The 70,632-nt window shown below is 47.0% G+C and overlaps 2 protein-coding genes and 1 pseudogene across 2 annotated transcripts in view; 2 read left to right on the top strand and 1 right to left on the bottom strand.

The window, feature by feature from the left end:
- Positions 1-10,911, top strand: part of SLC22A13 (solute carrier family 22 (organic anion/urate transporter), member 13) — an 11,302-nt gene extending 391 nt beyond the window's left edge. Inside the window, exons 1-10 of the mRNA XM_011953316.1 lie at positions 1-41; positions 7,428-7,531; positions 7,786-7,940; positions 8,171-8,339; positions 8,552-8,672; positions 8,754-8,848; positions 9,058-9,272; positions 9,445-9,553; positions 10,072-10,287; positions 10,533-10,911. The exon at positions 1-41 is cut by the window's left edge and continues 391 nt beyond it. Of these exons, the coding sequence (XP_011808706.1) occupies positions 1-41; positions 7,428-7,531; positions 7,786-7,940; positions 8,171-8,339; positions 8,552-8,672; positions 8,754-8,848; positions 9,058-9,272; positions 9,445-9,553; positions 10,072-10,287; positions 10,533-10,626 (1,319 nt within the window). The 3' untranslated portion in view covers positions 10,627-10,911. The remainder of the gene's footprint in view (positions 42-7,427; positions 7,532-7,785; positions 7,941-8,170; positions 8,340-8,551; positions 8,673-8,753; positions 8,849-9,057; positions 9,273-9,444; positions 9,554-10,071; positions 10,288-10,532) is intronic.
- Positions 3,391-3,996, bottom strand: LOC105519850 (annotated as a pseudogene).
- A 7,914-nt stretch (positions 10,912-18,825) lies between the features above and the next one.
- On the top strand, positions 18,826-56,057 carry SLC22A14 (solute carrier family 22, member 14). The gene is made up of 11 exons (XM_011953315.1): positions 18,826-18,865; positions 43,437-43,952; positions 44,666-44,769; positions 44,978-45,132; positions 46,457-46,625; positions 50,489-50,609; positions 50,878-50,975; positions 51,215-51,429; positions 53,045-53,198; positions 53,834-54,034; positions 55,683-56,057. The coding sequence occupies exons 2-11, from the start codon at positions 43,437-43,439 to the stop codon at positions 55,819-55,821; spliced, it is 1,872 nt and encodes a 623-aa protein (XP_011808705.1). The 5' UTR covers positions 18,826-18,865; the 3' UTR covers positions 55,822-56,057.
- The last annotated feature ends 14,575 nt before the right edge of the window (positions 56,058-70,632 follow it).

The following is a 70,632-nucleotide window of genomic DNA, read 5'->3' as shown; positions in this document are numbered from 1 at the left end:
GGGAATATCCTGAGAACAGGCTCCCATCCCTAAAGAATGAGGTAGGCTTTTCCTTTTGCTGGTTTCTCCACCAGTTGTGGGTCTGTCGGGTCTTGTGCCTGACTCTTCACCCTCAGTCACTGGCTCTGTATCTGCCCCATGCCCATATGGTCAACCATGGGCACATATGTTTTTCATTTTGTCAATCTCATTTTCCTCTTTGTCCTCTGCCTATTGACCCATCTGCCTGTCGTCTTCTCTGTCCAGTCTGTCTGCCCATCTGCCCATTTTTGCCCATCCTTTTGTTGTCCCTCTCTTTCCTTGTCTCTCTGGCTATCTCCCCAGTTGGTGTCCTCTCCTGTTTTCCCATCTTTGTGCCTTTCTCTCTACCCAGTGTTCTCATCTGTCTGTCCAGTTCTCTTTGTCTTTCAGTCTGTCCCTGCATGTCTGCCTACGTTCCTGTTTTCCTAACTCTGTAATGCCATCACTTTCCCTGTCCATTTCACTACCTTCCTGCTTGCTGGGCTTCAAACCTTTCCGTTTTTCTCTCTAGATCTCTGCCAGCCTGCCTTTGGGACGCTGGAGAACATCCAGGACTCTAGGACTTGTCCAGTGGGTAACTGAGCATTCATTCTTGCTAACTTCCTTCTTTTAGGAGAGATGCAGGCAGAAAACTTCCCACCCTAGCCACCTCTGAGCAAGAGGGGCCCTGTGAAAGCATCCAGTCCCACTCTGTTGCTTCCCAGATGGTGGGGCTGAGGCACAGAATGAGGAGATGGCTTAGCCAGGGCAATGCAGTGAGTTGACCATGGAGCTGGGGCTCTCATGCCAGACACCTGCTGTCTAGATTCCCACAGGAGTGGGAGGCAGCACAGATAGTCCAGAAACCTGAGGGGCATGGGTGCTTGAGGGGATCTATATAATTCTCGTCTTCTTTATGGTGGAAAATCTGGGATTAAACATGCACTTCTCCCCCAACCCATGGCTGAAAAAGTATTTATTTTTAGAGGTTTTCAGAGACCAATGTGTTAACCAAAGTTTAACTTTCACTTTTTAATATGTAACCATAAAACTGCTCCCAGAAGCCTGATAGCCTGCCGATATGTCCTGCCTGTCCTTCTCCCAACTCTCCCCCACTCCACCCCACTCCACCCCACAGGGAGCTCTAGGGAGCCTATGCATGCTCCCAGGCTCTGGGACTGGTCAGCCTAGCCCCTTCTGACGCTTACTGTCCTCTCCATCATCTCCCCAGCATCACATCCATGGCCAGTCCCAGCTTCACCAGCCCTAACGTGTTGTGGTATGCTTATATGTGTTAAACTCTCTGCCCGCCTGGCCAAATATCATCATTCTCAAAGCCCGGAAAACCTTCCAGATTGCTCACAGACTACTCTAGGCCTTGTTCACACCCCATGCTGGACTCTTCATGCAACCGTATTTAGCCAAAGCCCCCTGAGAATTAACTGTGCAGGGAAGTCAGAGGGGAAAGGTACCTTATTCCTCTAGTGGTCAGGAAAGGTCTGGGCCCCTTGCAGAGGAATAAAGGGCTGGGTGGGTCCTAAGGCCCAGAATTTGCTTCCTTCTGGTTGGGAGGAATGGGCAGGCAACTTTCTGAAGGAGGTGATATGTGTGAACTAGGCACCAGGATACTAGAAAAATGTTGCTAGAGAAGAGGGGAAGGCCTTTGCAGGCAGAGAATAAGAATAGCACAGAAAAGGCCAGGCAGCAGGAAGCAGGCAGGATGTCTGGGGAGCAGTGGGTGTGCCTGCAATGGGGTCAGGGTGGAGGGGCAGGAGTATAGAATTAGATGGATGTTTTCAAGGATTTGGGACCTCTTTTCTTTGGTTATTGTTTGACACACCTGAAAAGAATGAGTACACAAAGAATTATCATGTGAGAAAGCATTAGTTGACACTAAGGTAATAATTAGGATTTGCAGAAGGTGGAAAAAAGTTACCTAAACATTTTTAGCAATTGGGAACTGCAACCAAAATAAGCTGATAACATCCCTGTTAACACTTAGGAAGAGCCTTCATTCATGACATCTGGTAAACTAGAGAGCCTCCATTGGCTGTTGGAAGGCTCCTCAAATGCAAAACAGAAACAAGGGGAGTCCCTTGACTGGTTCCCGTGTTCTTAAGTGTTCTCCCCACTCCTTCTCCAACCTCAGCTCCTTGATGAAGCAGACCTGCGTAACTTGAAAGAGTGTGTTACCATTCCATAGACATCTGTCTTATAGATACCATCACCCTCACATTTCTTCTACATGCTGGGTCTTCAGCTGCATTCTGGGAACACCATGTCACACACTCTTAAGCTGCACATTTATGCTAAGCTTATGAGAGAATGACAGGAAAGAATTTTTTTTCAGATTATGAACTCACTCCATTTAGTGTATTTCAAAAGGTGCAATACTTCTCTTCATTTATCAGTGAAAGAAGTTGTAAATTAACTTCGAAAAATAAAACAGCAAGTAGCACATTTTCTCAAAAGTCACAGTCACATGTATAGTGCAAGAAATGAGGAAGGGCAAGACAGACTCTACCCACATTCTTGAGTTTCATCAAACACCCAAAGGTGGAGAGAAAAGGCAGCTTTCAGAAAGGACTGTGTTATGGAATGAGGCAGGGGGGGATGTGTTTTCTAAACTAGATCTAGGAAGTGGAATGTGGAATCAATCTGTCCTCCCCTTAAGGACTGTCCACTGGTGAATAAATTTTTTAAAAGACTCAAAAATAAACTCCTCACACACAAACACCTGCAAAAAACAAACAAACAAACAAAAACAAGAAAAAAAAAAGAACAGCACTAAGATGTCCCACATTACTCTTGAGGGGAACCAAGGAGCAGCTTAACAATTGGCATTAGTGTGCTAGAGAGTCATCACAAACATGCCTTGCTTTTGTGCAAACAAAAAATTTTTTTGAAGCAACAAAACAAACAAGTACTGATCACTTTTCTGACAATAAACAATGACTTAAGTAACTAGTATTGGGATGGGGAAGGGGAACCATACCTATGAGCCTTGTCTTGCAAGAGTATATGTTGGTGGGATTAGGCATTTGGCATTATTGCAGAGAATAAACTTCAATTTTTTTTTTTTTTTGAGATAGGATCTTGCTCTGTCACCCAGGCTGGAGTGCAGTGGTGAGATCTGAGCTCACTGCAACCTTTGCCTCCTGGGTTCAAGTGATTCTCCTACCTCAGCCTCCCAAGTAACTGGGATTACAGGCATGCACCACCACACCCAGCTAAGTTTTGTATTTTTAGTAGGGATGGGGTTTTGCCATGTTGGCCAGGGTGGTCTTGAACTCCTGACCTCAGGTGATCCACCCACCTCAGCCTCGCAAAGTGCTGGGATTACAGGCGTGAGCCACCATGCCCGCCCTAATTTTTAATCCTTAGTTTGACTTAAACTTTGCTTTTACTGTGATGGCAACACAAGCTGAGCTGAAAGGGCTCTGGAGAGCTGTTCATAGCAGCACACGCCTGAGGCTCTTCTTTGGCTCTGGAGGCTTGAGTAACTGCATTCTTTAGGCCCTTCTCTGTGAGTGCAGAATGCTCTGCGTACTCAACAGCCTTCCAGTCCGAGGCCAGTCTGGGTGATAGGCTTCCATTTTTTGTTCTTGGCAACTTTCACAAGAGTAGAGGGATCATCTCTGAGATGAATTTGGGTCTTGACAAGCAAGAAAGGAATCTTTGGACAGTGGTGAGTTAGAACAGGCATCCACTTTTCTTTCACATTTTTGAATGAGGACAGAGATACCACTGAAAAACTGACTAGAAAAACATCTGTTTGTGGATACTTAGCGATTGTAATCTTTTATAACCCTCTTGCCCAGAAGCGTCAAAAAGTCCAAGAGCATCTGACTCTCCACCAACCATAACCATGACTGCATAGTTGTTAGAAATAGTTGGTATATTTTCAGATGTAAATTTGTTTGTTATGTAGGATATCGGTAGATCTGTTTTACCAATGGCATCATTGCTCACAACAGCACACTTAATGATCTGCATTGCTGAAATAGTTTTGTATTTACTTTAAATATTTCAAACTCGATGTTGACCTCAGCCTCTCCCTGGGGCATGGCGACACTCAGGACCTCTCTCCTAGACAGTGCTGGCATTGTGGTGGACCTTGGGCCTCTTGCCCTACCCTATCATGCTATCCTCACCCCTACTCTTCCAAAGACTGTGACTCCCAAGGAAATGTACACTTTGTGCCCTGAGCCACGTGATAATCCCAAGCTTGGTTCCAGAGTGCAGTCGGCTTGGTGTGAGATCTTCTATCTCTGGTTTTCATCCATGAGGAAGGTTCTGCCCATTGACCCAGAAGACTCTCTCTGAGCTGACACCTAAGCTTCCTTATTATAAATGGTGACTTCATATTTAAACTTAAATGCAAACAATACTAATTTGAAAAGAAAAAAGTATATTTCCATATAGGCTGTGTGCTCCTGAAGGTCTACATTTCCTGCGTGTCCATCCTTGGTAAAAGAAAAAAAAATGGGCTGGGTGCAGTGGCTCGTGCCTGTAATCCCAACACTTTGGGAGGCTGAGGCAAGAGGATCACTTGAGCCCAGGAGTTCGAGACCAGCCTGGGCAATATAGTGAGACCTCATCTCTACAAAAAATAAAATAATCAGCCAGACATGATGGCACATGCCTATAGTCTCAGCTACTCCAGAGGCTGAAGTGGGATGATCGTTTGAGCTGGTAGTGAGCCATATTCATGCCACTGCACTCCAGCCTAGGGAGATGCTTTCTCAAAAAAAAAGAGAAGAAAAAAATGGCTCCCCTGTCTACATGGACCTTGGAATGGGAAGGTGGGAAGACCATCAGTGAATAGCAACAATCATGTGATCTGTCCTGGGACGAAAGAAGTAGGAATGGGAGGGAAGGGGAAGCAGAGAGAACAACCATTTCTGGGTTCTGGAGGCTTGAAAATGCCTGGCATATTTAGAAATGCTGACATAGCAAAAGAGGCTGGGAAATAGGCAACAGCTAGCTCTTCAAGGGCATTAGATATAGTGCTAAGGAATTTGGGCTTTCTCCTAGAGACCAAAGGGAGCTGTTGAAGGTTTTAGAATAGGGGCGGGATCCAGGCTGGGGAGTGCTCCAAGAAATGAGGGTGGGATTCTGCAGACCACCATGGCAGACTGCAGAACCATCCACTGTGGGAGTTAGGGCTGAGGAGGATGACTGACATCCCAAGTTGGAACCCTCTTCATCTCTACCACCTGCAACATGATAACACCATGAGAGCTTGGGCACATCTCGGCGCCTCTCCAAGCCTCAGCCTCTGCTGCTGCACAAAGGGAGTGATAAGCCATTAGTGGGTTAGAATGAGGATTTAATGCAATAGCATGTATATAAACTGAAGAGAGGTAGTGAATGGTGGCTGTTGACCAGGGGTGCCAGCCTTAGAAGACTCCGTGGCTTGGCGCTCATGCCCAGAGAGCACTTCACCCCCTTGTGTGTGAGCTGTCTGCCACCAGCTGAGAGCTCTGTGAGCACAGAAGCCAAAGCACAGCCTCACCCTAGATAACAGGTGCTGAGAGCTTCCTGTGACACAGCCACTGAGCTAACCATGTTACAAGTGTTAGTTCCTTTCATTGTATCAGGTCATACTATGTAGCATATTTTATTCACATTTTGTAAGTGGGAAATCAAGACACAGACAGATGGGCTAACAGGGTTAAGGTCACACAAAGCCACTCAATTCTGACTCCTGAGCCTGGCAACAGGAGGCCTTTATTACTAGTTATTTTAAATGCCATCTTACTAAAAGGCAATCTGTGGCTGCTAGACAAAAACTAAACAGGATAGAACTGGCTGGAGCAACAATTTCAAGTCCCCTTTCCTTCTCCACTTCATTCCCAGGAGTAGTTCATCCCTTGATACATGTTGAAAGTTCTTGAAAATTAATAGCTGTCCTTGAGAACAGAAGTAAGAGCACAACAGTAACTCCTGGACTGGTTAATTTCTTGCTAAAAGTTATTTAACTGATGGTGATTGGTTAATTAGTTAGCTGTAGGCATTAGTTTATTTCTTCATGTATTCATTCATTCAGCAGACATCCTCTTAGCCTTCACTCAGATTCATTCCCTGTCTAGGGCAAGAGAGAGGTCTCAACTCCACCAGCTGCCATCCAGCTGTGGGACCGAGGGTTAGCTGCTTAACATTTCCTTTCCGGGGAGGTGGTAAGTGAAGGATTATTATTAGAATTCTGTAAGATCATGCATGTAAAGCATTTAGCAAGCACCAGCACAGGGTGAGCGCTCAGTGGTTGCTGCTGGGAAGCTGGAGGAGAGCTCGCATGATGGTTCCCCAACAAACATTTGTGGAACTGAGCTGTGTGCAAGAGGCGTGGCGGGACTCCCTGAGGGACCCACAACCTGGCAGGATGGGAGTCAGTCAAGTGAGTCAAGTGCACATACAGAGTGGTATGGACCTAAATATCTTCTCCTCTTGGTTTCTCAGGCTGTGGGATTCTCTCTATAGATCTTGGATGGATTAGCATTCTCTGTGTCTCTCTCTGTCTCACACCTGCACATTCTCTCACTCCCTCCCTCCCTCTGTGTGTGCGTGTGTATGTGCGTGTGTTCCTCTGATCTAATCGCCTTCCTTAAGGCATGTGTGAGGGCTTCTTAGGATTCTGATTGCCTGTTAATGGTGGGCATTTCAGGGGGATTTTGCAGCCAGGTAGAAAAACATGGAGAGGCCCAAATGTGTCCCAGGGGTGCCCTGGCTATGGGGAAGCGGCCCCATTTGTTAGGAAGCAGCAATTAATGGTCTGTCACGGTGTCCCAAAATTTGCATCTTTAGTGTGTCAATAATTTTACATGGCATCTCCAGGCCAAAAGAAATACCTAACAGCTCTATGTATTAAGTCATTAAGTTCAAACAAGTGTTTATGTCCTAACAACTTAGCAGTTATTTTTTGGAATAAACACATACGTTGATGGAAAAAATATTTTAATTTTATCCTTAAACACAATACCTTACTGATAGGCTGTATACACTTACTGGGCATTGTACAACTTCTCAGTCCTTAAACACTGCCACCCTCACTTTCTCTTCCACATTGATTTTCTGTGGCATTTGCTTTCACAAAAACTGCCAAAAGCACTTTCCTATAGCTATGATGTCAGATTTCACATACATATGATGTCATTGGAAGGAAAGTAGCGTGACCTCACGTTGAAAGTGTGAACTATCCTGAGCTAGTAGTTTGTGTGATGTCAGAGAGATGTCAACTTGTATTTCCCTTTAAAACCTGAAATGCCCTGCCATGCTCAGTGAGTTCACCATGGTGCCCTGGAATGCCTCAGTACGCAGTTTGGGAACCATGAGCTCCTTCCCTGAAGGGTTTGTAGTGGGCCAGGTGGTGTAGGGCTTGCCCTCCGTGCAGCCCCTGGACTCACATCTGCCTGTGTCTCCTTCAGTTCAACCTGGTTTGTGATCGGAAGCATCTGAAAGACACCACACAGTCAGTGTTCATGGCTGGGCTCCTTGTTGGCACCCTCATGTTTGGGCCCCTCTGGGACCGGTAAGAACCTTGCCCTGCCCACTCCCTGCCTAGCAAACTTGTCAGCTCTGGCACAGGCCCAAGTCCCCCTTATGCCCCTCACACTGGCCTTTAGGGCGAGGCCCTCTTCCCCCTACCCTCAAATGGGGCTCAGGGAAGGGCCGTGTCTCCTCCCTCAGAAAGAGACCCCAGGACAGGGTTGGACCCCCTTGCGGCCTTCTCCTCAGATGCCTTCCGGGAGGGGCACTTCCCACGGACCTGCCCTGTTTCCTCAGGATTGGCCGCAAGGCCACGATCCTGGCGCAGCTGCTCCTCTTCACCCTCATCGGCCTGGTCACAGCCTTTGTGCCCAGCTTTGAGCTCTACATGGCCCTGCGCTTTGCTGTGGCTACTGCCATCGCTGGATTTGCCTTCAGCAATGTCACCCTATGTGAGTGTCTGGTCCTTGGAGCCTTCAGTCACAGGGTGAGGCCCAGAGGTCTGGGAGGGCCACGGCCCCAAATGGCCTGTGGAGGTCTTGTCAGGTACCCCACATCTGAAGTGGTCGCACTGGTGCTTCCTGTGTTGGCCCTGAGGCCCAGCCCCCACAGGGTGGCACCTGGGAGTAATGGGGAGTGAATGGCAGGGATTAGCCCTGTCTCAACCTCTCCATTCCCACAGTGACAGAGTGGGTGGGGCCCACATGGAGGACGCAGGCCGTAGTCCTGGCCCAGTGCACCTACTCCCTCGGGCAGATATTGCTTGCGGGACTCGCCTATGGTTTCCGCAACTGGAGGCTCCTTCAGATCACTGGCACTGCACCTGGCTTACTGCTCTTCTTCTACTTCTGGTGAGGAAAATACATGCCAGGAGCAAGCCCCCCCAAGTTAGTTGTGTTGTGGTGGGATTGGAGTGCAGCGCCCACGTTCACGGGACAGTCAGAGGCGAGTCTGGGAGAGGAAGCCTGTCACAGCTGGGTGTGGGGTTCAGTGTGCACTGGAACAAGCCAGAAAGCTCCCTAGGACTCCAGACCCCAAGGTCATAGCTGTTGCTGACCCACAGGGCTCTGCCAGAATCTGCACGGTGGCTCCTGACCCATGGGAGGATGGACGAGGCGAAACAACTGATTCAGAGGGCAGCCTTGGTCAACAGGCGGAAACTCTCTCCGGAGCTCATGAACCAGGTGCTTCCAGCAGGCCCAGGCCCAGAATCAGACCCACATGGACCTTCCTGCCTGGCCTCTCACTCTGCTTCTTCCTCCCAGCTGGTCCCAGAGAAGACAGGCCCCTCAGGGAATGCCCTGGATCTGTTCAGACACCCTCAGCTCCGGAAGGTGACCCTGATTATCTCCTGTGTCTGGTGAGTGCCCAGAGCCCAAGGACAGAACCACAGGGCTGCAGCCTCCTTGGTGTGTGTTGTCAGAGAAGTGGGCTGGTGGCTGTCTGGATGGGATGGTCTCTCCCTGGCTGTGCCAGTGTCCCCTGCTGTGACTGCTGACCAAGGCAGGCTCTCCCTCTGGGTGGTGTCTCATCACCCAGCAGCGACAGGAGCCCTTCATTACCTTGTAGGTTTGTGGACAGTCTGGGGTACTACAGCCTGAGCCTCCAAGTGGGGGACTTTGGCCTGGACATCTATCTGACGCAGCTCATCTTTGGAGCCGTTGAGGTGCCTGCCCGCTGTTCCAGCATCTTCATGATGCAGAGGTTTGGCCGCAAGTGGAGCCAGTTGGGGACCTTGGTCTTGGGCAGCTTTATGTGTATCATCATCATCTTCATCCCAGCAGGTACCACCCCATTCCCCCTCACCCACCGCCTGTCAGGGGCTAGACTAGTGGCCATTGTTCCGCTTCCAGGAGTAAAGGCTTCCCTGGGGTTTGGGTACAGAAGGGGTGGGGAGCTTCAATGGATGGGGCCGGCAGCAGGGCCCAGGTGATGGGACTGTCCACCCTCTGCCAGATCTGCCCGTGGTGGTCACCATGCTGGCTGTGGTGGCGAAGATGGCCACAGCTGCCGCCTTTACCATCTCCTATGTGTACTCTGCCGAGCTTTTCCCCACCATCCTCCGGTAAGAGCTGCAGTGTGACTCCTGCTCCGCTGCTGCTGAGACTCTGATTTGGCTGTCCCTCCTCAGCCCTCACCCCATTCCACAAATAGCTGACAGGGCTGGTTCTGGGGCAGCAGTGCTGGGCGGGGTCCAGGACAACTAGAAATCTAGACCAAGCCCCCGAGCTGTCCCCAGGATAATGGAGGACAGACAGGCAAGTAGGCCACACCCTGGCGGTCGGGACAGGAATATGGGACACATCTAAGAATGAATGGCCCCAGAGAAGGATGTCTTGGGGTGGGAGGGTGGTAAGGATGTACAGCCTCCTGACCTGAGAGTTGACAGATGAGCAGGGGTGTAGCAGGCAGAGAGCAGGAGCTGGAGGCAGGAGCAGAGAGCAGGAGCTCTGAATGGGGTGGGTGAGGCTGGAGACCCTGCAGACCTTTGGGGTCTGGGCTCTCCCGAGAAAATATACTGGGGTGAAGCTGAGGCCCAGAGTTGGGCCCGGGTCTACTTAGCTTGCCCTGGTCTTCCCCCAGGCAAACAGGCATGGGGCTGGTGGGCATCTTCTCACGGATCGGGGGCATCCTCGCACCACTAGTGATCCTGCTGGGAGAGTACCACGCTGCCCTCCCCATGCTCATCTACGGCAGCCTCCCCATTGTGGCCGGCCTGCTCTGCACCCTGCTGCCAGAGACGCGTGGCCAGGCCCTGAAAGATACCCTCCAGGACCTGGAGCTGGGGCCTCACCCACGGTGAGCTGCTTGCTTGCTCTGAAACCACGACCTGGGTCTCACATTGGCCACGCACACTGTATGCCCAGGCCTCCACCTCATCACTTGTCCACTGTTGCCTAGAGGCTAATATGAGGTCCTCCAGAACCACAGACATCTGGCTGGCTTTAGTTCAGATTCCCCTTACCTTGAGGAGGGGGGTGGTGAGGGACACTGTCATGGGACCAATTCCTGGGCAGCCAATGACAGCCTTCTGTTCCCTCTAGGTCCCCCAAATCAGTGCCCTCAGAGAAGGAAACAGAAGCCACAGGAAGAACTTCCAGCCCAGGAGTGACCTTTGTGAGCAGTACATACTTCTGATTGAGATCTCTAAGAGCTGGACTGTCAGCATCAGGGAGCTGCCTAAGCACCTCCTTGGATACGACCAGGACCCACAGGGACACAGGGCAAGACCAGCCTTGCTTATGGAGGCAGCACACCACAACCTGGTCCATGGCTGTCACCTCCTGCTGAGCCCAATCCCAGAGGTATCTGGGACAGGACCTCTTGGCCTCCTTCGCGTTTCTCATCTCTGGAGCCCCGCCCCCAATACTCTGTCTGGGTTAGGATCTTGGATATGTCTTGGGCTTAACTTGTCCTCTAACAGCCTTCACGGGGTATGGCTCTCTTGATCTCCTCAATCTGGAGTCCCCTGCCCTCAAAACACAGTGATGCTCAGAACAGAACACAAGGTAAGCCCTTTCCAAGTTGTGGGGACAGGAGGGGAGAGGAAACAAATGTGAAGGTGTAGACTCTACCCAGGCAGGTGGATGGAAAGGCTGTGGAAAAAGGGAAGGTTATGGTTCCTTCTAGGGGATGGACCAGATCCCTCTGGCTAAGGTATGGCCCCATAGGTCACTGGGTCGTACAGAGAGAAGATTTCAGTTCAGCCTAAATCAAAATTTCTACCGTGCATTCACTTCAAAGATCGCCCAACCCCCGCCCTACACTCAGCTCATGCCTAACCTATGTGTGGCTCAGGGACCAGCTTGGGGAAAGAGAGGAGGTTTGTTCTGTTCCCCCCCTTACCCCGCCTTCTCCTGCTCATGCTCAGCTGCTTCTGGACCTTCCAGGGCCCATGCAGGGTGAGGGAAAGGGCAGAGGTCTTTTCACCAAGCTGCTGCTGGTTGCAGTTCTTTCTGGTGCACATTGGCTAATGCCATTTGGTGCATTTTGTCAGGCTTCTGAAAGCTGCCTTTTCCACAGGGCATCTTCATGGGCTTCTCAGAGATCCTCTCAGGCCTTGGTATTGTTCCTTAGAATGAGCAATATGCTCCCAATGCACTCCTCTTGGGACCCTTCTCCAGCCCCACCCAGCATTGCTCCCACAACCTCTCCTACAGCTGGAAGCCCCAACCTTAGAAGATGACCTTCTTGGCTGGGTGTGGTGGTTCACACACTTTGCGAGTCTGAGGCGGGCAGATTATCTCAGGTCAGGAATTTGAGACCAGCCTGGCCAGCATGGCAAAACCCTGTCTCTACTAAAAATACAAAAATTAGCCCGATGTAGTGGTACATGCCTCTAATCCCAGCTACTCAAGAGGCTGAGGCAGGAGAATCGCTTGAACCTTGGAGGCAGAGTTTGCAGTGAGCCGAAATCGCACCACTGCACTCCAGCCTGGGCAACAGAAAGAGGCTCTGTCTCAAAAAAAAAAGATGGCCGCCTTGGATGGGCGCCCATAAAGAGACCTCAAGCCAGACTGCCTTCCTCAGCACCTCCTTAGCCCGCAAGAACACCATATATAATTGTGTCACCAAATGGTAGAAAAAGAGCTTGCCTGGCCACTGCCCCCGCCTTGCCCCAGCTAACCTCCCACTAGGGAGAAGGATCCAGTCTCTCTTCTCACAGGCGCCCCAGCCCCTCATGCTTGCTCACCTTCTCCTACATGGCTGGGTCGGGGTTGGGCGTAGGTGCCGGACCAGTTTCCTGTAAACCCAGCATGGAAGTGTCCAGCAGCTCTCTTCCAAACACATGGATATTTCTCACTCACGGTTCTCAGCTTTGAAGTGCTGGACAGAAGCTCTATTTAGCTTCCTACTGTGTGCCCATTCATGGCGTCCTCTTGGGGAATACTAGCAAGTCTTTCTGGGCACAATATGTCTCCCAGGCTGAAACTGCCAAGGGATGGGGAAAACCAGATAGAAGTGGGGAAAGGGCCGTTTCCCAGCTAAAGGCAATTTCCTCCTCTAAGATGTGGACACTTGCTCCCTTTAAGACGGAATGATTGTCATTCCCAGGAAGAGATCGAAACGGCCAAGTCTGGCTAATTTTTGTATTTTTGGTAGAGATGGGGTTTCGCTATGTTAGCCAGGCTCCTGACCTCGTGATCCGCCCACCTCGGCCTCCCAAAGTATTGGAATTACAGGCATGAGCCACTGCGCCTGGCCCCTGGAGACTTTTTCTTTTCTTTTTGGGAGGTTTATGGTTGGTTGGGGAGAAAGATTTTTTTTTCTGTGTGTATTTAAAAGTGTCCTGTGGTTTGCTCTGATGAATGGGTAAGTGTCCATTAGCAGTCACTGATGGGAGGTCAGCTGCTGAGGCCTCTGGGACCCCAAAGGAGAAGATATGCAGCCTGATCTTGACTGTACTCAGAGAAGCACAACAGAAAAGGGGCCTTACTGGGCCAGGCAGTGGCCGGCACATATTGAACCACCATCCCCCAGAGGGTGTTACAGAACACAGAACAGTTCGGATCTGAGGGACCTGCTAGCAGTGGACCCATTACTCAGTGCTATGGTTAGCTTTGTGGGGTCAGTGAAGGACTCAGATTTCAGGCCTTGGGAGCGGGAGCCCTCCTACTCTGGGCCTCAGCCTTTCCATGTTAGAATGGATGATTTCATAATTCCCTTTACATGGATCCATGATAATTCTAATCTCATGTGCTCTGGCTGGGGATGAAAGGCAAAGGGGTCCAGCAATCTGCCCCCAAGTTCAAAGAAGATAGGAGAGGCATGCCAACCTGCACCCAAACCCCAACAACCCCCAGCTCACTGCCAGACACAGAACAAGGCTGTCTTCAAGCTTGGTCCTGGCTCATGCTCTCCTGGGCTGTGGCTCACTCGCTTACCTGTTCATGGGCCCACCGATCTGCCAGGGAGATCCCACATCCCGTGCCCTGCATGCTGGACCCAAAGATGCACACTTCTTCTGTAGCCATCAAACTGCTCTGCAGAACTTTGGGAGAAGTGCCATACATGAAGAGGAGAGGACATTGTGGTGTTAAACAAGGCAGCTGACCCAGTGTATGGGGGCAGAAAGCCCCCTGAGGACAGGCATCTAAGAACAGAACCAGAGACCAGGTGAAGAGAAGGTGGGCAGGGGGTGCAGAAGAGCTTTTGAGGTGATGACCAGCAGTGGGCAGGTGCTGCAGCTGGAAGGAATCCTGGGAGTTTGAGAAATCAGACACAGGTGGGGCTTGTGAGACCATAGCCTTAATTTTGGACTTTGTTTTGAGGACAATAAAGCCACTGCTTTTCTTTTTTCTTTAAGCAGGTCCATTAAGATTTGTATTTTTTTTAATTTTTAATTTTTCTTAGAGACAGAGATGCTATGTTGCCCAGGTGTGTCTGAAACTCCTGGGCTCAAGGGATCCTCCTGCTTGGGCCTCCCAAAGTACTGGGATTCCAGGTGTGAGCCACTGTGCCCAGCCATAGATTTATATTTTAAAAATCACTCTCTATCTGAAGAATGTGTTGGAGGAGGGTAAAAGTAGAAGCAGATTAACCAGGCAGGACATAATTACAATGATAAAATTAATTAATAGCAAGCATTTATTACCTTATTTTATCCTCACAACATTCTGATGACAAAGTGGGCTGGCAGCAGTGGAACCGGGGAGTGGCCGGATCTGAGAGCAGGTTTGGAGGAAAGCCCTTTGATTGGCTGCTCTCTTGGCCTGTGTCCTGGGTAAAGAGCTTGGCCCTGGGGCTCCCTTGGCTCTCCCCAAGAGCAGCCCAGTGGCCACCCCCTTCAAGGCCCTCTGAGATGAAGACCACTGTACTGTGCATCTGCGTTCTCTACTTCAATTCTAAAGTCTAAGATGCCCCCACACTTCCCCAGCCGGCTGCTCTTCTGCATTGACACAGTCCCCACTGACTCCAGCAATACTGACCTATCCCCCATCTCAGCCACTTCCACCAAAGGCGATACCCTGTGTCACTAGAACAGTGGCTCCAACGCTGGCAGGGGCGCCCATGCCCTCAGCACTGCTTGGAAGGTGCTCTACCTCCTGCCTCTTCCTCTCTCACACAGGAGAGAGGGTGATGGGGAGGCTGCTCTCCACCATTACAGCTTCTCAACCACTACCCCTCCCACTTGTGACACCTCCTCTCATGGAAACCTGTCTCTCTTCCTGGCTCCCACCTCCTGGCCTCCAGATCACAGCCTCATCCATCCAGAACTCCACTACCTGTCTCATAGTTGTCCTTTCCACTCCAACCCTGCCATCAGCTTAGGGAAATCCATCTCCACCTCCAAAATCTGAAGAATTTCTGGCATATGAGTGCATAGATGAATGAATCTCTAACTGACTTCTCATGCTCTGACTCTAGCACCCTGTCCTTCTGGCTCATTTGTCTTAGTCAGTCGGGCCCCCCATAATGAAATACCACTGACTGGGTGGCTGAAAAACAGAAATTATTTTTTTTTTCACAATTCTGGAAGCTGGAAGTCCAAGATCAGGTGCCGGCACGGTTAGGTTCTGGTGAGGGCCCTCTCCCTCCTCCCTGGCTTCAGATGGCCTGGTCTCTCTGTGCCTCACATGACCTTTACTCAGCGCACACACGTGGAGGGAGAAAGAATTTCTCTCTGCTGGACCAGAACTCCTGGGCTCTGCCTTAGCCTCCTGAATAGCTGGGACTTCAGGCGTGCACAGTCACATCTGACATCTCATCCTCTGTTTATGAGGCTGCTAATTCCATCCTGAGGGTCCCACCCTCCTGACCTAGTGTAATCTTACTTACCTGCCAATGGCCCCATCACCAAATACCATCATATTGAGGGGTAGGGCTTTAATAGGTAAATTCGAAAGGGACATGAACATTCTTTCCATGATACCATCCTTAGCCTCATTGGCCCCTATGGTCTGTTGACCCTTTTTAAAATTAAAAAGCCATCATTTAATTTTCATTGAGAGATGGCAATTATTTCTGCCTCTGTTGCCAATACTCTACACTTTAATCCTTTTACCATTTGGTTGTGCCCAACTAGCAAAGTCACAGCAGCAAATGAGCCCAATGATCTGCCTTTTCTTTCCCTGCCTCCCAGACTGCTGGCTATTGCTACAGAGAGTCACATGCTGGACAAGTCGGTTCTGCTATGAATTAGTGATCAACAGCCTCAGCTGGGTCTTTAACAGTACCCAGCGTTCCTGCCAGCTCTTTCTAGTCCACTTGTTTTCCAGCCCTCCTCCATGGCTATTTCTACCCTCCACTCTGCACACCTCCCATCCTCCCACCTTTTAGCGGATCGCTTCTCCTCCTCCTTTTAGAAATCAGAGAAGCCATCCTGTGGCAGCTCCCCAAACTTCCCACCACCAAATCTTCAACCTACTCCTTCACCCGCCCTTCTGCTGCTCAGAGATGGCAGTGAAGCCACTGAGTGAGGCCATTAACTCTACCCCCATAAGTGCTGGGAGTTGCTGCTGAAGGTCGGGCCTTTTCCTCCTTCAGCTCTCTTCTCCATTTTCTCTGCCTTAGGCAAGGAGACTAGGGATCAGGCATGTGGGTGGGGAGCCTCTGAACTGAATTTGCTTTTGCCTCTTAAGTTTCTGTGGAGATGAAAGAGTTTCGCTCCTTCTGGGGTTTTCCTGCTCCCGGATGTCTTCAGATGAAGCAGGATTGGTGTCATCTATGGATGGTCCACGCCGTTTTTCTACAGAGGTGTCTGGGATCTGAGCCAGGACAGGCCTTGACAGTTATTAGTCTGGGAACCAGGAAGAAGCCAGCTTCCCAGGTGCCCAGGGCCTCCCTAGGGCTGGCCCTAGCTCTGTGGGGTAGTGATGGTGGCTTCACTGGACCCTGGTTGTGTATCTCCTTGATTTTGCTCCTCAAAGTTTAGGGCAATGGTGACTATCAGTCCTGAACATTTAGTCCAGGTGTGTGAAAGCGAAACTATGCCCCAAACAGTTAGACACCAGTGACTAACAGAAATTCTTGAGTTTGCAGGATGGCAGATAAGAAAAGAGACAACTTGCTGAGACGCTGAAACTCCTTCGACTTGTAAAACAGAACTGGCTAAATAGGTTGGAACCAATGGGGCCAACTAGAGTCTGTGCAGAACCTGCTAGCTGACATCACAGCCTGAATTTCCACTGCGTGTTTCATACTCACTCCCCCCGTACCTGCACATGTGATCTATGAGGTGTCATGAAGAGAACCGCACATGCCCGAGGACTTTCCAGACCTCCTCTTTCCTTCCACCAATCACCTGCTAATCTCAGAATCCCGACACCTTTTCTAATAAAAACACTGCCTTAGCACCAGCCCAGGGAGACAGATTCAAGCTGCACTCCTGTCTCCGTGTCGGCCGGCCTATAATTAAAAGCTTTTCTTTTCTCAAAAACCCAGTGTCATAATATTGGCTTCTAGCACATTGAATAGCAAGTCCCTTTTGCCTAGAAACAATTTGACCCTCATATTTATTAGTTTTCTCAACCTGTAACCAAGGGAAACAAAAATGACCTCCTAAATTTTTAACAAAGGCAATCAACATTTGTAGTTGGTATGAATATTTGTTCTGTAAACTCGTATCTGCAAGAAACACAGTGTTTCTTTAGACCATGAGCCTCCATCTCATTGAGCTGATTGAAAATTCATCTCAGCTGTTACTGGGGCTCTTCTCTACCCAGAGATTGGGCCAGAGAGTTCTGGGATCTTTTTTTTTGGAAAAGGAGTCTCACTCTGTCTCCCCGGCTGGAGTGTAGTGGTGCAATTTTCTGCTCACTACAACTTCTGCCTCCTGGGTTCAACCGATTCTCCTGCCTCAGCTTCCCGAGTAGCTGGGATTGCAGGTGTGTGCCACTGCACCTGGCTAATTTTTGTATTTTCAGTAGAGATGGGGTTTTGCCATGTTGGCCAGGCTGGTCTTGAACTCCCGACCTCAGGTGATCCGTCTGCCTCAGCCTCCCAAATTGCTGGGATTACAGGCGTGAGCCACCATGCCCAGCTGAGTTCTGGGATTTTATGTAACCAAAAAAAACCAAAACAAAAGGGTGCTCCCTCCCTGCTCTTCAGTCTCACTGATGGCTGCTGGGTGCTCACTGTGCTGTCTGCTTGGTCCCTGTGGCCCCGAGAGTGCTGCTGCTCAACAGTGGGGAACTCTGCGGGGGTGAGGGGCTTGGACCAGCCACTGAGACACCCCGAGGGAGGTTTGGTGAAAGCGGAAGGATCTGATGCCCCAGATACCAGTAAGATTGCAGTGCCCTGCCCCCAAACAAGTGAAGATTGAGCCACAGGAAACTGCAAAATAGCTGTAAGTAGGCTTCCCTGTGATTAATACTTCATTGTTTTTTTCCAAATATATGAAATTCTTTTAATTTTTTTTGTGTCTTAGTGTCTGTGTTAGTCCATTTTCTGTTGCTTATAATAGACTACTTGAAACTGAGTTATTTATAAAGAAAAGAAATTTATTTCTTACAGTTCTGGAGGCTGGAAAGTCCAGGGTTTAGGGGATACATCTGGTAAGGGCCTTCTTGCTGTTGGGGAGTCCCAAGGGGGCACAGGTGAGGGAACTGAGCAAGCTAGCTTGTCTTTCTTCCTCTTGTTATAAAGTCACCAGTCCCATTCTCATAACTCATTAACCCATTAATCTATTAATCCATGAATGGTGATTCAGGGATTAACAGATTACCCTCATGACCCAATTACATCTTTAAGGCCCCAACACACTACCACGCTGGAGATGAAGTTTCAACATGAGTTTTGGAGAGGACAAATATTAAACCATAGCAATGCCCTAATTTTGCTGAGGTCCTGAGTACATGCTGTACTGGTACAAGGACGGTCTGCCTTGTACCAGGCCCTGTGCTGATTTTCCTGTTCTGCCACTTTGGCCTCCCTTCCCCCAAGCATGAAGCTTGAAGCCCTGTTCCTGCAATCTGGCAGAGGAGGCTTCTAGTTTATGGGGGAGATGGGTCAGATACCAGCAGCTCTGACCAAGGATGGTTGGTAGGGAAGTGTCACAGAGAGACAGAGCAGAGGTGAGTGGGGTAGAGCCAAGCTGTTTCCAGCTGTGGGCTCAGGAAGGCTTGAAGGATAGTTGACAAATGAGTGATATCTGCAAGGACAGGAGAATTTCCGTGAGTGGAGGTGGAGCCCTCACGTGGAGGAAACAGCCTGCACAAAGGAACGGGCGGACGGGGGTTGCCGTTTGGCAGTTTTCCTGACCTGCCTTGCCCCTGGAGGCTGCGGCCAGTTGTGCCCCTGGAGTAGAATGCTGCCCCTCACCATTCCCAGCCCACCCCAAGGACCTCCCCACCCCATTGTGACACTACTTCCTGCACACCAGTGGAACTCAAAGGTTCTGCTTCCAAGGATCTGGCTGGGCCTGGATTGTGGTCAGGTGGGCCCTGGCTTTGGCTTGTGGTCCTGCCTCCAGGGAGGCAGGGCTGGGAGGGTGTGGAGGGTGGAAATTATGATGACACCTGGCAATTGCGCGGCCACGTTCTCAGCACAGGTGTGGACAGGAGCCTGCCTGGGCCTGTTTGGCTGTGGGGAGTCTGTGGAAGGAGCGGGCTGCCCTCTCAGAAAGCGTGAGTTCTCAGGTGTGGCGTCTGGCCATCTCCTGCGGCAGCTGGAGTGCTGCTCTTGGCTATGCCTCTCCCAGGCCTCAGTTACCTCTCTGGCACATTGACAGCCAATTGCCTGGGGTCTGTCCACCTGGCAGAGGACCTTTGGGAAGGGTAGAGGGAGTGAGTGCTCCAGGGCCTTGGGGTATCAGGTGGTGCTGGGGGATGCTGAAGCGGTCCCTGCAGAGGGAGACTGGTACAGATGGCTCTGGTCCAGAAGCCACATCTCTGAGAGGAGAGCGGAGGCTTTCTCCCTCCCTCCCTCCGTCCCTGGAAAGTCTCCTTTATCCACCTCCGCCCTCTCCAACCTTACACACATACATCCTGTATTGGTTTCCTATCGCTGCTATAACAAATGGCCACACTTAGTGGCTTGAAACAGCAGAGACTTATTACCTTACGGTTTTGGGGGTCAGAAGAACACATGGGCCTCAGCAGGCTAAGATCAAGGTGTCAGAAGGGTTGCCTTCCTTTCTGGAGGCTCTAGGGCAGAGTTCATTTCCTTCCTTGCCTTTTCCAGCTTCTAGAGCCTCCTGCATTCCTTGGCTCTGGGACCCCTCGCATCTTCAAAGCCACCGAGGGCTGCCCAAATCTTTATCAAGCTGCGTTTCTTTGGGTCTTATGAATTTAAGGATCCTGGGATTAATAGGACCTACCCGGACAATCCAGGATAATCTATTTTAAAGTCAGCTAAGTAGTAACCTTAACTTCATCTGCAACTTTAACCCGCACTTGCCATATAGGAAACATATTTACGAGTTCTGAGAATTAGGCATAGATCCCTCTGGGGGGTGCTTATGCAGCCTCCCCGACCTCCCAGCACACACACATCTGAGCACGCTCCCCCTCTGTGTTCCCTGCCTCTTATGTACCCCAAATTCTGCTGGGATAAGGGATCCCGAACTTGGGGCCAGGCAGGAGGCAAAGACAAGTGAAAAGGGCAAATGGTGCCAGACCCTGCTGGGCCTCCTGCATGCACAAATCAGAAGTAGCGGGAGCCAGGTACAGTGGCTGAAATCCCATTTCTACTAAAAATACAAAAATTAGCCAGGCATGGTGGCGTGCACCTATAGTACCAGCTACTCAGGAGGCTAAGGCAGGAGAATCACTTGAACCCAGGAAGCAGAGGGTGCAGTAAGCCGAGATCTTACCACTACATTCCAGCCTGGGTGACAGAGCAAGACTCTGTCTCAAAAACAAACAAACAAACAAACAACAACAACAACAAAAAACAGAGCAAACTCTCAGTCTAAAGGAGGGGCCCCTGCTCAGGTTTGCTAATTGTTGCCAGATGGGAATGCTGTCCTATTGACCAAACTTCAAAAAGAAAATGTTGCATTTATGTGAAATCATCTTTTGGCAGTTAAATCACATTCCAAGATACAGTGAGGCACCAAATGGGCTAGCCAAGGGAAATGTGTCTGCAGGCTGGATTTGTCCCATGGATGGTGAGCTGGAGACCTCTTCCCTGGATTGTGAAACAGCAGTCGCAGTCTGAAAAGGAGGCAGCCCACTAGTGTGACTGGTAGAAAACTAGGGGCCCAAGAGGGAAAGGGGATTTCTCCCCAAGCAGACAGTGAGCTCTTCTCCATCCCTGTCCACCCTGTCCAATAGTAGAGTGAAGGGCTTGTGGTGGCTTCTGAAAGTGGCCCTAGCCCATGACTAGGGCTAGCATGGCAGCTTGGTAACATGCCCAGGTGAGGACCCCATGGGGGCTGGTGGCCAGGCTGGGCCACTCCTCCAGGGTCAGTCTAAGAGGGATAGATGTGGCATATGCAGCTCAGCCTCCTCACAGATCCCCGCCCTCTAGGCCCACCACAGTGCTATTCCCAGCCAGGCAAGGGCCTCTGGTGTCCCAGCCAAGGCCTGTCCTCTAAAGAATTCTCTGGAGAAACTTTCCCAGAATGCTGGGAATCTGCAGGGATCTTGGCAGAAACGAGAGGAAGAACTTAGAAAGGATGCCTCCGTTAATCATTACAATATGCCTCAGTGTCTTCTGCAGTGCTTAGGGAGCAAGTTCCCGCGAGACAAAGGACCAGAGTGTAGGAAATGTGAGAATACATGGGAGAATGTCCCCTTCAAGGACACCTGGCCTGACAATGTGGGTGATCAGCCTCCTGCCAAAGAAAAAAAAAATCACAAGAACAGAGACAAAGGGTCTCATCATACTACAAAATGACCAAAAAGCAATACAATTATAAGACCCAACCTTTCTGGTGGGACTGTAAGGAAACAGACACCTCATGAACTGTTGTGGACTCTGAAATGGGTTGCTCTTTCTGGAGGACACTATGAGCCTATGTTACAAGAGCCATATAAACAGTCCTACTTCTTAGACCTTAGCCCAGGGAACAAAGAGAGCCCTCTGCACATTACTGTGTACAGAAAAGTGGTCTGGGATAGTGAGGAAGTGGTGAGAAACAGCCCTGGTGCTCAGTAGCTACCACGAAGTAAACAGCACCTTAAGGATCCTGCAGCCATTAATATGATCAATGTGAAGATGGCTTTTGGCTGTGGAAAATACTAAGAGCAAGTAGTAGCAGGCAGAAGTTCACTAAACAGGGGATACCCTCCCATCACAGTGGGGGACTGCTGCCTTTATCAGTCTCCAGCAGAGGGGAGGGGCCCTGCAGGAAGAGCAGGAGTGGATATTTCAGGAGAGAGTCCTTGGTTACAATATTGTTTTAAAATAAAAACAGACACGTGTGAATCTATCACCCACCCAAAGCGCCAGAACATCTCTAATGATTTCAGTCCACCTCTTCCTTGACATCATCCCTCTGTCTCCCCTCAGAGATGGTTTCCTGAATTTCATCCTTGTTGTTAAAAAAAATCTATAGTTTCATTGCATGATACACTGAAATTATTTCTTTACTCTTGCTTGTTTCCAAACTGTGTAAAAAGAGCATAAGTTTTCTGAGACTTGCTTTTTTCACTAAACATCATGTTTTTGAGACTCATACAGGTTAATGGATGGAGCTGAAGCTTCTTCATTTTCACTGCTATGTTGTGTTTCATTATATAAATCTACTACAATTTACACATTCTTTCATTGATGTGCATTTGGGCTCTTTTTTCACATTTGAAAAGTGTCATGAGCATTTTGGTGCTTATTTCCTGGATCATATGTACAAATGGCTCCCTAGAGTATATAGCTGGGTGTAGCATTGTTGGGTCATAAGGTATCTGGATATTCAACTTTATAAGACAATGCCAAATTGTTTTCCAAAGTGGGTCGGTGAATAATTCTGCCAGGAATGTATGCAAGGTAGTTTTCTCCACCACTTGGTATTATCAAACTTCTCAAGTTGGCCAGGCGTGATGGCTCACGCCTATAATCCCAGCACTTTGGGAGGCGGAGTTGGGCAGATCACCTGAGTCTGGGAGTTTCAGGCCAGCCTGACCAACATGGAGAAACCCCATCTCTACTAAAAATACAAAATTAGCCAGGCATGGTGGCTCGTGCCTGTAATCCCAGCTACTTGGGAGGCTGAGGCAGGAGAATTGCTTGAACCTGGGAGACAGAAGTTTGCAGTGAGCCGAGATTGTGCTGCGCCATTGCACTCCAGCCTGGGTAACAAGAGTGAAACTCTGTCTCAAAACAAAAAAGAAAAAACAAAAAACTTCTCAAGGTTTGTCAATCAAATGAATGTATAAATATCCTACAATGGTCTTGATTTGCATTTCCCTCATTATTAAAGAGGTTGAGCATCTTCACATGTTTGTAGGCTACACGAGTTTCCTCTTCATAAAATGCCTGTTAGGTCTTTGGCCCATTTTTGTTCTTTAGACGGAGTCTTGCTCTGTCGCCCAAGCTGAAGTGCAATGGCACCACCTTGGCTCACTGCAACCTCCGCCTCCTGGGTTTGAGCAATTCTCCTGCCTCAGCCTCCCAAGTAACTGGGATTACACACGCGTGCCACCACACCTGGCTAATTTTTGTATTTTTAGTAGAGACTGGGTTTCACCACGTTGACCAGGGTGGTGTCGAATTCCTGACCTCAGGTGATTCCACCCACCTCAGCCTCCCAAAGTGCTGAGATTACAGGCGTGAGCCACCGTGCCCGGCCTGATTTGTGGTTCTGTACATACTGTTTACATATTCTTGATCCTAGTCCTTTTTCAGATATAGATGTGTGTGTGTGTGTGTGTGTGCAAATATCTCCTTCCAGTTGTGTCGTTTTTTTCTACTTTAAGATTTTCATTTTTAAGTTTTGTCTGCTTAAAACTGCTATATTGCTAAATTTGACTGTAAGCTTAATATTGCTATACTGTATTTCACTGTATACATATACTACAATTTATACATTCTTACATACCTGTAGTCAAATTTATAAATTTAAAATTTTATGGTTAGCACAAAACAGCATAGTTTTTGTGTCTTGATTAGGAAATCCTTCCTCACCTGAAAGTCAGAAATAGATTCCCTTATATTTTCTATTAAAAGTGTTATTATTGAAATTTAAGGCCTTAACAGGGCTGGCATTTTTGTTTATGATATGAGGAACCTAATTTTAATTTATTTTTCCATTTACTGACCTATCCTGCCACTCCCCTCTCAGATATCAAAACTTTATGTTTGCATGGATGTATTTCTGGGCTTTCTATTAGCTATTTCTATGTTGGCACATTCTCATTCATTCATATAACTTTATAATAAATTTTGATAATTCGCAGGGCACATCATTCTTATTATTCTTCAAAATTTTCTTAGGTATTTATACCCTTTGTCCTTCAATATACATTTTAGAATCATCTTGTCAAAAATAATTTTATAAAAAATACGTTCTGGATTTTGAGTAGGGTTGTATGAAATCTACAGATCAATATGGAGAAGAATTGACAACTTTTATTCATGACCATGAGATAGCTCTACATTTACTTTTCTTTCTTCACATATTTCTGTACATTTTATCATTATTTTACACACAGGTCTTGCATATATTTTTAAACCATTTTAAAAAATGTGGTAATATATACACAACACAAAATTTATCATCTTAACCATTGTTAAGTGTACAGTTCAGTGGCATTAAGTAATTCACATCATTGTGCAACCTTCACTACCATCCATCTCTGGAACTATTTTCCCAAACTGAAATTCTGTACCTACTAAATAATAACTCCCCTTTTCCTCCTCCCTCAGTCCCTGGTAACCACCATTCTACTTTCTGTGTCTATGAATTTGACTAGGTACCTCATAAAAGTGCAATCATACATGTCCTTTTATGATTTGCTATTTCACTTAGCAGAATGTTTTCAAGGTTCATTCACACTGTAACGTGTATTATAATTCTATTCATTTTTAAGGCTGATTCATATTTCATTGTATGTATATACCACATTTTCTTTATCCATTCATCCATCCATGGACATTTGTGTTGTTTCTACCTTTTGTCTATTGTGAGCAATGCTGCTGTGAATATGGATGTACAAATCTGTTTGAGCTCCTGCTTTTAATTCTTTCGTGTATATACCCAGAAGTAGACTGTTGGATCAAATGGTACTTCTATTTTTAATTATTTTAGGGACCATCATACTGTTTTCCATAGTGGCTACACCATTTTACATCCAATACAAAGGGTTCCAATTTCTCCACATCCTCACCAACATTTGTTTCCTTTTCTTTAAAAAAATTAATAATAGTCATCCTAATGGGTGTCTTGTACACATTTTGTTAGACTGTTCCTAATCTATATTTCAATATTATAAATGGTATCTTTTAAAGTTTCCAGTTTTTAAAAATCGTCTTCGTTTGAAATGATTTTAGGGTTTTAACAAAAGTTGTGAGGCTGGGCACGGTGGCTCATGCCAGTAATTCCAGAACTTTGGGAGACCAACATGGGAGGATCACTTGAGGCCAGAAGTTCAAGACCATCCTAAGCAACAAAGTGAGACCTCATCTCTACAAAAAATAAAAAAAAATTAGCCCTGCATGGTGGCACACACCTACAGACATAGCTTCTCTGAAGGCTGAGACAGAAGGAGCGCCTGAGCCCAGGAGTTCAGCTGCAGTGAGCTATGATTGTGCCACTGCAATCCAACCTGGGTGACAGAGTGTGACTTTAGCTCTACAAAAAAAAAAAAATTGCAAAAACATGAACACAGACTTCCCATTCCTTCTACACCCAGCTTCCCCTAATGTTGGCATCTTACTTATCTAACCCAGAAAATTAACACTGACACAATACTATTACATAATCTGTAGACCTAACTTGAACTTGGCCAATTCTCCCACTAACGTTCTTTTCCTGGTCTGAGGTCCAATCCAGGGTCCCACACTGTGATTCGTTGTCCTGATGTTACCAGAGGGTCCTTGCTCCCAGAGCTCCCAAGATGGTGGCGGGCTGCTTCCAAGATGGCAGCAAGCCTCTTCTTCTCTAACCTGGGGTTCTTGGCCTCAAGGATTCTAGGGAATGGAATCTTGGGCCATGCAGTGAGTATTATAGGTCTATTGGAAGCCGTGGGTCACAGAAGAGAACCGTGGAACCCAGCTACTAGTGTTCAGTTCGATTAGGACGAACCCAGGCACTTAGCCGTGCAGGAACAATGGCAAACCTTTAGCCCAATCCGGAGCGGCAATGGGCACCTCACTGGATCAGGAGCACAGCAGACACCCTGCCGGATCCGGAGGGGCAGAAGTCAGCGGTGGGTCTGCGACTGCGACAAACAGCAGTGGTGGACGGCAAGTGAAAGCTCAGCTCGAGGGGTAACAAACATGGACCAGTAGAGTGTGCAGTTGCAAGATTTTATCGAGTGAAAACAGAGCTCCCATACGAAGGGAGGGGACCAAAAGGGGTAGCTGTTGCTGGCTCGAATGCCTGGGTTTATATCCCGATCACTGTCCCTCCCACTGTGCTCTCAGGCGATAGATGATTGGCTATTTCTTTACCTCCCGTTTTTGCCTAATTAGCATTTTAGTGAGCTCTCTTTACTATCTGATTGGTCGGGTGTGAGCTAAGTTGCAAGCCCCGTGTTTAAAGGTGGAAGCGGTCACCTTCCCAGCTAGGCTTAGGGATTCTTAGTTGGCCTAGGAAATCCAGCTAGTCCTGTCTCTCAGTCCCCCTCTCAACAGGAAAACCCAAGGGCTGTTGGGGAGGTTGGCCCACGACTGCTCTAACTGCTTCCTGCTGAACTGGGGTGAAGTAGGGGTTGTGCAGTTGAGATTTCCTCGGGAGGGGTGCCTTCCATATCATCAACATCGGAGCGTGGGCTAGCGGGCCGGTCCGGGGGTCCACAGTAGGTCTTAGTCGTGGACTGCATCTGGGGCTCCATTTGAAGAGCAATTTGTAGTTTTACAGCTTCGATTCTGGAAGAGACAAACTTAACAAGAGACAGGGATTGAAATGTATGGCCCGCAATGTAGGGGATTATTTCTTTGGCACACTTTACAGGCTCTGACTATCTGCTTGATAGTTTTAAAAAGATCTGGTCCAGTAAACAATAATCTGGCCATCTGATGGGTGCTATCAATGCCTAAATGAAAGGTTTGGTGAAGGATTTCAAGTAATTTTCATTGGTTAGCTGCAGGCAAAAGTGTTTTTCCTTCTTCGGTGGCTAGCCATCCTGAGGGGAGGAAACTATGTCCTCGTGAGGTTCCCTATTCTATTTCTCCTGTTGAGTACCGGGGCTTGGTTTCCCGGAGAGGATTGCCCCATACTAGGGGTCCTTCTATAAGCATTTCTAATGGAGGGTCCTGCCTTGTGGTTCTTTTGGCTTCAATATCTGCTTGGTGGTTCCCTTCTATTTCCCTTTCCTTTCCTTTCTGATGACCCTGGCAGTGGAAGACTGCCACCTCTTCAGGTTTCTGTATCACCAATAATAATCTGCTAATAGCTTCCTGATGTTTGATAAGTGTTCCCTCAGAAGTTACGAATTCCCTTTCTCTCCATATTGCTGCGTGGGCATGGAGGACTAGGTAAGCATACTTAGAGTCTGTATATGGATTTACCCTTTTTCCTTCTCCAAATTTTAGTGCCCAAGTGAGGGCTATTAGTTTTTCCAGCTGAGCACTAGTTCCTGGAGTGAGGGGATTACTTTCAAGTATTCCATTATCACTGACCACTGCACACCCTGCTTTTCGAAGTCCTTTTTCTACAAAGGAACTTCCATCAGTATACAAGTTGAGGTCGGGATCAGTCAAGGGAACCTCTGAAAGGTCCCCTCGAGCGGCATAAGTTTGAGCAATCACCTGTTGACAGTTATGTTCTATCTTTTCTTCCTTGTCTAGAAGAAATGTGACTGGATTAAGAGTTGCAAAAGTGTGCAGTCACAGCACTGGCCCTTCAAGTAATAGAGCCTGATATTCAAGTAAACGGTTGTCTAACAGCCACGAGTCTCCTTTAGCAGTGAGCATGCTGTTCACATCATCAGATGTCCACACAGTAAGATCTCTTCCTTATATTATTTTAACTGCTTCAGATACTAAGACTGCTACTGCCGCCACTACCCGTAAGCCACGAGGCCAACCCTTTGCCACTACATCAGTTTCCTTACTCAGGTATGCCACGGGTTGCAAGCTCGTCCCTTGGACCTGTGTAAGGACTCCTAGAGCTATTCCTGTTTTTTCTGTGACGTATTAAGAAAAATCTTGCCCCGTTGGCAAGCTTAACACTGGGGCTTGAGTTAGGGCCTTCTTTAGGGTCTGGAAAGCTGCTTCTGCTTCAGGTGTCCATCTTACTAAATGGGTATTGGCTTTTTGAGTTTCCTTAATTAGTGTATATAATGGTCTGGCTATTTCACCGTACCTGGGAATCCATATTCGGCAGAAGCCTGTTATGCCAAGGAACCCTCTTATTTGCTTTAGGGTTTTGGGATGAGGATAAGCCAGTATAGGCTGGATACGTTCCTCACTGAGGCCCTGGTGACCTGGGATAATTTTAGCCCTAAGTATTTAACCTGCTGTAAGCAGAGCTGAGTCTTTGGTTTGGAAACCTTGTAGCCATAGGTGGTGAGGAAGTTTAAGAGCACTTGGGTGGCTTAATGGCATAAGGTTTCTGAACAGGCGGCTAAAAGTAAATCATCCATGTACCAAAGGACAAGAGTGTCCAGGTATGAGAACTGGCTCAAGTCTTGGGCTAATGCCTGGTCAAATAGATGGGGGCTATCCCTGAACCCTTGGGGTAAAACAGTCCAGGTGAGTTGAGATGTTGGGTTCAAAGGATCTTCAAAAGCAAACAAGAATTGAGAGTCAGGATGTACGGGGATGCAGAAAAAGGCATCCTTAAGGTCCAGGACTGTAAACCACTCTGCTTCCTCTGGTGTTTGGGAAAGCAGAGTGTGAAAGTTAGGTACAGCTGGGTATAGGGGTACAATGGCCTCATTGATAATCCTGAGATCCTGCAATAACCTCCACTGTCCGTTGGGTTTCTGTACTCCTAAGATTGGAGTATTGCAAGGGCTATTGCTTGGTTTTACTAGGCCTTGGGCTTTTAGGTCCTTAACAATTTTTTGGAGTCCTTGTTGAGCCTTGGGTCTAAGGGGTACTGCTTTGGTGGGGAAAGGAGGTGGAATCCTTTAGTTTAACTTGAACAGGACGGGCGTTCTTTGCTCGTCCATATTGTCCTTCTCTTGCCCAGACTTCAGGATTAATTCCTTCCTCAAGCAGGGGACAACAAATGGGTGTTCCTTCTCCTATGTTCAGGTGTATAATGGCCTCTGCTTTTGCTAGAATGTCTCTCCCTAACAAGGGAGTGGGGCTTTCAGGCATAATTAGAAAAGCATGTGAAAGAGTAAAGTTCTACAGTCACAACTTAGTGGCTGGGAGAAATATCAGCCACTAAGTTGTTCCCCAGTTACAACCAGACAGTGACTGGCTGTCCTAGGACCCTTTGGATAATGACAGATCTGGGGAAGTTGTCCAGGACAGGAGAGTAAGACTGAGAAGGCCGCGCCAGTGTCCAGAAGACAGTTAACCTCCTGGCCCTCAATGGTCAAGCATACACGGGGCTCTGTGAGGGTGAGAGCATGGGCTGGCGCTTGCCCCGGGCACCCTCAGTCGTGCTGCTGGATCATCTGGTTAGTGGTTCTGACTCAGGACCTTCGTCCCCGGGGCAGTGGGCCTTCCAGTGATTCCCGTGACATAAGGGGTATGGACGAGGGGACAGCTTATTAATTTTTTTTTTTAAAGCAAAACTCCATTTTTATTATTTTTAAATTCCTTTGAATTCTGGCCTGTATGCCATAGGATTTCTGGAATGTCACATTTCTTTAGAAAATTTTAATGTTAAGTCTAGGTTCATTAAAAAATACTAACAAAGTTTAGGAACATACTTGGTGTTTCAGAAGACATATGGTAGGTATATTTTTTTGGAAAGTACCTGGATTTTGAGAAATTCAGACCAATCTAAATTTACCTTGCCATCCTTGGTCATGTACTCTCAAAGGCCAAAATAGCAGATTTATAACAGTATAAACCAGCAAATTCTTGCCATTCTTTTGGTTTGTTAGTCTTCTCTATACAAGTTTGATTTTACACATACACCGTGGCATTCTTGAGTCTGGTTCTAGTTACTGGTTTAATGACAATGATTTAAGGCGGAAAAGGAATAATGACCACATATAAGGGAGCCTCCTCAGGCAAGGAAACAACAGCTTTTTTTTTTTTTTGAAAGCCAAGGAAGAAGAGCAACTTCCAAATAATAAAATTTCTTCCTTAGGTAATGACGGTGTAGAGTGCCTCATAGGAGACGGTGCAGTGAGTCATTCCTTCCTGTTTCACTTTCCCTCTTAAGAGTACCGATTTTGTGCTCATTGCCTTATGGCCACAAACAAAAAGCAAAGAGTTAGGCCATACGTTGCTAAACTACAGAATCAGTTGAATTCCTACTTTTTCATGCGCATCAGTTCATGTTTTAATTTGGTACTTTGGGGTTTTAAGCCTGCCATTCTTTTGCAATGTCATAGAAATCAGCCACCCTACCAGAGGGGTACTTACATTTCTTGTGCTCTTCAAAATATTTTATGGTACCCACAACTTTTTCCTCCTGAAACTTACTCTCAGTAAGACATTGTTCTAGATCATAATAAGTACATATTTAATTGACTATTTTGTCATAAGACTCCAAATTTTTTTTCCTGGAATCATATATGCATATATTAATGGAAAGTATTTCTCTTCTACCCTGTCTCAACAGCACAGTCCCAAACACCCTGCAGTTCCCTAGATATTATCCGTTCTCATTTTTGTACCAATATCTGTATCAGTTCGGATCTTTCCAAGCAAGTGAAACTCATTTTTGGCTAACTTAAACCATAAGTGAATTTGTTGGAAACCTAAGGGCGTTATAGAATTACTGAAAAGGTTAGAGAGCAAGGTTTAAAAATTAATTGCAATCAAGGCATTTTGGGGACCCAAGAATCAGAAATTCCAGGAAGAGATCCATAACAACACGGACTGGATGCTGCCACTTTGTACGAGCAGTGGTGTTTCTTCTGTCCTTGCATAACAGTTTCCATATTTAAATCCCCAGAAGACAGAATCCAATTGTGGAAGTATAGATCATTTACTAGGGAGTAAGAAAGAAAATGGTGGTTCTATTTGAAATGGTAAATGGAGTTTGGATGATCAAAACTGACAAGTTATCTTCTACACATGGGCAATTATGAGCCAATACAGCTTTTGAAAATTTACATAATATTTTGTTTGTGTGTTTTGTTCTAAAGTATTTTATTTTATTTTTACGCTTTAAGTTCTAGGGTACATGTGCACAACGTGCAGGTTTGTTACATATGTATACATGTGCCATGTTGGTGTGCTGCACTCATTAACTCATCATTTACATTAGGTATATCTCCTAATGCTATCCCTTCCCCCTCCCCCAACCCCACAATAGGCTCCGGTGTGTGATGTTCCCCTTCCTGTGTCCTAGTGTTCTCATTGTTCAATTCTCATCTATGAGTGAGAACATGCAGTGTTTGGTTTTTTTGTCCTTGTGACAGTTTGCTGAGAATGATGGTTTCCAGCTTCATATCCATGTCCCTACAAAGGACATGAACTCATCCTTTTTTATGGCTGCATAGTATTCCATGGTGTATATGTGCCACATTTTCTTAATCCAGTCTGTCGTTGATGGACATTTGGGTTGGTTCCAAGTCTTTGCTATTGTGAATAGTGCTGAGGTGGCTTATTTCTATTTGGACAATCTTTTTTAAAGTGTCCTTATAGACCACACTGGAAGCAAGCTCTATTAGGCATTCGATTTGCCCAGGTTTTCCCCTTTCCAGAGCCTCCAAAGTCTGCTTGTCTGAGGGCCATGACTAAAGCGGTGGCCTTTCTTTATCCTGTTTGTCCCATTCTGCCTGCTCCTCCTGATCTCTGTTATAAAAAACCGAGGTTGCCAAGTTCAATAGGGTTTCCAAGTTTTGCTCCAGGCCTAAGACGGACTTTCGAAATTTTTTTCTAATGTCTGCAGCTGACTGAGTGATAAACTTATCCTTTAAGGTTAGTTGGCCTTCAATAGAGTCAGGTGACAGGGAGGTATGCTTCCTCAATGCCTCCCTTAGTCTCTCCAGAAAGGCAGTGGGATTTTCTTCCTTTCCCTGTGTTACAGTGGACATCGTTTGATAATTCATAGGCTTCTTTCTAGTTTTCCTTAGTCCTTCTGGCATGCAAGTTAGCAAATGTCTGCAGCACCAATTTCCATGTTCGGATCCTGTGTCCCAGTGACGGTCTACAATGGGAACTGCCTGCTGGCCTGTGGGGAATTGTTCTTTCCTCTGTTGTCATCCTGTCTCTCATTTGGGGTTACTGTCTGATTTAGCAGTAACATTATTTCTCTCCATGTCAGATCAAAGGATTGCCCTAACCCTTGTAAAACATCACTTTAGCCATTAGGGTTATCTGAGAATTTACCTAGGTCTATTTTAATTTGCTTTAAGTCTGAGAGAGAAAAAGGTACATGCACTCTGGCTGGGCTGAATTCTCCTCCTTCTACTGCTTGGAGGGGGCATAATCGGGGAATATTGGCATGCTTTGGTTCATTGTTTACCCCTTTGTCTACCTCCTTTTGGACCGTTTGGGTTGAAGGGGGCTCCTTATTAGTTGGGGAAGGAGTCGGGAGGGATGCCGGGGTAGGGAGGTTGACTCTGAGGCTTCCTGTAGGGCATAAATCACACTTTTGACATAATTGCGAGTTGTCTCTTAATGAAAAGAAAGTTTGTACATATGGCACTTCACTCCATTTGCCTTCTTTTCTACAAAAAGGTCTTGCTGTAAGATGGTGTTATAATTTATGCTTTCCTCAGGAGGCCAGGTTTCTCCCCCTTGAAGAGGATATTGTGGCCAGGCGGTACTGCAGAAGAATATGTTGTTTCTTTCTTAGTGTCTGAGGATCAGATTGGTCCTAATTCTCCAGAATACATCTTAGGGGCGTTTTTGCCTTGGGGGGAACGTTTCCCATCTGAAAAAAGAACATAGGGATGTCAGCACCCCTAGTCATTTTCCGACGAGCATTAGTCCTAGAGCGTCCTCTATGGTCCCAATGCTTATTCCTTTCCAGGGTGCGTAACCACCCATGGACCTCTGCTTATCGGATTAGTTACGCTCACCGATGTCGCAGTCCTGCACCTGTTTTCCCACCTTTCTTGACCACAAAGAAAGGGGTCTGGGCTGCTGGATTCTAATGGTCCTTTACCAACTCGTCCAACATTGCCTTTGTGCTCAGGGGTGAGTCCTAGAGCTGGGCTGGGTTCCTGAGTATTTCCTAACAACCCAGCTGCCCCATCAAGGTGCATTCCCATAAACAGTTCTTATGCAAATTCATTTCAGAGAGGGTGTGGGTAACTTTTTGAGTCAGGATTGAGATAGAGTTTTTTTATTCTGTAAGTACTTTAAGGCTTGGCTGAATGTAAACAGCTCCAACGTTTGAGCAGATCAATTATTAGGCAATTCTCCTGTCTCTGCTTCCACAAGAGTCTCCCTATCAATTACTGAATACCCATTGTGGGTTTTTCTCAGTCACCTGTCCTGAAGGGAGTTCCTCCTAGGTGTGGTCGGATCTTTGTATGGTAATTAAGATTTAAATCCCCTGTTAGGAAACCTGCTGGGTTAAGGGAATTTTCAGTGGTTAATGTTAAATCACCTTTTTCTAACACAATAGCCCCATACTTTTAGATTTTTGAGTTAGTAAGCTACCTTTTTGATTTTTTGACTTAGAATAATTCTGAACTGGTGAAATGTGCTCACAATGAGGTTTCCTCTAAAAGTTACTTTTCTACTTTCTTCTGTTAGCAAAGCAGTTGCTGCTACAGACTGAATGCATTTGGGCCATCTGTGGGTTACTGGGTTAAGGATTTTTGATAGGAAGGCTACAGGTCGTCAGTGGTCTCAGTGTTTTCAGGCTACATCCTTGTTTACACTGACAACAAGGTAGTATTGGAGTGTTATAGGGTCATGGAGAAGACCTTCAATTATCAATTATAGGTTTAAGTTTACCCTGGCTTTTAAAGGAATAGGACACATTTTTTTTTTTTTTTTTTTTTTTTTTTTTTTTTTTTACTATTTCTATCTTTCTCTTTCTCTCTTTGACTCCCTTTTTGTCTCTCTGCCTCTTTCTCCTCTCTATCGCTCTGTCTCTCCTCTCTATCTCTCTGTCTCTCCTCTCTGTCTCTCTCTTCTCTTAGCCATTTACAAACTTGGGGCCCTGGCAAGGGTGATGGGGAACGGGTCCCACATATAACTGCCCATGTCGAGAGCTGTACACTTAAATCAGGAGGGACACCAGGGACAAGACTCCCTGTGTTTATAGCCTAGATACCTAAGGACGCAGCGTAGAGCTTCCTTAGATCCCTTTGGAGATACAACTTGCTAGAGGAAATGAAAGTCTGAACCATTAGTACCTAGGAGGCAGCGATGGGAGGAAGTAGATTCAGAGGTAAGGAGAATTTTGGGGCTACACTTTCAAAAAAGTCGTGGTCGGGACCCAGGAGGTATGGGTCAGAAGGAAAGGCAGGGGCACATACATGGGCGACTGTTGAATAGAGACTTCTGGCTGTAGGACCAGGAGTTTGGGACAATAACTTTCTGCCTCTAGTCAGCCCCAGGATTCCCCAGGAAAATTGAAAGTGGAAGCTGGTTCCAGGCAGATCAATGTTCCCAACCCAGAAGGGTTGGGGGTTGTTATAAAACCCTTCCCCAGACAGCCTCACACCTGACTCTTAAGTCTGGTGGCCATGCTAATCATTTTTAACTGGCTGACAGGTGCCCGGTATTTTCCTCCAGTTCTAAGGAAGGATAGGACAGAATAGCAAGTGAAAGTGGTCCAATATTACTCACCACTTTGGAGGTCCCTTTGTGGTCGCCAAAATGTTACCAGGGGGGTCCTTGCTCCCAGAGCTCCCAAGATGGTGGGGGGCCACTTCCAAGATGGCAGCAAGCCTCTTGTGCTCTGACCTGGGGTTCTTGGCCTCACGGATTCCAAGGAATGTAATCTTGGGCCATGAAATGAGTGCTACAGCTCTATTAGAAGCTGTGGGTCACGGAAGAGAGCCATGGAACCCAGCGACTAGTGTTCAGTTCGATTAGGATGAATCCAAGCACTTAGCCTCGCAGGAACAATGGCAAGCCTTTAGCCCAATCCTGAGCGGCAATGGGCACCTCACTGGATCAGGAGCACAGCAGACACCCTGCTGGATCCGGAGGGGTGGAAGTCAGCGGTGGGTCTGCCATGAGGACAAACAGCAGTGGTGGACAGCGAGCGAAAGCTCGACTCGAGCGATAACAAACACGGACCAGTAGAGTGTGCAGTTGCAAGATTTTATAGAGTGAAAACAGAGCTCCCATAAAATGGGAGGGGACCCAAACGGGGTAGCTGTTGCAGGCTTGAATGCCTGGGTTTATATCCTGATCATTGTCCCTCCCGCTGTGCTCTCAGGCGATAGATGATTCTTTACCTCCTGTTTTTGCCTAATTAGCATTTTAGTGAGCTCTTTTTGCCACCTGTTTGGTTGGGTGTGGGCTAAGTTGCAGCCCCGTGTTTAAGTGGATGTGGTCACCTTCCCAGCTAGGCTTAGGGATTCTTATGTGGCCTAGAAAATCCAGCTAGTCCTGTCTCTCAATGTCTTCTTAGTCTCCTACAGTCTCGGAAAGTTCCTCAGCCTTCTTCATGCTTTAATACTTGAAAAGTACTTGGCAGTTATTTTGTAGAATGCCCCTAAATCTGTTTGGTGGTGGTTTTTTTTTTTTTCTTCCACTTTTAAGTTCAGGGGTACCTGTGCACATTGTTACACAGGTAAATGTGTCCTGTGGTGGTTTGCTGCACGGATCAAACCATCACCCAAGTATTAAGCCCAGCATCCGTTAGTTATTCTTCCTGATGCTCTCCCTTCCCCACCCACCCTTGTTTGGTGTTTTCTTATGATTATATTAAGGCATGTATTTCTGGCAAGAATACCTCCGAAGTGCTGTTGTACCCTTAGTACCTCATATGCAGGGGTGTATGATGTCATCACATCCCCTTACTGGTGATTGTAATTTTGATTACTTGGTTAAAATGGTATCTGCCAAATTTCTTCACTATGGAATTATCATTTTCACCTTTGTAAATGATAAGTATCTTATGGTGAGACACACTTTGATACTATGTAAATATCTGTTTCTCATAACTTCATCCTCTAATTTTAATATTCATCAATGATTCTTGCCTGTAACAGTTATAACTGGTGCTTGCCAAATGGTGATTTTTGTATTTTCATCATTTTTTCTACACTTGTTACTGTGGGATTCTTCAGTAAGGAAGAGCTCACCCTTTGATACTACTTAGTCAGTTATTTATTTATATCATTATGGACTCATATTTATTCTATGGGTTACAACCTATTACTATAATTATTTATTTTGTTGCTAAAATTGTCCCAGATTTGTCCACTGGGGACGCCTTCAGTTTGGCTCCTGTGTTCTTTTGACGTGCCTCCATCATTTTAGGGTGTTTTCTTGCTTTCTGGCACCACAAGATATTTTATAATCATCTTGTACTGTCCCTGCTCCAATGCTGGAATCAACCATTTCTCCAATGAACCCTGATTCTTTTATTTAGGAACCAAGATCTGAGTACTAGGTGTGCTCATTGCTACTAAGTTGTTATTTTTTCTAGGCCATCTAGTGGACAGAGCTAGAAAATAGACATGCACACTCCATCTATCTATCTATCTATCAATCAATCAATCATGAGTTCATTCTGGTATCTTTGGTTCCAATCCAAACACCACAGTCTTCATTCTAGTCTTCCCTGTCTTTTGTGTGTGTGTGTGTGTGTGTGTGTGTGTGTGTGTGTGTGTGTGTGTGCATGTGTTTTAGACAGAGACTCGCTCTGTCACCCAGGCTGGAGTGCAGTGGTGCCATCTCAGCTCACTGCAACCTCTACCTCCACCTCCTGGGTTCAAGCAATTCTCCTGCCTCAGCCTCTGGAGTAGCTGGGATTACAGGCAGGTGCCACCATATCCAGCTAATTTTTGTATTTTTTAGTAGAGACGGGGTTTCACCATGTTGGCTAGGCTGGTTTTGAACTCCTGACCTCAGGTGATCCACCTGCCTTGGCCTCCAAAGTGCTGGGATTACAGGTGTGAGCCACCGCGCCCAGTTTCCCCTGTCCTTTGTTGTAACTCCTTTCTCTGACAAAAACCTAGCTCTTATCTACAATATAGTTACTCATTTACTTAAATATAGTATACACATAGTTTCAGAACTGCAAATCCATCTCTGTGAAAAACAAATTCACTAACTAGGATAACAATACTTGTGTACAGTTCTTTTCATCTTTAGCTTTACAATATGTGGTCAATATGCTATTTTTCGGTTACTTAGATTAGTCCTTTTCTTCCCCATCCTCTTCAATGCAGTTATGATGTTTATTTGTATCACATTAGGTTTATTTGTTGCTGTTGGATTACTTCTTTGTACAGGTTGGTTTTAATTACCTCTTTGGGGATGGGGTGTATGTGAAGCCTTACTAAGATTCTAAAATCAGAATTACACAAAAAGCTATACTCGGAGAATGGTCCCTCCCCTCCCATCCCGTCTACCCTATTCCATTCCCTCATTCTTTTCACCCATTCCCACCCACTCACCCTCAGAGATAATTAGTCTCATTAGTTTGTGACTTGTTCTCCTGTATTTTTTTCACAAATGAGTAATACATGTGTATTCTTATATCCCCTTTTATTACATGAAGAGCAGCTTACTAGAGATACTCGAGCATTTTGCTTTCTTCACTTACCAATATGGTCTGGAAATCAGTCCATATCAATGAATAGACATTTTCCTAATTGTTTTTTACAGTTGCATAATGTCACTTTTTTATTTTTGAGATAGTCTCACCCTGTCACCCAGGCTGGAGTGCAGTGGAGCATTCATAGCTCACAGCAGCTTCAATCTCCTGGGCTCAAGTGACCCTCCTGTTTTAGCCTCCCATGTAGCTGGGACTAACAGCATGCATCACTACACCTGGTTAATTATTTTATGTTTTGTAGAGATGGGGTCTTATTTTGTTGACCAGGCTGGTGTTGAACTCCTGGGCTCAAGCAATCCTCCTGCCTCAGCCTCCCAAAGTGCCGGGATTACAGGTGTGAGGCACCGCGCCAGTTCTTGTATTGCACTGAGTGGCTATACCACTGTTTATTCAGCCAGTCTCCTATGTATATGGATATTTAGTTTTTTTCCAATATTTTGCAACACAATCAATGCTGCAGTGTGAATAACCTTGTATACATGTATTTTCTTACTGTTGGAAGTGTATCTCCAGGGTAAATTCCCAAAGTGGGATTGCTAAATCAAAAAGCAAGTGTCTACATAGTTTTTTAGGTGTATCAGTGGTCTGTAAGACTGCCCCCAGGCTCTGCAATTCACCAGAAGCATTTATGGGCCTCAAAAGTTATTCTAGGGCCAAGTGCACTGTCTCACGCCTGTAATCCCAGCATTTTGGGAGGCCAAGGTGGGAGGATCACCTAAGGTCAGGAGTTCAAGACCACCCTCGCCAATATGGTAAAACTCTATATCTACCAAAAATACAAAAATTAGCTGGGTGTGGTGGTGTGCGCCTGTTGTCTCAGTTCCTTGGGAGCCTGAGGCAGGAGCATCACTTGAACCTGGGAGGTGGAGGTTGAAGTGAGCCAGGTTCACACCACTGCACTCCAGCCTGGGGAACACAGCGAGACTTCATCTCAAAAAAAAAAAAAAAGTTGTTATACACACTGCTACAACTTATTACAACAAATGGGTACAATGCAGGGTCAATAAAGGGAAAAGGCACAGTGGATGGAGTCTAGAGGATACTGGGTACAATCTTCCCATCTTCTCCCAATGAAAGTACATGGGATGCCCTTACTCCCCCAACAATGAACTGCAGCAACATGTGTGAAGTCTTTTCTGCCAGGGAATCTCCCTGAGTAAGACCCCAGCATTGTTATTGGGGGTTGAACATGAAGCTACACAGTGCCTTCATGACTAAAACTTCCATGACTGAAACTGCATTGCCCAATTGCAGACCCCAAGAAGGAAAAATGTTCAACATAAGGCACAAGCTATCTAGACAAGCTGGTACAATGTGGTTCAAGGTTCCAAGCATGCCAAACACTCTTTTAAAACATTTTTTTAGAGATAAGGTCTTGCACAGTGCAGCCTTAAACTCCTGGGCTCAAGCTATCAGGAGTGTCTCAACCTCCCAAGGGGCTAGGACTACAAGTGTATTCCACCATGTCTGGCTAATTTTTTTTGTTTGTTTGTTTCTTTAGAGATGCGGGGTGGGTCTCGCTATATTGCCTAGGCTGGTCTTGAACTCCTGGCCTCAAGCAATTCTCCCCCCTCAGCCTCCCCAAATGCTGGGATTATAGCCATGAGCCACTGCACCTGGCCCCAAACACTCTTAATGGTAGCAGAGGGAACACTCCAAAAGTTCAATTCCAGAAGCCAGCCAAAGACTAATCACTCAAGCAGTCCTTTCTTAACATGTGCAAGATGTAAACAAATCAGGGTGTCTGGGTTAATCCGTTCTTTAATATCAGGTATTGCCGAATTGTCCTTCAGAAAGGTTGTGCTGGTTTGCATTCCCATCAGCAATGTACGAAAGAGCTTGTTTCCCCACAGCCTCATCAACAAAATGTGCCCATGTGATAGGTGAGAAATATTATCACAGTATTGCTGTAATTAGCATTTCCGCAAATTTTGAGTGAGTTTGAAGAATTTTTTATTGAATGGAATACTTTTACAAATTATATTTTCTAATTGTTTTGGGAGAAATGCAACTGACTTTTATGTATGCACATTATACGCAGCTACCTTGCTAAGCTCTCCTATTGTTTCTAATTCTCTGTAGATTCTTTGGGGTTTTATTTTCTTTTCAATCTTTACGCCTTTAATTTGTCTTTCTTATCTCATTGCACTGGCTAGGGCCACCAGTGTAATGTCAGATAAGTAATTGTGAGCATCTTTGTCTTCCCTCTGATTTTAAAAGGGATACTTTTAATGTTTCCTTTTCAGGATTTTTTTGTTGTTGTTGGGGGGAGAGAGAGTTTTTTTTTTTGTTATTAAATCAAATAATTTCTCACTTTTCTTAGGATTTTTCTTTAAAAATCACAAATTGTTGAATTTTATCAAATGCGTTTTCTGCATCTATAAACATGATTATATGGTTTTCTCCATTGATCTGTTAAGTATTGATTTATTACTTGTATAAATATAAGTATTTATATATTACCTAGGCCAGGCTCAGTGGCTCAGGAGGCTGTAATCCCAGCACTTTGGGAGGCCAGGGTGGGCGGATCATCTCGAGGTCTCGACCAACCTGGCCAACATGGTGAAACCCTGTCTCTACTAAAAAATACAAAAATTAGCCAGGCATGGTGGCACATGCCTGTAATCCCAGCTACTCGGGAGGCTGAGGCAGGAGAATTGCTTGAACCCAGGAGGCGGAGGTTGCAGTGAGCTGACATGATACCACTGCACTCCAGCCTGGGCAACAAGAGTGAGACTCTGTTTCAAAAAAAAAAGTATACATATATGTATATGTATATATACATATTTATATTTTCTAATAGTAAAACCATCTTTGCATTTCTGGTTAAAACTGTTTTTAACTGGCCGTGCATGGTGGCAGATTGCCAAGACAGGCAGATTGTTTGAGCTCAGGAGTTCCAGACCAACCTGGGCAACATAACAAGACCTCATCTCTACAAAAAATATAAAAATTAGCTGAGTGTGGTGGGTGCACCTGTAGTCTCAGCTACTCAAGGAGGCTGAGGTGGGAAGATTGCTTGCGCCTGGGAGGTCAAGGCTGCTGTGAGCCGAGATTGTGCCACCGCATCCTAGCCTAGGTGACCAAGTGAGACACTGTCTCAAAGATAAAATAAAATTGTATTTACTGTGATATATTTTCTCTTAATGCACTGTTAAATTTGATTTACTAACATTGTATTTAGAGTTTTTTGCATCCATTTTTATGAATGAAACTTATCTGTCATTTCCTTTTTGTACTGTAATTTTCTAGTTGTGCTATCAAAGTTAAAAATCTTTGGGAGTATGTATCTTTGCCTATTCCCTGAAAAAAAATTAAATAAATTGGACTTCCTTTGTTGGAAGGTTTTTTACTTCTATTTTAATTTAGTCATTATAGAACTTTTAAGACTTTCTATTTATTCTTAAATCTGTTTTGAGTAATTTTGTTTTAGAAATTTAATTCACCTAAGTTTTTAAATTCATTGGCATAAAGTTGATGTTCATATCCAATTATATTTTCAGTCTTGCTATATCTGTATATTCCTTTATGCATATATAAAAGACTTATTTGTATCTTCTGTCTTTTTTATTTTATTTTTTTACATAATTTCACTAAAGGTTTGTCTATCTTATTAATCTATTCAAGGAACTAATTTTGAACTTTGTTGATTCTTTTTCTTATACTTTTGTTTCTAGTTCCTTTATTTTTGTCTTAACTTTACTGCCTTCTTCCTTTACTTTCTTTAGATTTATTCTTTTGTGTTTTTTCCCACTTATGACGGTTGTTTAGTTGATTAATTTTCAGTCTTTCTGATTTTCTATTATAAAGCACTTAAAGCTATAAACTTCCTACAAGTACCACTTTTTATACCACCCATAAGTTTTGATATGTTATGGTTCTTACTATCATTCGTTTATAAATCTTTTTAAACTCCCACCATGATTTCTTCTTTAACTTTTTAACTTAAAAACATATGGAACTATTGCTATCTCTGTCATCTCTATATCTATCTTCATTCCATCCTCATGGGTTAGAAGACTCAATATTTTTCTTAAGATATAAATTCTTCTCTACTATCGATTCAATATAATCTCAATGATTATATTTATTTAATACAATCAGTATTTGAATTTGCTTACATTTTTCCCATTCATTATTGCATCTCCGGCTGTCCTCCAGAGATCATTTTCCTTCTAGTCTTTATTTATTTAAATATGGAACACTTTACAAATTCGTGTGTCATCCTTGTGCAGAGGTCATGCTAATCTTCTCTACATCGTTCCCATTTTAGTATATGTGCTGCCAAAGCCAGCACCCTTTGTATCTTTTAAACGTTCAATCAAATCAGGTCTCTCACTGTGTGTTCTCTCAATTTCTGATTATCTCTATAATTATATTTATTTTACCCTAGTTCTTGACAGACAATTTTGCTGGGTATACAATTCTATGTGATCTATAATTTTCCATCCACATTTTGAAAATATTCTTTGCTCTCCTGGTTTCCTTGTTGCTTAACTTTCATCTTCCTTTTTTCTTGTTTTGAGACAGGGTCTCTCTCTGTTACCCAGGCTGGAGTGCGGTGGTGTGACCATGGGTCACTGCAGCCTTAACCTCCCAGCCTCCTGAGTAGCTGCGACTACAGGCACATGCCACCAAGCCTGGCTAATTTTTTTTTGTATATTGTTGTAGAGATGGAGTTTCACTATATTGTCTAGGCTGGTCTTGAACCCCTGGGCTCAAGTGATCTACCCGCCTGCGCCTGCTTCTAACAGGAGACTGCTGAGGCTGTTCATTAGTCAGTGGCCTGTCTTCTCTCCAGCTGATTTTCAAGATCTTTTCTTTGTCATTGGTGCCCTGCAGCTTCACGGCAATGTGTCTAGCCATGGTTTTCTTTTTTATTTATCTTGCCTGAGATAAGTTGCGTTTCCTGGATCTAAGAATTTGTTTTAAAAGTTTTAGAAAACGTATTGTTTTTATTTCATCTCCATTTTTCCTTGTGGAGTTCCAATTTGATACATGTTAAATCTTCTATCTACCAAGCCTCCTTACCTCTCTCTCACATTTCAGCAGTTTATTCCAGTTCACTGATTCTTTGTGTCAAATCTGTTTAACTTTTCTCTTAGTGTTTTTATCTCAACATCAATTTGTCATTCAACAAGCTTTCATTTTTGAAAGTTCCTAATCTTCCTTCCAAAAGTGTCTGCTTTTTCCTGATTGTTGTTGTAAGTTCATTTTTGTAATTACAACCTTTAAATCCTTAAAAAGTTCATACAATAGCTGTTCTAAATTTTGTATCTGACAGTTTCAACATCTGCAGTCTAAAAGTCTGTGGTTTCTGGGTTCTGTTGACTCTTAGAGTGGCTTGTCTTCTCAAGCTGTAATCTCTTTGCTTGATGTACATCTGTGAAAGTCTTGCAGAATCAACTTGAAGAAATTTTCCTTCAGAGAAGGCTCGCTTCTGCCTCTGCTCTGAGCCAAGGGGTGCCCCGCACCAGGAACTGTTACCCCTTCTGAGAGTTTTGGCTCAAAACAGAGTTTTAAGCTTAGTTTCCTCTCCTTGCTGCTGTTGCAAGGTAATATGCTCACAGTCAGTACTGCTCACCCTCCTCCTTCCGCCCACCTGTCTTTCCAGTTTGGCTCCATGCTGCACCACCTCACCACCGCACCAGCCTTGGCGCCCCATCTCTGTGGCCCAGGCTTCCAGCCCCACCTCGGGCCCAGCTCCTGGCCACTGCCGATGCAGATCTTTGTTTCATTTTGAAGAAAAGGTCCCTGGAGACCTCTCCTACCTTTTGCCAGACCATTGGTGTCTCAGTGTGTGTGTAAACAAGAAGTCTGAGTTATGGGGAAGTTGAAGGAGAGTTCCTCAGAATTAGTCAGACCTTCATGACAACAGAAGCACAGCATTTTCTAAAACATTAAAAATCTTAATTACACTAAAACTCCAGGATGGTTAGGCCAGTGGGGAATAAATCATGTTAACTAAGAAAGTAAGGGAGGGAGCCACTGAGAATATCAAGGTTGGAATCCATATTGCTTCCAGCCAGAGGCCAGTTCCTGGTCAGTGGCTCCCATGCTGGTCTCCGATGTTCAGGAAGTGGTGTCAGCAGAGACTGAGCTGCACCCTTTCTTTGGACAGATGGCAGGAGAAGACAACTTCAAGGAAGAGCTCAGATCCCAGGATGCTTCCAGGAACTTGAACCAGCATGAGGCAGCAGGGCATCCACATTCCTGGTCTCCGGAGATGCTGTTACGCAGATTGAGGGCTGACCACACCAAGCAGGATGACAAGTTTGCCAACCTCCTGGATGCAGTGGGGGAATTTGGCACATTCCAGCAGAGGCTAGTGGCCCTCACCTTTATCCCCAGCATCATGTCAGCCTTCTTCATGTTTGCTGACTACTTCGTGTTCACAGCCCAAAAGCCGTATTGCAACACCAGCTGGATCCTGGCAGTGGGCCCCAACCTGTCTGAAGCTGAGCAGCTGAATCTGACCATACCCCGAGCACCCAACGGCAGTTTCCTGATGTGCCTCATGTACCTTCCTGTGCCTTGGAATCTGGATTCTATCATCCACTTTGGCCTCAACGACACAGACAAATGCCGAGATGGGTGGATCTATCCTGACGCTAAGAAGAGATCGCTGATCAATGAGGTATGTCGTGTCATGGGTTGTCTGTAACTACCCTACAGGCTCAGAGTTGTGCCTCCCACCCTCACTGAACAGGTGGGGAAACTGAGGCTCAGAGACAGGAAGCCATTGGCCTGAAGTCACCCTGCAGAGGCAGGGCCTGGGCAGAAAATTAGGATTCCTGCTGCCCAGTGCTGGCCCTGCCTATCTGTAGAGTACATTTGGGGTAGAGATGGGTGCTGCATGGCAAGGTTTCCTTCCATCTGTCCAAGAAATCGCTCCTGTAGTTGTGGCTCTGACCTTAGAACTCACAAAAAGTGGGGCTCGGGGAAAGAAGCAGCTTTGATCAGGCATTTGTACGGGGCTTCCCCACCCGAGCTGCAATCTAGGCCCTTTACAACACAGACCACACTAGCATGAATCTGCAGGATGGGCCTGGCATCTGCCTTTGGGAAAGGGTCTGCACTGATTCCTACCTTTGCTCAGTTACCCCCTGCCCCCCCACACATCTTGGCCTGTGCCTCTGGTCACTCTCTCCAGGCCCAGCTCTCAGGGTGGAGCAGGTGCCAGAGGGGTTGCAGAGGTAACAGAGCAGAGGCAACAGCTGAGGCACGCTGCACACAGTTACCTGCCCCTACCCCAGGTCTCCTTGGCCTATAGGTTCCACCCTGGGATGAGGCTCAGTCTCCAGACCCAAAGGTGGGCGCCCGTGGCCAATCCCTGTGTCTGACCCACAGTTTGACTTGGTATGTGGCGCGGAGACGAAGAAGGACACTGCACATATCATGTTCATGGCAGGACCCCTGATAGGCTCTCTCATCTTCGGGCTCATAACTGACAAGTGAGACCCCAGGAGTTTCTGCTGGCCCCCAAGCCATCCCACCTCCTCCTCATGGGCATTCAGGGTTGGAGTGTGTCAGGCTGAGGGAGGTGAGGATGGGGGTTCTCCAGGGACCCATGGATGGCTCAGGGCCTGGCCCAGGTATATCAGGCTGGGGCCAGCCAGGGAGATCCCGGCGCTTGGTGCAGCCTCCCTTTGACGCCTGTAGGATGGGCCGCTACCCTGCCATCCTGCTGTCACTGCTGGGGCTGATCATCTTCGGCTTTGGGACAGCCTTCGTGAACAGCTTTCACCTGTATTTGTTATTTCGCTTTGGCATCTCGCAGTCAGTGGTGGGCTACGTCATCAGCAGCATTTCTCTGGGTGAGACTGGGCCTCAATGGGGCAGGGCGGGGTGTCACAGGGACATGGTGGCATAGGCGGGTGACAAGGGGAAGTAGTGGCAGGGGGCGTGACGTCATAGCCAGATGGCAAGGGGGCGTAGCATGGCTGCAAGAGGGCGTGGCAGGTGTGTGGTGGCGTGAGCACCTGCTGGGAGCCCACAGGACATAGAGTCAGGGCCCTAATTGGATAGGCAGAAGTGGAAGGGATCTCCATTCCTGGCTGCCTGGAGATGCCAGAGAATCAGTACCCTGACTGCCCTTCCACCTTCATCTCTTTCCTAACTCCCTCATACCCCACACCTTCCACCGCACACTCCTTGCATACCCCCAAGCCCCATGAGTTACATTTATTGAGCCCTTAAGAAAGGCCATGCAAAAAAAAAAAGAAGAAGAAGAAGAAGGAGGAGGAGGAGGAGAAGAAGGAAAGAAGAAAGAAGAAGAAAAGAAAAAAAGGGGCAGGAGGAGGAGGTAGAGGAGGAGGAAGAGGAGGAGGAGGAGAAGAAGGAAAGAAGAAAGAAGAAGAAAAGAAAAAAAGGGGCAGGAGGAGGAGGTAGAGGAGGAGGAAGAGGAGGAGGAGGAGAAGAAGAAAGAGAAGGAGAAGAAGAAGAAAGAACCAGGTAGCTGCTAAGAAGAAGAGCCAGGCAGCTGCTAAGCCCTTTATATGCATTGTCTCATTTGCTCCTGATGCGACTCTCTTCAGCAGGCAGTATTCTATTACTCCTTCAGCTGAGGAGGACTCTTGAGCCTCAGGGAAGTTAACCAACTTACACAGGGTCACACAGCAACTAAGTGAAGAAGCTGGGACTTCAACCCAAGCCTATGAGATACTAAAGCACCCAGTGCAGCCTTGTAGCTGCAGCTGCCTAGTTGCTTGGGGTTTCCTGGCAGGAGAACCTCTTCTCATTGGGATCCTTAGGCCTAGGTGGCCAAAGCACGAATACACTCAGAACAAAGACAAGGACAGTGGTTCCTTGCCTGACCATGTGTCAGGCCACGTGTCTGGTATTGTGTCTTTTCTATGAGAGACACATGGTCAGACAGGGGGTGTGCAGAGGGAGCAGCCAGGTGGAGTGGGAAGGAAGCTATGTGTATGATTAGGAGACAAGGGTGTGCCCTGGCGGGAACAGAAGTGCTCTACCAGGCTCTGAGGGGCTGTCTCTGGACCCAGTGCAGAGACAAGCAGAAGAAGCTTTGCCTGACCTCAACTGTCCAGAGGAGGTGGGGATACCCAGGAAGGCTGAATGCACGGGCAGCCCTGGGGACCCTGAAGTGACCATGGTTTTGTCCTCTTGGCTTCTGCACAGCCACTGAGTGGTTAGTGGGCGAGCACCGGGCCCACGCCATTATCCTGGAGCACTGCTTTTTCGCTGTTGGGGCCATGTTGCTGACGGGGATCGCCTACAGTCTTCCCCACTGGCGGCTGCTGTTTCTGGTGGGTGGGGTACTTGCGGTCCCCCTCATCTCCTATATCTGGTGAGCAAGCGAGTACAGGGCATGTACAGGGCTGGGTCTGATGGTCTGGATGTCGATGAGAGTGGAGGGTCCTTGAAACTGTGGGAATGGGTGGGATTTCCCCTGGGAGAAAGTGCCTGTGGATGGGATGAGATAGGAAGGCACCAAGGGCAGAGCCTCTGAACCTCAGCATTAATCTCCTCCCCGACCCAGAGAAGACCCTCAAAGAGATGTCAGAGAGGTGGTCAGAAAACCAGAAGGAAGAGTGTTGAAGGCCAAGGGTTTAAGGACAAGGGAAGGGTCAGTGTTGAAGGCAAGAGGGGTGAGGCTGGGAAAGGGTCTGCCAGCCTTGGTGACCTTCTTGAGGTGGCTTCACTGCAGTGGCAGAGGGTTAAGGAGTGACTAGGAGCAGAAGAAATTCAGCCAGGAGATGACTTCCATAGAAAGAGGGAGAAAGGGATGATTTACACGGGCAACTAAGACAGAGTCAGGGAAGAGTATCAGATGTTTTGAATGTAGGGGAGTCACAGACAGGAACCTACGAGATTGAAGCTGGGAGAGGACAACTGATGGGGCAAAACTTGGAGGAATAAGGGTTGAGAACAAAAGTGAGATGCCACAGCTAACCTTGGGCAGGTGGGGAAAAGAGAGGGACAAAAGAGAAGGCCGAGAGGGAGGTGAGAAGAAGCTGAAAGAACCCACGTGTGAGGGGTTAGGCAATTCTGCATGAAACAATGATCATATTTAATCCTGACATTATTACATTTAATCTTGACCCCTCTAGAAGAAGTATGCTACTCACATGTCATGGGATGTGGGGAGGAGGGAGAACCGAGGCTTCTGAGGGTGGAAATAATTTGTCCAACATCACACAGCTAGAAAGTGGGGCACCTGGGATTTGAACTCAGGGGCTGTCTCCAAAGCCCCTGCATTTTAACTGTACCATATGTAGTAAGGATGATAAAAGATGGGGTTAACAGCATGGGTGCTGGAAGCAGTGGCTCATGCCTGTAATCCCAACACTTTGGGAGGCTGAGGTGGGAGGAGCACTTGAGGTTAGGAGTTTGAGACCAGCCTGGGCAACACAGCAAGACCCTGCCTCTACACAAAATTTTAAAATTAGCCAGACCTGGTGGCACACACTTGTAGTCCCAGCTACTTGGGAGGCTGAGGTGGAGGATCACTTGAGCCCAGGAGATCATGGCTGCAGTGAGTTATGATTGCATCACTGCACTCTAGCCTGGGCAGAAGAGTGAGACCCTGTTTCAAAAAAAAAAAAAAAAGATTCAGTCCAGTTCAATTAAAAACTTTAATCTTACGTCAGATCCACAGCTTTTTCCTGCCTCCTCGCTCAGGATAGTGGCCAAGGGGGATGAGGTCTGTTCTGACCTATTGTTCTTCCTCCTATCTTCTTGTTCTGATTTTCCAGGTTCTAGGCATGGGATAGGGACATCAGATAAAATAGACCAAAGACTGACATGGCAGGGGCTATTATAGTCTCTCAGGGTCCTCTGTAGGGTAGATATTCAAATGCCATCACTCTCGGGTCCATTCGTGGGTCTTCTGAGCACTGGAATTTCCTAATGCTCCCAGTGCTCTGTTTGTAACCTCCCTCAGCTCCTGTCCCTGGCAGTTTACCCCACAGCCTCTTTGTGCAGGGGTCTCCTCATCCTAGCACATGGGGTGCCTTTAAGACAGCAGGGTCCACTTGGCCAAAAAACCCCACTGTTCCCCAGCCGCCACCCTGTTGTGGTGGGCTGCTCCATTCAACCTCCCGCCTTCATTATACCCAGATAAGAGATGGGCATCATTCTCTGGGTTTATGTAGGCCCTCAAACTCCAGGTGACACATATTAACTCTCCTATAATCTCTCTTACTGTCTGGAATACCAGCGCAAGCCCCCATGTTTCTGAATTAGTAAGTTCCAGCCAGAGTGGGATGGTAGATGTCCTTTTTAAAAGGCAGTCCCCTCATCTATCTAAGGAGTTCTCTTGGACTCCCCTTTGCCTAGCTTGAGTAGATGAGAGCTGTATGGGGAGTGAGGAGGAGGAGAGATTCAAGACCCTGTCCCTTCCATGAACTGGATTTCCAGCCTCTATGGGTAGGCTGTTAGCAATGAGCACCAATGTGCTATGGGTGCTCAAGGTCCCTCTTTTGACATAGTTATGTCCCCTAGGCTTTGGCTTTCTGGGCCTGTGATAGGAGGGGCAGTACCAATGATCTTTAATGTATCTTTGGGGTTATTCTTTTAGTGTCTTCATGGATAGTTCTGCTGATTTGTACTAGCCTCCTTATCAAACAGTAGCTTGGCCACATCCTTGGTGTTTTCTCCCAAACACGCTTTGTTATTCATGGAAAATGAATCAACAACATGGCTAACATGAGCATTTGACAAATCTTTAAGTTCTGCTTCCCTTTTAATGATAAATTCTAATTTGTTTCTCTCTTCTCACATTTTACTGTAAGTAGTCAAGAGAAGCCATACCACACCCTCAGCACTTTGCTTAGAGACTTCTTCCACCAAATGTCCTATTTCATCACTTATGAGTTCCTTCTTTCACAAACACTAGGGCATGAATACAGTTCAGCCAAGTTCTTTGCCATTTTGTAGCCAGGATTGCCATTTCTCCAGTTTCTAATGGTTCCTCATTTGCATCTGAGACCTCATCAGAATGTCTTTATTGTCCATATTTGTGTCAACATTCTGTTCATGACCTCTTCAGTGCATTTGTTACATCTCTCCCGTTGTGTCCTCCCTCCCATTCTCTTTGTCCTTCAGAGTTGGTATCCTTTTTTTATTCCTGTTTTTTCAGTGGACATGAGGCCAATCCCCCATCTTTTTGAAGAAGTCTCAGTTTAATGACTTTCTTTAGGAGAGTTCGACAGCCTTAGAGTGGAAAATGATGACTGATTGCTGAACCCTGCTGGGAGAGAGGAGGAGCAGGGCAGGTATAAGGAATGAAGTTGTCTCTAGTGTCTTGAGTGTGTGTTTATGGCAACCAGCCAGAATCGTGGTCAGGGAGGGAGTGGTGGTGTAAGAAATTAGCAGGCATAGTTTTATCAAATACCACCTTAGGGGACTGAGGCTGTACCAGTCCCCAAGTACATATCTCTGCCTCTGTGTTCTTGGGCAAGCCTTTACTCCTCGAGCCTGGGAGTAAAATGGGGATAATCACACTAGGTCCAGGTTTGGATGAAGATTAAACAAGACTATATATACAAGGGCACCGAGCACCATTATTTTTCACATGTAAGAGCTTTTTATGCCAATCTGTGTGGATTCTGACAGCCTGAGAGGATGGGAAAAAACAGAGAGGACTTATTCTGAGGTCAAAGGCAATAGAGATGTGGCAGGGGAGAGATGGGACAGAGTAGAGACCTTCACTCACCCCTCCATTCACCCAGGCAGAGTGCTGGGCACTGGGATCAGACCCGGGGTCCTGCCCCCTCACACTCCTCAGGCTGTTGGGGAGACAGGGAACAGGAGAAATCCCAACTAAAAGCATGGGAGCTCTACAGGAGGCTGTGGCGTGGAGGTCGGAGCCCTCAGCGTGCCTGAGCAGATAGGGATGGCCCCCCTAGATAGAAAAGGAGGGAGCTCTCGGTGATAACCGAGGGCAAATCAAGGAGGCTGGAGACAGAGGCAGCCAGTGGTCAGGGTGTCAATTAGCAGCAGTGGAGGCCACGTGAGGCTTAGACAGGGGAAGGCCTGACTGCCAGGGAGGAGCAGAGCGCAGCTCAAGGTCAGTGGTGGCCTTCAAGGCCCCGACATCCGAATCACCTCATGCTGGCACAGGATGGCCACAGATGAGGCCACGAGAGGGTCAGCAGGGGTCTCTGGGCATCATAGAACAATGAGATAAGAGAGGGGCTGGCCACGCAGGATTCTCCCGGAGTCCCCACGGTGGCTGATGATGAAAGGGAAGGTGAAGGAGGCCAAGCAGATGCTGTGCTACGCTGCAAGTGTGAACAAGAAGACCATTCCTTCAAATCTGCTGGACGAGGTAAAGGGCTTCCAGCCAGGAGTGGGGCCGGAGCAGTGGGCTGTGGAAGGGCCCCTTCCCTCCTCATCCCTTCAGGTGGGACATTGGTCCAGAGGGTGCCCCCAGTCCTCTTCTTAAGGACAATGGTGACAGCAAAATTGAACCCTGCCAGGGAAGGCCAGACGCCAGCTGGCACTTTCAGGGACAGGCAGGCCTTGTGGGTGCTGTGGGGCTGGGGAGCAAGCTGGGGTCTTGGCTCTGCCTCTGACTGGTTCTGCTTGTTCTGTAGGTGCAGCTGCCCAGAAAGAAGGTGACTCAGGCCTCTGTCCTGGACTTCTGTAAGAATAGGCAGCTCTGCAAGGTGATCTTGGTGATGAGCTGCGTGTGGTGAGTATCCAGGGCTCGCTGGCAGGGACTGCAAACAGGTGCGCAGGCTGGAAACTTTAGGGAGAGGATGGGAATGGTCAGGCTGCAGGGGAGGCAGCCCAAGGTGCTTATTTCTCTCCTCAGTTCCTACCCTGACCCTTGCTGCTCTGCCTCTGTCTTTATTCCTGGCTCCGTGTGTGTGTGTGTGTGTGTGTGTGTGTGTGTGTATGCACGCGCACGTGCCTCCTGGCTTCATCCAGGTTTACCGTCAGTTACACCTATTTTACGTTGAGCCTGAGAATGAGAGAGCTGGGAGTGAGCGTCCACTTCAGACATGTGGTCCCCAGCATCATGGAGGTGTCTGCCCGGCTGTGCTGCATCTTTCTCCTCCAGCAGATTGGGAGGAAGTGGAGCCTGGCTGTGACTCTCCTCCAAACCATCATCTGGTGCTTGCTTCTCCTTTTCCTCTCTGAAGGTACAGCTCATCCTTCCCCTGTGGGTTGCCCACAGCCTTCCTGCTTCTCAAAACCCCTCCCCACTGCCACCTGCCCTGGCCGGCCACCTAGACACCCTGGGAATTAGCCACCTGCACCTATAGCCCACCCACCCCACAGAGGCCCCAGCACCTCCAATCCCTGGAGCACTGCCCTTCCTGGGTGGGGTCTCCCAGACAGGGCACCCACACTCTCTCAGAGGCCTGAGGAAGGAGGGTGTACTTTCCAGAGGACAGCAGGCAGCAGCCTTCTTCCACCAGATTCCAATCCACCTTAGAAGTAGGTCTAATGGTTGCATGTGAATAGATGATAGCAAAAATATTCCTTCAACTGCTGCCCAGGCCCACCTGTCATCTGTAGCCCCTTTGACTGGGAAATGCCTGTTGTTCTCTGTAGCTTCACCAGGAATAACCTGCCCACTGAAAATTGAGTGTAATGTGGGGCTCAGCACTCAGGAACAGCTCTTGTATGGAGGCCCCTCCTTTCCAGAGGGGCTGAGTGCTGCGTTCCTGCGGGCTTAGCACTAGAAAAGGAAACAGGAAGGGCTGGTGTTATCTTCAGAATCTCAAAGAGCCCTAAACAGTGGATATGCCACAGGTCCTAGAGCTGGAGCGATCTGTGCAGCACACGCACTTAGAATGACTGCCTGCGGAGCCTTTTCACAGTCCAGCGAGGGCAGCGGAGGCTAGATCCGGGCCTGCTGGAGGGGTTCCCTCCTTTTCTCCAGGGCTGGAATTGTGTGTGTCTGGATTAAGACCTTTCCACTCCCAGATGCTGGCAGTGTAGATTGGGTAACACAAAATGTGGAAACAAATTTATTATTGAATGTCTGTTGCCTGGTGGTTTTTAAAAATGCGGGTCTACGCTGAGTCAAGCAGAAATATGTAAACTCAGAAGTGTGAGAGAAACTAGGAATGGACTCCCCAGTAGATAAAACTGGATCTCTGATTTCATCCCAGAGACAAGAAAAGCCAGGACTGGAACGGGAGTGAGGCTGGGGCAGGGTCCTGCAGAGGCTGCCAGGCAGGCAGGCAGGGGCTGAAGCCCCAGCTTCACCAGGTCTGAGGAATGGGCTTTCTCCAGTTTCCCCTTCATTGTGCCTGTCTAGCTGGCCAGAAAACATCCTGGAATGTTTGGGACCTATCCCAGCCATTCAGGCCCCAGGAACCAAACACCCCCTTACTCTGACCACCTTGCAGAGCCCTGGTGGTACAGCCCTGAGCAGGGGTTCCAACCCAGAGGACACAGGCCTGGCCCTGAGTGGATCCCCAGTGGGGTGAGGAAGCTGCAGTTGGGTGAGGAGGTGGAACGAAGACACAGCCTTGGAGGCAGAGATGGGGGTGTTGGGTGTAGCATGGGAGACAGTGGCCTGAGAGGCCATGGGGGTCCCAGGGGACCTCCCCACCCCTGCTGACCAACTCTGCACTGCAAATGTCCTGCCTTCTGGACCGACTGGGCCTCTGACAGCTTGCCCCTCCTCTGATGGAATGCCTGAGCCTGCTGGCCAGCTGGGCAGGTGGTGGGGAAGGCTGTTCAGATGCCTTCTAGGAGGGGTCAAGGGAGGGCTGATGGGCGGGCCTCCTTCACCCGCCCCAGGGGAGGATGGCCTCAGACTCAGGCGGCCACGTTGTCTGGCCACAGAGCTGAAATCCATGACGATCTTGGTGCTCACACTTGGAGAGTTCAGCCTGGCCGCCACTGTCACTGTGTTCTTCCTCTACACTGCCGAGCTCCTCCCCACCGAGCTCAGGTATGGGGTCTGGTGGGCGAGGGGGCCATGGCGGCATGGGCAGGGACTGACAATGACAAGATTAATGCAGCAAGTAAGACAAGCATTCACCTGGTGACAAGCACTGTGCTAAACAGTTTACATAAGTGATCTCATTTAAACACCCCAGAAAATCCCTCAAATGCCATCGCTAACCCTATTTCAGATGCAAGACCAGATAGATGAAGGCACTTGATTAAGGGCAGACAGAGCAAGCAGCAGAGCTGGGATTTGGACCCAGGCAGCCTGACTCCAGCCCCTGCCTTGCACTCACTGCCTGCAAAGTGTTTGGGCCACTCGGAGGCTCAGATCCTTCCCTGAGGTTGGTGATGGGAGCACTGTCTTCCTGCCTGGCTGGCATCACTGTCTTCCTGCCTGGCTGGCATCACTGCCTGTGTCCTCTCCCTGCACTTCCACACAATGCTGCATGGTTTCTGCCTCTCCCCCTCCTCATCTCCCTTGAAGAGGCCCAGAAGAAATTATTGTCTACTTGGAATCACACAGTGAGGACGGGACAGGGTGGAGACTGGAGGGTGTGGGGTTTCATGTAGCTGCTGGCCTGGCCCAGCCTCTGAACCCGACAGACCTCTCAGAGGAGCTCTCACCTCCACTTTCAGGGCAAGAGGTCTGGGGCTGGTGTTTCTGGCCTCGGCGGCTGGAGCCATCTTGTCCCTGACAATCATCAACCAGACCCACTCCCTCCTGCCCATCTTTCTCTGCTGCGTCTTAGCCATCGTGGCCTTTTCCCTCTCCTTCCTGCTACCGGAAACGCGAAATCAGCCCCTCTTCGACAGCCTGGACCACTCCCCACAGATGAGGTAGGTGTGGGAGCCTCCTGGGCTGTGCCAGCACGGGGCCTGGCTCTGAAGCCTTGGTACAGAGAGCATGTGGAGCATTGTCCATCCCCGCTCCTCTGCCAGAGAGCCTGTGATCCGAAGGCTGCCATGTCTGCAGCAGTCTCCCTGCTCCTCTGGCTGCTGCCCACCCAGCCTCTGCCAGCTCCCATCTTGCTGCCCCTCCTGACCCGGGCTGGGCCATGTCATCTCCTTTCCTTGCCCCTGCCTGCCTGTCTGGATGGGGGCATTGCTTTTGGGCATACCCTCCAGGGGCACTCCTCCCAGAGGCTCCCTCTCCTCCCAGGGACAGAGGACTGGCTTGGAACCAACTCTGAGTACATCTCTTTTCCTGTCTGAACTCCTAGTTCCTCATAAAAAACCCAGTCTTGATGAAGGACTCTGGCCTCTTGGCCCCAGCAGCCCAGGACCCCATTTGGGAACTGGGCTCTACCCAACACCTCCGTGGGCACTTCTGGCCTCTGATCTCCCAAGTGTTCCCTGGAAAAGACTTGTCATGATTGGCAGAACCATCCCTTCTGGGATTTGGGCCAATGAACATGCTCTCCCTGGACCTGAGGGGACCCGAGCAGCAGTATGAAGCAGAAGTTGCCAAGGCCCTAGAGTGTCCTCTGCTCTGTGCCACAGGAGTCACTGCCTCTGGCCTTTCTCTGCCCTCCTCCCTACCATCTTCCTCCTGCCCTCCCGCCCTGCTCTCATTCGAATCACACATGCTAGGCACTGTGCCAGGGCTTGACTGTCAAAGGTCAGAGGTCAGCACTCCCCACCCTTGAGAAAGCCATAGCTTATGTGAAGACAGATAATGCAAACAGCTACTGCTAGCGGACTCTGACAGTGGGATGTACAGGATCTATAGGAACCTAACAAGGGAAGAATGTTCATTTGGGGAGTCGGGGAAAATGTCACAGTGACATCTGAGTAGGGCTTTGAAGGATGGATAGAAACTTGCCCTCCTGTAGAGAGAGGAAGTTCAGCGCCGCACAGGGAGAGCAGATAGTGGTTATGGGCACAGATTCCATGTGCCGCAACCTCCTAGTGTGTGCGTGGAGAAGTTACCTCATACCTCTGAGACTCAGTTTCTTCATTTGCAAAGTGGAATGAGAACAGAGTAATAACAATAGCTAAGATGTATTGAGCATTTGCTATGTGTTAGACCCTGTTCTATGCATACCTTATCTCTCTCTATCCTCAAAACAATCAAATGCAAGGTAGGTCCTATCACTATCCCCATTTTACAGATGAGAACACTGGGGCACAGAGAGGTAAGGCCATGTAGCCCAGCCATCCCCCATGGGTTTTTTTGAGAGGATTAAACCTACATAAAGCAGCTGGCACAGGGTCTGGCATGTGGCAAGTGCTCAGTAAATGCTAGCAGTGAAGATGGTGGACCAACTTCAAAGACACAGGAAAGAGAAGGGTCTCGCGAGGGTTGGGAGCTGGAGCAGGCCTGATCCTGGAGGCTCCTGGCAAAGCTCGACTGGGGACCTGCCGGAGTGAGAAAGGCTCACCTCTTGGGAACGCAGGGTTGGGTGCTGCTGAAGGCACAAGCCGCTGCTTTTCTCAGCTTCTGGAAAGATGTGGCCCTGGACTTATCCTCTGATGGCTCTTTCAGGAATAATGTCAAGGACATGACGATTGAGGATACGTCATCTGATGATATGTCTGAGGAAGCGGCCAAAAACGTCGTTCTCAATGCCCAGATCCTGAGATTGGACCCATACCCTGTCTCCAAACCTGCCTTGGAGCAATAAAGAGGAAGCAAACATTCAGGCTCCCCGAGGTCCAGGCCCCCAGACCATCTTGGGTTGGAATTGAGTGGCCAAGTATGGGGTCATGGATTCCAGGCCACAGATTCCAGGCCCAGTTCAGTCTGTGGGGCAGGATCAGTCCTGCTCCCGGACCAGCCCTTGACATTAAAAAAAATGGCCCCCCTTCTGCGGGAGCTCTGCTGTGATTCATTCCAATAAAGGTACAATATTGGTCTTGAGATGGCTGGGTCAAAGTTGGCCATGCGTGGAGAATGCAGAGGCCCTTGGCCTGGAGGAGGATGGGTTAGACAGACTCCTTAGTGTCTTTGTCTAATCACTCAGGGACAGTAAGGAGCTCTCTGGATGGGGGCAGGGGAATGGGGAGGGCAATGTCAATGAGGGCCAGAGGTGGAGTGAGGGCAAGACTGTGTCTGCACACCAACCACACCTGCTAGCCCACGCATCTGCTAGCATGGCGGGTTTCCACCTGAAGCACAGGCTGAGGACAGATTTCAAAGCTCCATTTATGCACTAGTCAGGGCAGGGATGGAACGTAAAGGAACAATGAGAACTTCTCTCATTTGTCCCATTGTACAGGGCTTTCTCACCATCTTTTCACTGATGCTGCAAATAAGCATGGCCTTGGGAATTACCCAAATCAGTCCACATCCCTGGCGATGTTTCCTGATGGCTCCATCCTAGCTGACCTCTAGCCTCCACCACTCTGAGGATGAGCCCCCATACCCCAGCTCACATCCTAACTGCCCTGCAGGTGATTCTGCCCTTCCCAGCTGGCATGGGGGCTCTGCCAGGCAGGGCCCAGGACTCCTCAACCAGACTGTGAAGTCCTTGGGTCAGGCCCTCGGCACTACCTCCTCTCTCCCTGGGAGAGGAGAAGTCGGGGCCTGTCGTACCTCCTCCATGCTTGCCTAGTTTATTGGAAGATCATGGGCTTGCAGAGAATAGCTCTGGTTCGACTCCTTGTAGCCTCTGAGGGAGGAAGACAGAGAAGCATGTCAGTTCTCATGGAGCCAGGGCAGCAAGGCCACGGATCTCCCGGGCAGGCTGGAGTCCAGTGAAGCAGGGAGTGGCCTCCAGCATTCCTGGCACTCTGGCCCAGCACACTGCTTTGCGCATGTGCTCCCAAGCTTTGGGGCACCAAGAAGCTGGTGTCCATGCCTTTCCCTTTCAGTGTCATTTTCTGTGCTTACTGTTCTTACCTGGGTTTCCTAGTATGGTCTCCAAAGCGGGGTTTGAAGGGCCCAGAAAGGGATCTCGCGAAGTTCTGTCCATAGGACCACAGGATGCTTGAGAAGTCTGTGTTGCTCTTTCTGGCAGAGGCCTGTGTGGGAGCTGTGATGCCAACATATTAGCCTTATTTAAACACCTCTCCTCAAGTTACTTTGCCAGGAATCACCTAGTGCCATAGGGGACAGGAGGAAGAGAGGGGTCAGGACAGAAAACTGATGGGGCAGTGTGGGTGTGAAGGAGCTGGTTGTATAGGCTGTGGCTGTCGGCAAGACCAACTGTACTCCTACACGCTTTCAATTTTTCTTAGGTGGCCAAGGCTTGTCAGTCAGTTCCAGATAGGACCTATCTAGTTGTTTACTGAATCAATGGCTATTATTATTATTATTATTATTATTATTATTTTGAGACAGAGTCTCTCTCTGTTCCCCAGGCTGGAGTGCAGTGACTGGATCTCGGCTCACTGCAAGCTCCGCCTCCTGGGTTCACGCGATTCTCCTGCCTCAGCCTCCCAGGTAGCTGGGACCATAGGCGCCCGCCACCATGCCCGGCTAATTTTTTGTATTTTTAGTAGAGATGGGGTTTCACCGTGTTAGCCAGGATGGTCTCGATCGCCTGACCTCATAATCCATCCATCTCAGCCTCCCAAAGTGCTAGGATTACAGGCGTGAGCCACCGCACCCGGCCTGGCTAATATTATTTAGAGTTTGACATTACATATTTTATTGGACTAGACCCATGCTGTCCCATACAGCAGCCACTAACCAGACGTAGGTATCGAGGGCTTAAAATGTGCCTAGTCTGGGAGGCCAAGGTGGGCGGATCACCTGAAGTTGGGAGCTCGAGACCAGCCTCGCCAACATGGTGAAACCCCCTCTCTACTAAAAATACAAGAATTAGCCAGGCGTGGTGGGCGCCTGTAGTCCTAGCTACTTGGGAGGCTGAGGTGCAGAATCACTTGAAGCCTGGAGGCGGAGCTTGAAGTGAGCCGAGATTGCGCCATTGCACTCCAGCCTTGAGCGAGGCTCTGTCTCAAAACAAACAACAACAAATGTTGCTAGTCTGATTCGAGATGTGCTGTAACTGTGAAAAATACACTGGATTTCAAAGGCTTAGTACAACATAAAACATAAAACATCTCAATATTTTTCAATATATCTCAATAATATAGATCATATGTAAAAATGGCAGCATTTTGGATATATTGAGCAAAGAAAACATTAAAATTAATTGCACCTATTCTTATTTATCTATTTTAATTTTACTTTGAGTTCTGGGATACATGTGCTGAAGGTGCAGGCTTGTTACACAGGTATACATGTGCCATGGTGGTTTGCTGCACCCATCAACCCATCATCTAGGTTGTAAGCCCCACATGCATTAGGTATTTGTCCTAATGCTCTCCTTCCTCTTTCCTCCCATCCCCTGACCGGCCCCAGTGTGTGATGTTCCCCTTTCTTTGTCTATGTGTTCTTATTGTTCAACTCCCACTTATGAGTGAGAACATTATTATTATTATTATTTTGATAATATGCGGTGTTTGGTTTTCTGTTCCTTGTGTTAGTTTGCAAGGATGATGGTCTCCAACTTCATCCATTTCCCTGCAAATGACATGAACTCATTCTTTTTTATGGCTGCATAGTATTCCATGGTGTATATGAACCGCACCTATTCTTAAAAATGTTTTGAAATGTGACTACCAAAAATTTTAAAACTATACATGACTTGCTTCTGTGTCTCACATTATAGTTCTATTACACAGTACTAGACTAGAACATTCCTTTTGTTGGTCTCACACATCATTCTTATCACACAGGTATCTTGGTGTAATGACTAAAATTAAATGCCAAAATTGTATGAAATTGTCTGTTGTCAATAAATTATCTTTCTCACACATGTGATATTTTTATGATACAATAGACAGTGTCAACATGTTGGCAGGGGCTTCCTTGTGTGCAGAAAGAGAGACAGAGAAAGGTCAGTAATCTGGCAGCTTGTGATGGTACCCGTGGATGCCTGTGAACTGTGAATTCTGGAGCTCTAATTTCCTGGTCACTGACTATTTGCCTTTGTGGAATTCTCACCTGCTTCTTTTAGCTGTTTGTATATTTCTACCATTGTTCAAGCACTGGCCTAAGTGTGGCAGCAGCCTCTTGTCCTAGGTTATCCCCTTTCATCCCCATCCTTGACATGGGATGCTGCTGACCATTTACCAAAGGCCTTGAGGTCATGTTGAGGGGATGCCTGGGGTGAGTGTGAAGCAGCTCAGTACAGGATGAGGCCCCCAGACCATGAGTAGAAAACTTAGCCCCCCATGAATGCAAGCCCCAAGCCCAGAAACAAACAGTTGTGAATCCTGTAAGGCCTTGGCAGAAGCAAACACTAAAGCAATCCACAACAAGGTTGCCACAGCAACTCAAGACTTACAGGACTTCTAAGGAAGATGAATCTCAATGAAAATGAACTTGTAAGTAAAAATTACTGAGCACATGAAGAAACAAAATGGCATAAAAACAGAAGGAATACACTGGAGGGTTTGCCATCAGTGAACTAGTGGTGATAGTGCTCTTTCTGAAAAGACTTTGTTTAAAATGTTCAGAGATAAAGTCACGTAACTCCTAAGACACAAACTTGGAAAAAGACACCCATAAATCCTAGAAATGAACACTATAGTGGCTGAATTAAAGAACACAATAGAGAAGTAAAATCAGAATAAGATACTGCCCAAGAGGGAGTGAGTTGCTCGATTCTTTTATTATTAAATATAACTCCCCTGTCTCTATTAATGCTTTTTGCCATAAGTTTTATTTCACCTGACATTCTTACAGTAATCTTTTAAACTTTTTAATTGAAGAATAGCACATGTAGAAGTGCATAAATCATTTAATGTGTTTTTGTTTATTTGTTTTTAGAGACAGGGTCTCGCTCTCTTTCCCAAGCCGAAATACAGTGGTGCAATCATAGCTCACTGCATCCTCGATTTCCTGGGCTCAAGTGATCCTCCTGCTTCAGCCTCCCAGAGTGCTGAGATTACAGGTGTGAGCCACCATGCCCAGCCCTGTTTTTTTGAATATCACAAAGCACATACTGGGTACCCATTGCCCTTATCAAGAAACAGAAAATTATCAGCATCCCAAAGCTCCCTCCTTCCTCTCTCAGTCACCATCTCCCCTTCCTTCAAGGTAATTACTCATTTCTAACAATATAGGTTACTTTTACTGGTTTTTGAACTTTATAAGAGCAGTCACAGTTTGAATTCTTGCTTCTTTCACTCAACTCTGAGATTCATCCATCATAGCTCACTACAGCCTCAAACTCCTGGGCTCAAACAATCCTCCTGCTTCAGCCTCCAGAGTAGCTGGGGCTACAGACACATGCCACCATATCTGGTTAATTAAAAAAAAAAAATTGGAGGCTGGGCACAGTGGTTCACGCCTGTAATCCCAGCACTTTGGGAGGCTGAGGTGACTGGATCACTTGAGGTCAGCAGTTCAAGACCAGCTTGGCCAACATGGAGAAACCCCCTCTCTACTAAACATAAAAAAATTAGCCTGACATGGTGATGCATGCCTGTAATCCCAGCTACCTGGGAGGCTGAGGTGAGAGGATGGCTTGAACCTGGGAGGCAGAGGTTGCAGTGAGCCGAGATGGTGCCACTACACCCCAGCCTGGGCGTCAGAGTGAAACTCCATCTCAAATTTTTTTTTTTTTTAGAGACAAGATCTTGCTATGTCACCCTAGCTGGTCTTGAACTCCTGATCTCAAGTGATCTGGCCACCTCCATCTCCCAAGCAGCTGAGGTTACAGGTGCAAGCCACCATGCCCAGCAAGTCGTTTGTTTTTATGCTATGTTCTGTTGTATGAATGGGCCACAGGTTATTCGTCCATATCCAAAGTGAGAAATGTTTGGTGCTTTCCAAATGGTGAAAATGTACTATGATGAATAATACCTGTATGAACCTTCTTGTAACTGTATCCTGGAGAACAGACACCCTGGTTTCTCTAGGGTTTTTACCTGGGAGCAAGAATGCTGAGTCAGAGAGAATACATCACTCAACTTTACTAGATATGCCAAGCCGTTATCCAAAGTGGTGTTTCAATGTACACTTTTAAAAAGCAGGGTAGAAGACTTCATGCATGTCACATCTTTGATAATACTTGATTTTTTTTCAGATGTAAGTTTTACACAATCTATGGCTGTGTAGTGATGTATCTTGAGTTTAAAATTGCATTTCCCCCCTTCCTAAGGAGGTTGAGAACTTTTTCGTAAATGCATTGGCCACTTGGATTTTCTGTTTTGTGAAGTACCTAGTCAAGTCTTTCACCCATTTTTGTTTTTTGGATTTTGTTGTTGTTGTTGTTGTTGTTTTGAGACGGAGTCTTGCTCTGTCACCCAGGTTAGAGTACAGTGGCACGATCTTGGCAAACTGCAACCTCCACCTCCTGGGTTCAAGTGATCCTCCCACTTTAGCCTCCCAAGTAGCTGGGATCGCAAGCATGCCACCACCACACTTGACTAATTTTTGTATTTTTAGTAGAGATGGGGATTCACCATGTTGGCCAGGCTGGTCTCAAATCCCTGGCCTCAGGTGATCTGCCCACCCTGGCCTCCCAAAGTGCTGGGATTACAGGCATGAGCCACCATGCCTAGCTCCATTTTTGTATTGAGTTGTCTGTTCTTGTCCTCAGAGGTTCACTTAGAGTGCCTTATGTATTCTTGCCATGAGTCCATTATCATCTTACCTGTTTTGCAAACATCTTGCCCTCCTTTGGCTTGCCTTTTCACCTAATTTTTTTTGCCTTTCACATTTACATATCTAATCTGCCTGAGACTGGTTTTTTTGTGTGCATGTATGATGTGAAGAAGGCTTTCATCTTCATTTTTTTTTATATGGATGCCTGATTTTTCCAGGATCCTTTATTGGAAAGATGGTCTTTCCCCTACTTGTCTCAGTGCCATCATAAATCAAGTGACTGTACATGTGGGTCTGGTTCTGGTTCTCTGTTCTGTTTCAGTCACCTGGCCATTCTTCTGTCAATACCACACTTTCTTAAGGACTCTAGTTTGTTAACCTCTTGGTATCTAGCACAGCAAGTTCTCCCATGTTGTTTTTTCTTTAAGATGGTCTTGACTTTTCTTGGCTCTTTGCATTTCCATTTAAATCTTAGAGTCAGCTTGTGAAGTTACACAACAACAAATAATGTGATGGAATTTTGATCAGAGTTGTGGTGACTCTAAAGGACAGTTTGCAATATTGAGTCTTCCAAACCAAGAACATGTTAAATCATCTCTACATTTATTTGTCTTCTCCAAAGTCCATTGGTAAACTTTTAGTTTATAGTTTTCTCATTAGAGCCTTTGTATGTTTTTACTTATGTATGGGTGCCTTATAATTTTAAGCTTTTGTAAATACTGTCTTTTGTTTTTGTTTTCTTAATTTCATTTTCCATTAATTGCTGGTATTGAGAATTGTAATTTTGCATGTTGATTTTTATATCCACAGTCTTGTTAAATAGCGTCTCTTCCTTTCCAACGTTTGTCTTATATTTCTCTTCCTTGCTTTGCTATACTAGCTAGTTCCTCCAGTACAACATGGAAAAGAAGTGATATGTGTAGGAATTCTTGTCTTGTCTCTGATTTTAAAGGGAGATCACTCACCATTTCAACATTGCATGATGTTTTTTGTAAGTTTGTTGTGTTGTACGTAGCCATGATCAGATTAAGGAAGTGTTTTACTGTTTCTATATTTCCAGGAGTTTTTCTTCTCCTTTTGATATTAAATTGTATCAAATATTGCAGTTTTGGAAAAGAGCCTCCTCCATCCCGGGGGGGTGTTCTAGAATAGTTGGAGACCTGAGGTGCCAGCTTGTCCCCTCTCCAGTTTCCACCCCACCACCCTAGTCTGTGACCTGGTACAGCCCCCTGCCCAGCAGACCTGTTCCTCGGCCCTGGGCCATGTTTATTGCATAGCTGTGGGCTGGGGCTGAGGGATAGGGCAGAGCCTCAGAGCTGGTGAGGGGACATGTATCTCTCATCATCATAAGACCCTTGGCCCCAGAACCACAGGGTACAGGCCTTCTTGCCAAGCACATCTTGCACCACCAATGTGGTAGCTTACTGCTCCTATAGGTAGCAGGTTAGGAAGGGCCCTGGGCAGGATGTCCAGGCTCAGTGGGCAGTGCAGGGAACTCTGGGAGGGGCTGTAACTGGCAGTGAAGAAAACCTACAAGGTGATGGAGGTTGGGAGTGCATTGGTGGGTCACACCTCCAGCAGCCCACTGTTTGGAGAGACCTTGAAGGTCACTGTGTCTTTGGCCAGCTCCAAGAGGAAGGGAGGACAAACATGAGCACAGGTGGCCCCATGTACCACTACAGGAAGATTTCAGCCACCCCCAGGCTTGCCTGCATCTCAGGTCTGCACCTCTGGTCTTGCTCAGCACCACAGGGCAGGGCAACCCTGAGATCACATGGGATTGGAGGACAGGCTGCTCTGCAGGAATTCCAAATGGTGCCAGCCCTGGGGAGCCACCTCACAGGGACATGATACATGAGCTCCACTATGGTTTAAACATTTGTCTCTTCCAAAACTCATGGTGAAATTAAATCTTCGATGTGGCAGTATTGAGAGCTGGGCCTTTAAGAGATGATTAGGTCATGGAGGCTCTGCCCTTATGAATAAATTAATCCATTCATGGATTACTGGATTAACAGGTTATTATGTGCGTGGGGATGCCGGCTTTATAAGAAGAGAGACCTGAGCTAGAACACTTTTCTCCCTCACCATGCGATACCCTGTGTTCACTCAGGCCAACAGCCCCCACCAACAAGAAGGCCCTCACCAAATGCAGCCCCTCAGCCTTGGACTGCTTATTCTCCGTACCTGCAAGAAACAAATTATTTTTTAAATAAATTACCCACTTTCAGGTATTCTAAGCAACAGAAAATGGACTAAGACAGGACCCTGCCTGGGGGATCATCTTCTCTCCAGTTTCTGTGGCCCAGTAACTTCGACAGCTGCTCAGGTGCATCAGGTAGACCTCCCAGACTCGTTGCTGGCTCACAAAGCAGGTCCCAAAGTCCACCCAGCTGGTGGAGAGCTGCAGCTCAGGCATGGCCACTATGGCTTGCAGGAGCAGCACCCTTGGGGGACCAGGCAACCTTGTCCATTCTGGGTGGGCTCTGAGTCAAGGCCTCTGGGACACAGGGAACCCTGCTGACCCCAAGTGCTGATGCTCCTAAGGAGAACAGGGTAAGTGCCCAATAGATGGCAGGGGGCTAGTGCCACCTTTAAAGGCCAGGGCTGCTGGTGGGAGTCTGTGCAGGGAAAGGACCAGGATGATATGCCATCTACTCCCCCTGTCATCCCTGCCTCCCTCACTCCCCCCAAACTCTGCTCCCTGCTCCCTGGTCAATTAGGCTGCCCTCCTCTTCCTCCTTTTGCCTCTATGGGGCCCACAGGGCTCAGCCTTCAGTTCCTCTCAGGCCCTGAGCCACCTGGCCCCATCCCTCAGCCTCATGCCTTATCTGTGCCCTGCCTTCTGTAGCTCCTGGCAGTCCCTGCATCACCCTCAGGCACCTCAGGCACCTCAGGCATGCATAACCTCATCACCTCAGCCCCAGCTTCTCAGCCCCAGCAGCTGCCCAGGTGCCAGGCTGGAAACCCCGAGCTCCATTGCTCAGCCTCTTGTTTCTGGCCTCTCTGGAGTCCTTCTGGAAAAGTACCCACATGTAACTGTTGCATCCTGAGATCTTGTTGTTTCAGAAAGTTCCAGGAAGAAGCTCAGCCCCTGGGGAAAAACAAAAATCACTTGGATCCAGAGATACTTGAGTTGGAGGTGAATTTTGATGAACTGTCCTCATTATCACACTAAAAACCCCACCCACCCAGAGGGGAGCTTATTTGCCATTTTCTATACATGCTATGTATGTAGAAGCATGAACGGTGACTGCATCTGCACTGCCTTTACATACAATGACTCGGCTAATCTACCTAATAAAAGCCCTGTTTTCACCATTATTTGGGGAGGCATTGTTCTTGGGTGCTATCCCTGGCATCCTCCTTAATTGTTGCAAGTAATAAAGTCCCCTTGTTAAACCCTCCTTGATTGTGGTCATTGGACTGTCACCTGCCAAGTGACCAAACCCATCCATTGTATTACAATCCAATGGGTTATTCTTGCCCACTGCACAGAAAAGCCAATACATCGAGTCAGCAGAATTGCAGCAGAGAAAGAGTTTAATTATTGCAAGATGGTCAAGCAGAAGGATGGGAGATATTTCTCAAATCTGCCTCCCCAAGAGCTCAGAGGCTAGGGCTTTAAAGCATAATTAGGCTGGCAGGGAGATAGGGAATGGGTCCTACTGATTGTTTGGGGATGAAACCATAAGAGCGTCTAAACTGTCTTCACATGCTGAGTCATTTTCTGGGTGGGGGGTCATAGGACTTGTTGAGTCAGCTCCTTGGTATTAGTCATGGGTCTAGGTGGTGTCATGTGGTCTGCCTGAATGCAAAAGTCAGAAAAATATCTCAAAGACCAATCCTAGGTTTTAACAATAGTGATGTTATCTATAGGAGCAATTGGGAAAGTTATAAATCTTGTGGCCTCCAGCTACATGACTCCTGAGCAGTAAGCAAACTAGGGAACAATGGCTGGTTATCACTTTACTATGCTTAGAGCTTAGCAGGATTCAGGTCCCTACCATAATTTTAACCTTGTGGTCTTTCATTAGTTTTACAAAGGTGGATTTGGTCCCCAAACAAGCAGGGGGTTAGTTTTGAGAAGGGGCTATTATCGTCCTTGCTTTAAAGTTAAACCACAAGGCCAGGCACAGTGGCTCACTTGTGATCCCAGCATTTTGGGAGCCTGAGGCAGGAGAATCACTTAAGTTCAGGAGTTTGAGACCAGTCTGGGTAACATAGTGAGACCCTGTCTCTATAAGAATAAAAATAGGCCAGACGTGGTGGCTCACGCCTGTAATCCCAGCACTTTGGGAGGCCTAGGCGGGCAGATCATGAGGTCAGGAGATCAAGACCATCCTGGCTAACACGGTGAAACCCCATCTCTACTAAAAATACAAAAAATTAGCTGGGTGTGGTGGTGGGTGCCGGTAGCTCCAGCTACTCCAGAGGCTGAGGCAGGAGAATGGTGTGAACCCAGGAGGTGGAGCTTGCAGTGAGCCAAGGTCCTGCCACTGCACTCCAGCCTGGGTGACAGAGTGAGACTCTGTCTCAAAAAAAAAAAAAAAAAAGAATAAAAATAAAAATAAACTAACCGGGCATGAGAGTGCATGCCTGTAGTCCCAGGGAGGCAACCTGGGTGACAGAGCAAGACCCTTTCTCAAAAACAACAACAACAACAAAAAACCTATAAGCTATATTCCTCTCATAGTTAGCTTGGCCTATGCCCAGGAATGAACGAGGACAGTTAGCCTGTGCGGTTACAACCAGGATGGAGTCAGCTTTGTTAGATTTCTCTCACTGCCATAATCTTCATAAAGGTGATTTCAGCTGTGTAGGCAACACTCCGCTGGACCACTCCTTCACACTCCTCATCTGCATCCCACCTTAGCCTCCACACCACAGCCTAGTGACCTTCTGGCCCATGGTGCTCATTCCTTACAACTGTGTCAGATACTCTCACTGTTTCCACCCATCAGGCGTTCCCTCAGCCTATCAATGTGTTTACCTTCTCCTCTGATTAAAAAGTATACAGGCTTCACATGCCACCTCCTGCAGGTAGTCTTCCCTGATTTCCCACACCCTGGCCCCTCACCCAGCTTTGGGCTCATGAGGCAGGTAAGGGTAGATGGCCCTCATCTCTCTGCACACAGGGCCTCTTCTAGGGGAGACTGAGCCCCAGGACAGGGGCAGGGGCTCCTTATTTCTTAGGGCCCTGCCAGGTCTTTCCTTCTCTGGCCCCAGCAGAACAGAAACCAGCCTACTTTAGCCCTCCTCTCCATGTTGGGTGGGCCTTGGGCGGGCCTGAGTGGTCTGGTTTGCGTATTCCAGGAGCAAGTTCTGAGTAAACACCATCTCTCTCTCCATTCGTGCTCTGCTGAATGTCCACCCCAGGCAGCATCTGGTTGGCTGGGAGCTTTTGATAGGAGAGCAGCTTTAGGGAGAGCGAGAAGGATACATTCACCTGAGCAGATGTGGACATGCTGTCAACTCCGGCTGCAGAGGGCAGGTGGCCACTTCCTTACCTGGAGCTCCATTCTCCTTCCCTCCGAAGCCCAGCCCCTGCAGGATGGGACTGGCCCAGCCTTGCCCAGCCAGCAGCCCAGCAGCCCAGCAGCTCCCCAACCTGGTACTTTCATTCCACAAGTGATGCTCAGCACCTACTCTGCCCAGCACCCTGCTAGTGCCAGGGATGAGCTGCACCTGCCCTCAGGGATCACAGGCTAGAGGAGAAGGGACATGAACAAATCACCCTTTACCATCTTGGATGCCCAGGGCTCTGGTCAGGCTCAGAGGTCCCTATGCTGAGGACAGCAAGGAGCCTCTGACAGGTTTTAAGTAGGTGTACATTCAAGTCAGCTTTTGCTTGCACAGTGGTCCTTGGCTCTGTGGAGAGAGGGGCTACAGAAGCATGCATAGGTGTGAGGTTGCCAGAATGGAGGCTAAGATTGTAACTGAGGCTGGACAGGATGGAGCTTGGACTCCTGGCTCCCAGACACAGGCCCGCAGATCTGGCTCAACAGATTTACCCAAGGCACCTGTTGGAAATACAGGGTTAAGAGCAAGTCAGTCAGACCCTGTATTAAGACCTTAGATTTTACTATGCCTCCAGGGCCCTTTCAACTAGACTGATAGTTTAATAGGAGCGTCTGTGGTATTGTTCTATATTAACGTTGTTTAATACGGAAGCCACTAGCCACATGTGGTTATTGAACACTTTAAGTGTGGATAATATGACTGAGGAGTTGAATTTTAAAATTTATTTAGCTTAAGTTTAATTTAAATGGCCACATGTGGCTAGTGGCTACTGTAATGCAGAGTCCTACCCGGACATAGTGAATCAGAAACTCTAGGAGCAGGGCCTGGAAGTCTGTGCTTTAATAAGGTGATCTTGATAAGGCTCAAGTTTGAGACTCACTAAGTTAGAGTTCAATAACAAGGAGATAAACGTAACACCTCCACAAGATTTGGAGATTTTGAAATATTTCCAAGCAATGCTGGGTCTAAGAGGAAATCACTACAGAAATTAGAAAATATTTGAAACTGAACGATAACGAAATGATTGTGTACAAATTTGTGGATTACAGTTAAAACAATACTAAGAAGGCAAACTTAGTCTTAATGATTATATTAACAAAGAAAAAGGCTGAAAATTAATGAGCTAGGTATTTTAGTTTAAGAAGTTAGAATAGTTAAATATACTCATCAAACATGTAGAAAATGAAGTGATAAAGATAAGTGCAGAGATCAGTGAAATAGAAAACAAAAATGTAATACAGGAGATAAAGAAGGCCGAAAGGTAATTACTTGAGAGATTAATTATATGGACCTGCCAATATTAATTCTTTCTAAAAAGAGAGAAGGTACAAATGAATAATATTAGCAATTAAGAGGGAACGTGGTTCCTCAAAATGTCAAACATAATTATTGTATGGTCCAGCAATTCCACTCCTAGGTATATACCCAAGAGAAATAAAAACCGATGTCCACACAAAAACTTGTACATAAATGTTCATAGCAGCATTATTCACAATAGCGAAAAATTAAAACAACTCAAATGTTCATCAACTGACGAATGGATAAATAAAATGTGCTATATCCATATCATAGAATATTTTTGGTATAGAAAAGGGAAAGACGTATTAACACATTCTGTAATATGGATGAATCTTGAAAGCATTATGTTAAGTTAAATATACCAACCACAAAAGACCACATATTATATGATTCCATTTATTTGAAATTTCCAGAATAAGTAAATCTATAGAGATAGAAAGTAGATTGATGGTTGCCAGATACTGAGGTTTGGTAATAATAAGAATGATGCTATGCGATATGGAGATTCTTTTGGGGGTGATAAATATGTTCTAAAATTGGTTGTGATGATAGTTGCACAATTCTGTGAATACACCAAAAATAATTGAACTGTATATGCTATAAATAGGTTAATTATGTGGCATGTGACATATGTCAATAGGGATATTAGTTTTGTTGTTTTATTTTGTTTTTGAGACAGGGTCTTGCCCTAATGTGCACTGGCGTGATCACGGCTCACTGCAGCCTCACCCTCCCTGATTCAGGGGATCCTCCCTCCTCAGCCTCCCAATAGCTGGGACTACAGGCCCACACCATCAGACCTAGTTAATTTAACATTTTTTTTGGTAGAGACAGGGTTTCCCTATGGTGCCCAGGCTGGTCTGTAACTCCTGGATTCAAGTGACTGTCCTGTTTTGGCCTCCCGAAGTGCTGGGATTATAGTCATGAGCCACCACACCTGGCCTGGACGTTAGTTTTAAAGAAAGAAAGAGTAGGAGTCAGAGGGTGGAGAAGTGGAGAGTAAGGTATTCTCTCTGCAATGGTGTAGGAGTGCAAATTGTGCAACATTTCTAGATGGGAGTTTGGAAATACGTATGAATAGTTAAGATTTGTATACCCTTTGATATTTACCTGAATAATCACCCAAATATAAAAATATGTGTGCACGAGGATGTTCATAATTGCTTTGTTACAGTAAAAATAAAGAAAAATTGTAAGTAACTTTGTCATTGCTAGGAGACACTGTTGTTTAGATGAAGTAATCAGTATGATTTACGAGAAAGCTCCATATTTACTGACATGAAAAGATGTCCATGGCTGAGCACAGTGGCTCGTGCCTGTAATCCTAGCACTTTTGGGGCTAAGGTGGAAGGATCGCTTGAGCTTAGAAATTCAAGGCTGCAGTGAGCTATGATTGCACCACTGCATTCCGGCCTGGGCAACAGAGTGAGACCCTATCTGTAAAAAAAGAAAAAGAACAAAGAAAAGGTGTCCGTGACACAGTGGAAGAAAGCAGTTTGGCAGAACCTCACATGTAATGTATGTACACCATTTATGTAAAATTCAGGAATTTATTTTTACATAGAGGGATGTTCAGAATTACATTCATCAAAATGTTGACTGATTTCCACCAGATGGTTTCATGAAAATGTTTAAATGTTTTCTTATTTGTATTTTAAGGTAGTGTTGGAATTTTAAAAAATAGGTATGCATCATGTTTACAAAGACATTAAACTTATTCCCAAAGAGGGGAAATAAAAAAAAAAAAAAAAAAGAGGACAAGTCCCAGCTACCTGAGAGGCTGAGGCAGGAAGACCACTTGAGCCCACAAGTTCGAGGTTACAGTGAGCTATGATGGTGCCACTACACTTCAGCTTGGGTGACAGAGCAAGACCAAAAAAAAAAAAAAAAGAAAAAAAAAATGGGTGAAAGGGCAAGTTCTATATAATCCAATCTTACAGAAATTTTTCTGGAACAAGACTCTGTCTCAAAAAAAAAAAAAAAGAGGAAGTACTTCTAATTTATGAGTCTTGCAAAGCCTTGAATAAAACACACACACAGATTAGGACAG

Source organism: Colobus angolensis, unplaced genomic scaffold (assembly GCF_000951035.1).
Source record: "Colobus angolensis palliatus isolate OR3802 unplaced genomic scaffold, Cang.pa_1.0 Scaffold36, whole genome shotgun sequence".
In the NCBI taxonomy this organism is placed as follows: Eukaryota; Metazoa; Chordata; class Mammalia; order Primates; family Cercopithecidae; genus Colobus; species Colobus angolensis.
The sequence above is the reverse complement of the archived record's forward strand: the minus strand, read 5'-3'. Positions and strand labels throughout refer to the sequence as shown.

Excerpts from the sequence above, each read along its gene's own strand:
- SLC22A14 (XM_011953315.1), top strand. The coding sequence starts at position 43,437 with ATGGCAGGAGAAGACAACTTCAAGGAAGAGCTCAGATCCCAGGATGCT. Across the intron at positions 44,770-44,977 it reads TTCGGGCTCATAACTGACAA|GATGGGCCGCTACCCTGCCA; the intron begins GTGAGACCCCAG and ends TGACGCCTGTAG. Across the intron at positions 46,626-50,488 it reads CCCCTCATCTCCTATATCTG|GATTCTCCCGGAGTCCCCAC; the intron begins GTGAGCAAGCGA and ends CTGGCCACGCAG.